This window comes from Indicator indicator, unplaced genomic scaffold, assembly GCF_027791375.1.
Source record: "Indicator indicator isolate 239-I01 unplaced genomic scaffold, UM_Iind_1.1 iindUn_scaffold_184, whole genome shotgun sequence".
Classification (NCBI taxonomy): Eukaryota; Metazoa; Chordata; class Aves; order Piciformes; family Indicatoridae; genus Indicator; species Indicator indicator.
This window is the reverse complement of record NW_026539266.1, coordinates 1-69,787: the sequence shown is the minus strand read 5'-3', so window position 1 is coordinate 69,787 and position 69,787 is coordinate 1. Positions and strand designations below refer to the sequence as shown.

The window sequence follows — 69,787 nt, the reverse complement described above, 5'->3', positions numbered from 1 at the left end:
CCAACCCTGTTCTACAGACCCTTCCCCAGCTTTACTGCTCTTCTGTGGACCCACTCCAGCCCCTCAATGTCCTTGTTGGAGTGAAGGGTCCAAACCTGACCCCAGGATTGAAGGGGCAGCCCTCCCACCCCAGCCAGGAGCAATCCCCCAGGCCCCAGGTACCCTGCAGATCTCCACTCTGTTGGCTGCCTCCTCCATCTCCTCCCTGAGGGCGTCAGCTTTGGCCCCTGAGGGCTGCAGGTTGCTGGCCAGACTCGAGGACTTTGCAGACTGCTGCCACCTGAGCAGAGAGGGCAGAGGTGTCATGGCAGGAGTGGGGACCAGTGGCTCCCAGCAGCCTGGGAGGGCAGCCTTGGCCAAGTCTCTCGTGGTCCCCAGGGCACCATGGAGATAGTCCCAAGCCAGGCTAGGATGAAGGCTCCACTCCCAACCCCAAATATCTTCAGTGTCCATAACCAGGCTCTGCTTCAGTGCTTATTTTCAGCAGGGAATGAGTCTCATCCAGGTGGGAGGAGAGAGGAAGGTGATAGGAGAGTCCAGATAGGATGCTGGGGACTATGGAGACCTCCCAGACCTCTCCCTAGGGGACACCAAGATGTGTGGGGCTTGGGCAACTCAACAGCCCCAGACAAAACCCAAAGCACAGCCTGTTGGGTCACAGACTAGAGTTAGGGACATGGGAAGATCCCAAAGGACATCTCAGCTCCACCCCAGCACTACTCTCCAGCAGCAGGAGAACCTGGCTCTTTGGCATCATGTAGGAACTCCCAAGGCAGGGAAAAGAGATCCATGGATTCTGCAGAGGAGCAGAACTCTTTGGCTCATTGCAGAACTTCACTTCATGGCACGTGGGGACATGGCCAAATTGTCCAGGGGGAGCTCCAAAGGGTATCAGAGCTCCGGGATGTGCCCTCCTTGGTGCTGCCCATTGCTTGGGCACCTTTGTTTTTCATAGAGCAGCTTTGAAGCTGCTTCCTACCTTGTCCTGGAGGAGTCCATGTCCAGCACCAGCTTTGCCAAGTGCTTCCTCTGCTTCTGGATATTTGGGATCTCCACCTGCAGGAAAGGGGAAATTCCACCCAGGAAGGGCAGGAGATGAAAGTCCCCAGAGAGCTGTCTGGGGTAGGTCACACCTGACTGCAATGCTGGGACTGGGGGCTGGGTAAGGATGCTGGGAAGGGACCTTTAGAAGGGCTTGGAGTGCTAGGATGAGGGAGAAGCTGGAAGAGGGGAGATTGAGACTGGAGATGAGGAAGAAATTCTTTCCAGTGAGGGTGGGGAGACACTGGCACAGGTTGCCCAGGTGCTGTGGATGCCTCCTGCCTGGAGGTGCTCAAGGCCAGGCTGGATGAGGCCTTGAGCAGCCTGGGCTGGTGGGAGGTGTCCCTGCCCATGGCAGGGGGGTTGGAACTGGCTGAGCTTTGAAGGTCCCTTCCAACCCAAAGCATTTTGTGACTCTGTGGTGCAGCTCCTTGCTTAAACATCACCAGGGACATGGCACAGCTCATCCCTCCTCTGTGTCCCCCTCTGGGCTGTGCCACCCCCCTGCAAGCCCCCCTGACAAACAGCACATGCTGGAGAGGAGCAGCCTTGGGGGATCCAAGCTCCCTGCACTGGGGAGCTGGATGAAGGCAGGAGAAAGGGCTTTGGGGGGTTGCAGTGCAAAGCCTCCCCCACATGGGCAGCTGTGCACCAAGAGATTTGGCCAAATGCAGCTGTGGAGAGGCTCCACTCACCCACCCCAGCAACACCAGCAGTGCCATAAAGCTCCTGAGGACTCTGCTGGGGAAGATAAAACCAGAACCAAGCTCATTTTGCAAGATGGGAATGAGGGGGGAGGAAACCAGTGAGTAAAATTTGCAGCAGGGGGGAAAGAGAGGAAAGAAATCTGCAGGCTCTGGGTGGGAAGGGACCTTCAGAGCTCATCCAGTCCAACCCCTGCCCTCAGCAGGGACATCTGCAACCAGAGCAGGTTGCTCACAGCCCCAAACAACCTGACCTGCAATGGTGCCAGCCATGGGGCAGCTCCCACCTCCCTGGGCAGCCTGGGACAGGCTCTCACCACCCCCAGGATAAAGAATTTTCCCTCACGTTTGTTTTGGATGTGAGTCCCTGGAATGATGACACCCTGACCCCGTGACACCCCAACCTAGTGACACCCCAGCCCAGTGACTCCCAAGCCAGTGACCCCCAACTCAGTGACACCAAACCCAGTGCCCCCCAACCCAGTGCCCTCCAACCCAATGACACCCAACCCAGTGACCCCAATCCAGTGACCCCCAACTCAGTGACACCAAACCCAGTGCCCCCCAACCCAGTGTCCCCCAACCCCGTGACCCCCAACCCAGTGACACCCAACCCAATGACCCCCAACCCAGTGCCCCCCAACACAGTGACACCCAACCCAGTGCCCCCCAACCCAGTGCCCCCCAACCCAGTGACACCCAACCCAAAGAAACCCAACAGTGACCCCAACCCAGTGACCCCAACCCAATGACACCCAACCAATGACACCCAACCAATGACACTCAACCCAGTGCCCCCCAACCCAGTGACACCCAACCAATGACCCCCAACCCAGTGACCCCAACCCAGTGACCCCCAAGCCAGTGCCCCCCAACCAATGACCCCCAACTCAATGACCCCAACCCAGTGACACCCAACCAATGACACCCAACCAATGACACCCAACCCAATGACACCCAACCCAGTGCCCCCCAACCAATGACCCCCAACCCAATGACCCCAACCCAATGACACCCAACCCAGTGCCCCCCAACCCAATGACACCCAACCCAGTGCCCCCAGACCCCACCCAGTGCCCCCAACCAATGACACCCAACCCAATGACCCCCAACCCAGTGCCCCCAACCAATGACACCCAACCAATGACACCCAACCCAATGACACCCAATCCAGTGCCCCCAACCAATGACACCCAACCCAATGACACCCAACCCAGTGCCCCCAACCAATGACACCCAACCAATGACACCCAACCCAATGACAGCCAACCCAATGACACCCAATCCAGTGCCCCAACCAATGACACCCACCCAATGACACCCAACCCAGTGCCCCCCAACCAATGACCCCCCAACCCAATGACCCCAACCCAATGACACCCAACCAATGACACCCAACCCAATGACACCCAACCCAGTGCCCCCCAACAATGACACCCAACCCAGTGCCCCCAACCCAATGACACCCAACCCAATGACACCCAACCCAATGACACCCAACCAGTGCCCCCAACCAATGACACCAACCCAGTGCCCCCCAACCCAGTGACCCCCAACCCAGTGCTCCCCAACCAATGACACCCAACCCAATGACACCCAACCCAGTGCTCCCCAACCAATGACACCCAACCCAATGACACCCAACCCAGTGCCCCCCAACCTGGTGACCCCACCCAAGGCAGGTGTGCCCCTGCCCAGTGCCCACCTCAGCCAGCACAAAGAGGGGCTCGATCACATCCCTCTCCACCTGCAGCTCGAAGTGGATCAGCTCCTGAGCCAGTTTGTCCTCTGCCTCTCCACACAGCCTCAGCATCTTCCTGCAAGGACACCAGGCAGGGCTGGGCACCACGGGGCAGCACCATGGGGAACCATCCTGCACCCACGGGGTTGGGTGATTTGGCACCCAGAAGCCTGCAGGCCTTGGTGGTGGTGCAGAGCAGCCCTTCCATGGCAGAGGGCTGGAGGGAGGAGGGGACAGGGAGCACCCCAGGGGTTGGGAAAATCTCCTTCCCTAACTCCTGTGCCAACAGGAGCCTGGATTTGTGTGGACTTCCTTAAGAGAGAGCTATTTTGGTCTATAGCTTTCTAGTTGACATTGGGCACTGCAGGACTGAAGGACTTCAGCTCACTGCAAGGAGCAGAAGAATAAAGGGAAGAAGGAATAAAGGGAAGGAGGAATAAAGGGAAGAAGGAATAAAGGGAAGAGGATAGGGAAAGGAATAAAGGAAGGAATAAAGGGAAGGAAGTAAAGGGAAAAGGAATAAAGGGCAGAAGAAAGGAGAAGGAATAAAGGGCAGAAGGAATAAAGGGCAAAGAAATGGAAAAGGAATAATGGGAAGAAGGAATAAAGGGAGAAGGAATAAAGGGAAGAAGGAATAAAGGGAAGAAGGAATAAAGGGAAGAAGGAATAAAGGGAAGAAGGATAAGGGAAGAAGGAATAAAGGGAAGAAGGAATAAAGGGAAGAAGGAATAAAGGGAAGAAGGAATAAGGGAAAGAATAAGGAATAAAGGGAAGAAGGAATAAAGGGAAGAAGGAGTAAAGGGAAAAAGGAATAAAGGGCAGAAGGAATAATGGGAAGAAGGAATAAAGGGAAGAAGGAATAAAGGGCAAAGGAATAAAGGGAAGAAGGAATAAAGGGAAGAAGGAATAAAGGGCAGAAGGAATAAAGGGAAGAAGGAATAATGGGAAAAAGGAATAATGGGAAGAAGGAATAAAGGGAAGAAGGAATAATGGGAACAAAGAATAAAGGGAAGGAATAATGGGAAGAAGGAATAAAGGGAAGAAGGAATAATGGGAACAAAGAATAAAGGGAAGGAGTAAAGGGAAGAAGGAATAATGGGAAGAAGGAATAAAGGGAAGAAGGAATAAAGGGAAGAAGGAATAAAGGGCAAAGGAATAAAGGGAAGAAGGAATAATGGGAAGAAGGAATAAAGGGAAGAAGGAATAAAGGGCAGAAGGAATAAAGGGAAGAAGGAATAAAGGAGAATAAAGGAAACTCCACATGAGAGCTGAACCCCTCCAAAGCTGCTGTGAACCCTCCCTTGTTATCCAGCCTCACAGACAAGAAGCTGCAGCAGTTCTCAACAGCTGCATCCCAGCAGCATTCCCATACGCTGACTGCCTGCATCCCAGGAGCATCTTTGCAATCTGGCCACATCCCAGCATCCTAAGAGCATCCTGACAGCATCCCAGAGTCCCAGTAGCATCCCAGCAGCATCCTGACATCAACACTGAATCCCAGCAGCATCCATGTTCCCAGCAGCATCCCTATTCCCAGCAGCAACTTGGCCACATCCCAGCAGAATCCTAGCATCCCAGAAACATCCTGGCATCCTGGCAGCATCCCTGCATCCTGACAGCATCCTGGTATCCCAGCAGCACCACAATAGCAACACTGCATCCCAGCAGCATCCCAGAATCCTGGCAGCATCCTTGAATCCTGACAACATCCTGGCATCCCAGCAGCTCCCAGCAGCAACACTGCATCCCAGGATCCTGGCAGCATCCTGGCATCCCAGCAGTATCCTGGCATTCCAGCAGCACCCCATCAGCAACACTGCATCCCGGCAACATCCCAGAATTCTTGCAATATCCCTGCATCCTGACAGCATCCTGGCATTCCAGCAGCATCCCAGAGGCAAAACTGCATCCCAGCAACATCCCAGAATCCTGGCAGTATCCCTGCATCCTGACAGCATCCCAGCAGCAACACTGCATTCCAGCAGCATCCCAGAATCCTGGTAGCATCCCTGAATCCTGACAGCATGCTGACAACATCCCAGCAGCAACACTGCACCCCAGCAACATCCCAGGATCCTGGCAGCATCCCTGCATCCTGGCAGCATGCTGGCAGCATCCTGACATCCCAGCAGCAACACTGCATCCCAGCAACATCCCAGAATCCTGGGGGTATCCCTGCATGCTGACAACATCCCAGCAGCAACACTGCACCCCAGCAACATCCTAGAATCCTGGCAGCATCCCAGCATCCTGACAGCATCCCAGCAGCAACACTGCATCCCAGCAGCATCCTAGAATCCTGGGTGTATCCCTGCATCCTGACAGCATCCCAGCAGCAACACTGCATCCCAGCAACATCCCAGAATCCTGGGTGTATCCCTGCATCCTGACAGCATCCCAGCAGCAACACTGCATCCCAGCAACATCCCAGAATCCTGGGTGTATCCCTGCATCCTGACAGCATCCCAGCAGCAACACTGCCTTCCAGCAGCATCCCAGAATCCTGGCAGCATCCTTGCATCGTGACAGCATCCTGGCATCCCAGCTGGACCCTGGCATCCCAGCTGGACCCTGGCATCCCAGCTGGACCCGGGCATGCCAGCAGCACCCCCAGCCCAGCCCAGGCTTACCCCAGCAGGGAGTCCTCTCCCAGCACAGCTGATCCTTCCATCAGGCACTGTGCCAGCGTGGTCAGGGGCAGCTTCTTCTGCAAAGGGAGGGTCGTGTGTGTCTGGGTGTCCCCTGCTGCCACCCCCCCCCACCCCCCGTCCCACCCCCTCCCTGGGCACCCCTGGGCCCCTGCCAAGGCCTCACCGAGCGCTTGTCGGCGTCCAGGCCCTGCTGGCCCTGCAGACATGCTGCCAGCTTCTTGTGGGTGCTGTGGGTGACCTGCTTCACCAGCTCCAGGCGCTTCTCCACCTGGGGGGACAGTGGGGACACCACAGGAGCACAGCAGCACAGCCAGGGAGGGGCTGGAAGGGACCTCTGCAGATCAGCCAGACCCAACCCTGCCCCCCACCACCCCACTGCCAGAGCAGGGCACCCAGGGCAGGGCACCCAGGGCAGGGCATCCAGAGCAGAGCATCCAGGGCAGGGCATCCAGGGCAGGGCATCCAGGGCAGAGCATCCAGGGCAGGGCATCCAGGGCAGGGCATCCAGAGCAGGGCATCCAGAGCAGGGCATCCAGGGCAGGGCATCCAGGGCAGGGCATCCAGGGCAGGGCATCCAGGGCAGGGCATCCAGAGCAGGGCATCCAGAGCAGAGCATCCAGGAGCACAATGTCCAGCTGGGCTTGGAATCTCTCCACACAAGGAGACTCCACAACCTCTCTGGGCAGCCTGCTCCAGGCCTCCAGCACCCTCACAACAAAAAACTTTCTCCTCCTCTTCAGGTGGAACCTCCTGGGTTCCAGTCTGTGCCCATTGCCCCTTGGCCTGTCCCTGGGCACCACTGAGCAGAGTCTGGCCCCAGCCTCTTGCCCCCCACAGCTCCTTCAGCTCTTGCTGAGCATTGCTCAGCTCCCCTCTGGGGCTGCTCTTCTGCAGGCTCTCAGCCCCAGGGCTCTCAGCCTTTGCTCCTCACAGAGCTGCTCCAGGCCCCTCAGCAGCTTTGCAGCCTCCACTCTCGAGCAGTTCCCTGGCACAGCCACAGAGATGTGGTGCTGAGGGCCATGCTTTGGTGGTGACCTGGCAGAGCTGGGCCAATGGTTGGCCTGGATGACCTTAAAGGCCTCTTCCAAGCAAATCCAGTCCATGATTCCATGATTCCATATCCCTTCAGGGATGACTCAGACCCTGCTCACGTTTCTGGCTCTGCTGTGTGCAGGGAGCAGCACCATCAGGCCCAAGGGGTGGCAAGAGGCAGGCAGCCCATGGTGGGCAGGAGGAGCTGAAGGTCACTCTGCAGCCACTGTCACCTGCACACCACTGCTGTGGCTGCTCTGGCAGAGTTCTCCACCTGGCAGCAATGGCACAGGCCAAATTCCCAAGCTGGGAGGTGCAAACACATCAGCTCAGAGCCCAGAACACCTCTGGAAGTGGCCTCCAGCAGCTGCCAGACTGCAGGATGCCCACACTGGGATGCAGAAGGAGGAGGGCTGAGCACCTCCACCACAGCTGGGCAGCTGTTGGCTCCTTGGTGCCCAAGCTAGGAGTGATGGCTTGGAGCCTGGGGGAGGTGGAAAGGTGATGGATGCAGTGCTGGGGTCAGGAATTCAGATCCCTCTGCTGGCACCTTCTCAGCCACCTCCCTCTCTGGGGGTGTTCAGGAAGCCCTGCTGCTGGAGCACAAAGCACCAGGAGATGTCCCCAAGAGATCAAGATGTCCCCCAGAGCCCAAGGTGTCCCCCAGAGCCCAAGGTGTCCCTCAGAGCCCAAGGTGTCCCCAAGAGCCCAAGGTGTCCCTCAGAGCCCAAGGTGTCCCCAGAGCCAAGTGTCCAGAGCCAAGGTGTCCCTCAGAGCCCAAGGTGTCCCCAGAGCCAAGGTGTCCCCAGAGCCAAGGTGTCCCCATGAGACCAAGGTGTCCCTCAGAGCCCAAGGTGTCCCCAGAGCCCAAGGTCCAGACCAAGGTGTCCCCCAGAGCCCAAGGTGTCCCCATGAGACCAAGGTGTCCCCACATGAGACCAAGGTGTCCCCCAGAGCCCAAGAGTGTCCCCAGAGCCCAAGGTGTTCCCATGAGCCCAAGGTGTCCCCCAGAGCCCAAGATGTCCCCCAGAGCCCAAGGTGTTCCCATGAGCCCAAGGTGTCCCCCAGAGCCCAAGATGTCCCCCAGAGCCCAAGGTGTTCCCATGAGCCCAAGGTGTCCCCCAGAGCCCAAGGTGTCCCCCAGAGCCCAAGGTGTTCCCATGAGCCCAAGGTGTCCCCCAGAGCCCAAGGTGTCCCCCAGAGCCCAAGGTGTTCCCATGAGCCCAAGGTGTCCCCCAGAGCCCAAGGTGTCCCCAAGCATCCCAGAGATGCTCCATGGCACCACAGAAGCTTTTTGGCTCAGGCTAACTCTGCTGAAGTCACCCAAGCCCCCAGCCCTGGGGAAAGTGCCACCCAGGAGCCTTGGGGACTGTCCCCTGCTGCCTCATGGCCTGTCCCCAGGGCAGGGTTTGCAGCAGAGGGGAGCTGCAGGTGCCTGCAATCCTGCTGCCTGTCTCAGGTTGCTGTCCTGGCACAGCCCAGGCTGGACCTGATGCCAGCTGACCTGAAAACCAGGCTGGGAAAGGGCTGGCAGAGCAGCTGGCAGGGAGGCAATGCCACTTCCCACGCTCCTCATCTCCTCCTCCTCCTCCTCTTCCCAGCCCAGCTCTTAGCCATGGGACACTCTGGCAGGGAGCTGCTGCTGCAGCAAGCACCCATGGCTGGGTGCTGGGCACCCATGGGCACCCTGAGTGTGGGTTGGAGAAGCTGTAGAGGACCTCACCTGCAGGAGATCTTCACTCAGGACCTCTGTCTTCTCAGCCCTGCAAGACAAGAAGGAACACAAGGAGTGGGCAAAGGCTCTGGCACAGGTGGCAGTGCCAGGTGCCACACTGTGGTGCCAGGCAGGGCTGGATGGGCTGCTCCATGGGGATGCAGCTGGTGGTTGAAGGCTCTCTGCTCCCTCCAGCCCTCACCTCACCTCCTCACTGCACCTTCACAGCTCCTCAGGAGCATGCCACACCCCATGCCCCTTTGGGGTCCTCCTCTCATCCCCCCCTTTATCTCTCCATCCCCCCCAGCAGCAGAGGGATGCTGGATTCCCAGCAGGGTGCAGGCAGTGCTGTGTGGGGAGGCAGGGAAGCAGCTCCCTGGCAGTGCTGGGCTCTGGCACACCCTCAGCTCCCAGATCCCAAGGCCACAACCCCTCCAACACCACTGAGCCTGCCCAGGCTGATGGAATCTGCACTGGCAGCTGCTGCCTGGGAGCCTCTCAGCTCCTGCTGCTCCTCAGAGCTGCATTTATCCTGCCAGAGCCTGTGCCAGCTGCTGCCTCTGCCAGACAGGGCTGCTGGGAGGAGACACCAACCCATCACATGGACCTGCAGCAGCCCTGCTCACCACTGTGCTTCTGCTGCCCTCCTGCCACCCTTCCTAAAGCCCCTGCTCAGTTTTCCAGAATGGACTCAACCCCACCCCCCCCCCACCCCTCCCAACTAATTCCTCTTGGCTTTGGACTTGGTGCCACCAGCAGCACTCCAGGACTGGAGAATTGCATCCAGGAGTGTGAGAACCAAATGGCATCTCCAGACCCAGCCAGAGCCCAGCCCAAGCTGCTGCCATGTAAAGCCTAAAGCCCAACATCATCACAGCACCTCAGAATCTCAGAACTCTTGGTTGGCAAAGCCCTCCAAGAGCAGGAGGTGACCTGCTGGAGAGCAGCCCTGTGGAGAAGGACCTGGGAGTGCTGGGGGATACAAAGTTCTGCATGGGACAGCAATGTGCCCTGGGGGCCAAGAAGGCCAATGGGGTCCTGGGGGGCATTCAGAGTGTGTCCAGCAGAGCCAGGGAGGTTTTCCTCCCCCTCTGCTCTGCCCTGGTGAGGCCTCACCTGGAATATTGCATCCAGTGCTGGGCTCCCCAGTTCAGGAGGGACAGGGACCTGCTGGGAGAGTCCAAGGGAGGGCTCCAAGGATGCTGAAGGGACTGAAGACTGCCTGGGGAAGAGAGGCTGAGAGCCCTGGGGGAATTTAGTCTGGCAAGGAGAAGACTGAGAGAGGATTTAATCAATGTCTATCAATATCTGAGGGCTGGGGGTCAGGAGGGAGGGGACAGGCTCTGCTCAGCTGCACCCTGGGATAGGACAAGGGGCAATGGATGGAAACTCCAGCACAGGAGGTTCCACCTCAACATGAGGAGGAACTTCTTCCCTGTGAGGGTCCCAGAGCACTGGGACAGGCTGCCCAGAGAGGTTGTGGAGTCTCCTTCTCTGGAGCCTTTCCATCCCTGTCTGGATGTGTTCCTGTGTGACCTGTGCTGGATTCTCTGCTCCTGCTCTGGCAGGGGGGTTGGACTCAATGATCTCCAGAGGTTTCTTCTGACTCTTAACATCCTGTGAGCCTCTGAGGCCATTTCCTCTCCCTCTATCACCTGAGACCAACCCCCAGCTCACTGCAACCTCCTCTCAGGAGCTGCAGAGAGCAATGAGGTCTCCCTCAGCCTCCTCTTCTCCACACTAAACACCCCCAGCTCCCTCCTCTGCTCCTCCCCAGCCCTGTTCTCCAGACCTTGCTGCCCTTCTCTGGACATGCTCCATGCCACCCAGCACCACCACTTCACAGCTCTGTGCTGCTAAAGCCACCAGAAAACAAATCCCAGCACATCCATCCTGCTTCCAAAGGTTCAGCCTAAAATCACTAGGATTTCCTAGCAGTTGAAATGGTTTTAGGAGCCATTCTGCTGTCCCCCTGGCTCTGTCCTGCCTGGGGGGGACACTTTTTGGGTGCTGGGCCCTTGTTGGCACTCAAGGAGACCTCAGTGCCATCTCCCATCCCTGTGTGATGCCCGATGCCAGGCACTTCCCTGATTTCTCTCTACTCCAGCCTAAAAATAGCCTCATGGCCAGAGGGAGGCATCAGGACCTGGCCAAGGCCATCCCAAGCATCAACTCCCACACATGCATCTGCCCCTTCAGCCCCCATGGAGATCACAGAGGCACAGAATGGCTTGAGTGGGAAAGGACCTTACAGCTCATCCAGTTCCAACCCCCTGCCACGGGCAGGGACACCTCCCACCAGCCCAGGCTGCTCAAGGCCTCACCCAGCCTGGCCCTGAACACTTCAGTGTTGGTGCCTGGCACCATCCTGGCCCTGCCCACATCTCCTTCTGGTGCTGCTGCACATCCCTGGGGAGTGGCAGCGGTGGGAAAAGTCAATGTCCTCAAGCCCCCAAGGTCAGACGAGGTGGTGGAAGGGTGAGGTTCCAGCAGGCAACCCAGAAAAGGTGCTGAGCACCCCTGCTGTGTGCTGGAGGGAGGAGAAAGCCTCTCCTGTCCAGCAGCCAGCCTGGACCATGATGCAAGGACCACAGTGGCTCAGCTCTGCTGCTGGCTGAGCTCTCCTCATCACCACATCCCCAGGGACACACAGCCTGACAGCTCAGAGCCAGGATCTGGAGGAGGCCAAGCCAGGCTGAGGATTTCTCCTCATCCAACCAGTTTCAGCCCCAGATCACTGCTGGAAACCCCCAGGGGAAGCCACTCCAAGCTGCAGCATCCAGCCAGATGTCCCCCCACACCCCCTCAGCTCACCCTGAGCTTGTCCTCCCCACCAGGTGACATCCAGTGACCATCCCTGTGCCCTACACCCACAGTGATGCCCTCTCAATGGGCACAGTGCCATGGCTCAGTCCCCAGCAGCTCAGCTGCCTTCAGATGAGCCAGGCTGGGAAAATAGGATAAAATGGGGGGGGGGGGGAGATGCTGCTCCAGCTTTCTTCCATCCTTCTGCCCACTGCTGGGAAAACCAGGGGACGTTTTGGAGGCAGCAAAGCCTCTTTGCCTCATCTCCTGCCCCTTTCCCAGCTGTGAGCTCTGTGCTGGCATCCCTTGGGCACGGGATGCACTTTGCTCCTTGCTCCCAGCACATCCCAGGCAGAGGAACCCCCACCCTGGGGGAGGTGTGACATCCTGAGAAGCCCCTGCAAAGCTGAGGGTCTCAAGGCTGCTGGCTGCAGGGACAAAGCCTTCCTCCTGCTCCATGAATATTGCAGTTTGTCAGCTCTGCTGCTGCCTTGCAAGGAGGATAAAAATATCCCCAGGGCTGCTGCTGGCACCATCCAGGACACAGTGTCACTCAGCAATGCCAAACAGCCTTTGGGGGGTGGGGATGGGATGCTGATGCTGAGCCACCAGCCCCCCAAAGTGCAGGGGTGGAAGCCAGCTATTTAAAGTGTGTTGTTCCCTCCTGAAAATCCCATTGGAAAAATCCCAGGTGGTGCTGTTATTCCCTCTGTCCTTATTTGGTGTGTGCAGAATGAAGTGTTCCTGGTGCCTGCTGCAGAGAGCAAAACCTCAGTGCTGAAAGGCTCTGGGATGGGAGATGCAGCTTGGGATGAAGGATGCAGCTTGGGATGAAGAATGCAGCTTGGGATGAAGGATGCAGCTGGGGATAGGAGATGCAGCTTAGGTTGGGAGATGCAGCTTGGGATGGGAGATGCAGCTTGGGATGGGAGATGGAGCTTGGGATGGGAGATGCATCTTGGGATGAAGGATGCATCTTGGGATGAAGGATGCATCTTGGGATGAAGGATGCAGCTTGGGATGAAGGATGCACCTTGGGTTGGGAGATGCACCTTGGGAAGGGAGATGCAGCTTGGGAAGGGAGATACAGCTTGGGATGGGAGATGGAGCTTGGGATGGGAGATGCATCTTGGGATGAAGGATGCAGCTTCGGATGGAGGATGCATCTTGGGATGAAGGATGCAGCTGGGATGGGATGCAGCTTGGGATGGGAGATGCAGCTTAGAATGGGAGATGCAGCTTGGGATGAAGGATGCAGCTTGGGATAGGGAATGCACATTGGGATGAAGGACACACCCTGGGATGAAGGATGCACTTAGGGATGAGAATACACCTTGGGATGCATCCAACCTTGGCACTAACCTTAACCCTCACTCTAATCCTGATCCTGACCCTAACCTTGACCCTAACCCTTATCCTAACCTTGGAACTAACCTTAACCCTAACTCTAACCCTGATGCTGATCATGACCCTAACCTTTGTCCTGACCCTAACCTTGATACTGATCCCAACCCTAATCCTGACCCTAACCCTTATCCTGACCTTGACACTAACCTTAAGTCCTAACCCTGACTCTGGCTCTAACCTTAACCCCAACTCTGACCCATGTCCAGACCTGGATACTAACCCTGATCCTGACCCTAACCCTGGTCTTAACCCTGACCTGGCCCATCCTCACCTTCTCTCCATGCAGCTGAACCCTGGCCCTGGGCTGCAGATGGCCACACACTGCCCCCACCAGTGCCTCCTGTGGCCACCTCACAGGGCCAAAGCCCTGCTCCTGCCAGTCCCCTGCCAGGGTTTGCTGGCACACCTCAGGTGGGCATTTGCCCTTCAGATGCCTTTTTTTTTTTTTCTTCCCTCTTTTTAAGGCAAGAACACCACCAAAAGCAGGAAAAGCCACCAGAGGCTGGGGGGCTGGGGCCATGCCACCACTGTCCCCTTGGTCCCATGGGACACAGCCTCAGCCCAGCCCATCCTGCTGCAGGAATTTCTGGGCCAGGCACTGCTGGGAAGAGTGACAGCACTGCCACCACCACATACAAACTGTCCCCAACAGCCCCAGCTGTCCCTGAGGGACAACCTCCATGTGCAGTGCAGATCCCAGCCCCAGAGCAGCATCCAGCCCCAGGGCAGCATCCAGCCCCAGAGCAGCACCCAGCCCCAGAGCAGCATCCAGTCCCAGTGCTGCATCCAGCCCCAGCACAGCATCCAGCCCCAGGGCAGCACCCAGCCCCAGAGCAGCATCCAGCCCCAGTGCTGCATCCAGCCCCAGCGCAGCATCCAGCCCCAGAGCAGCATCCAGCCCCAGCGCAGCATCCAGCCCCAGAGCAGCATCCAGCCCTAGGGCAGCATCCAGCCCCAGAGCAGCACCCAGCCCCAGCGCAGCATCCAGCCCCAGAGCAGCATCCAGCCCCAGAGCAGCACCCAGCCCCAGAGCAGCATCCAGCCCCAGCACAGCATCCAGCCCCAGGGCAGCATCCAGCCCCAGCGCAGCATCCAGCCCCAGCGCAGCATCCAGCCCCAGCGCAGCACCCAGCCCCAGAGCAGCATCCAGCCCCAGAGCAGCATCCAGCCCCAGTGCTGCATCCAGCCCCAGTGCTGCATCCAGCCCCAGCACAGCATCCAGCCCTAGAGCAGCACCCAGCCCTAGGGCAGCATCCAGCCCCAAGGCAGCATCCAGCCCCAGAGCAGCATCCAGCCCTAGAGCAGCACCCAGCCCTAGGGCAGCATCCAGCCCCAAGGCAGCATCCAGCCCTAGAGCAGCATCCAGCCCTAGGGCAGCATCCAGCCCCAGCGCAGCACCCAGCCCCAGGGCAGCATCCAGCCCTAGGGCAGCATCCAGCCCCAGCGCAGCATCCAGCCCCAGGGCAGCACCCAGCCCCAGAGCAGCATCCAGCCCTAGAGCAGCATCCAGCCCCAGCGCAGCATCCAGCCCTAGAGCAGCATCCAGCCCCAGAGCAGCATCCAGCCCTAGAGCAGCATCCAGCCCCAGAGCAGCATCCAGCCCCAGAGCAGCATCCAGCCCCAGGGCAGCATCCAGCCCCAGAGCAGCATCCAGCCCCAGAGCAGCATCCAGCCCCAGGGCAGCATCCAGCCCCAGCGCAGCATCCAGCCCCAGGGCAGCATCCAGCCCCAGAACAGCATCCAGCCCTAGAGCAGCATCCAGCCCAGAGCAGCATCCAGCCCTAGAGCAGCATCCAGCCCCAGAGCAGCATCCAGCACCAGCGCAGCATCCAGCCCCAAGGCAGCATCCAGCCCTAGAGCAGCATCCAGCCCCAGAGCAGCATCCAGCCCCAGGGCAGCATCCAGCCCTAGAGCAGCATCCAGCCCCAGGGCAGCATCCAGCCCCAGAGCAGCATCCAGCCCCAGGGCAGCATCCAGCCCCAGAGCAGCATCCAGCCCCAGCGCAGCATCCAGCACGAGAGCAGCATCCAGCCCCAGGGCAGCATCCAGCCCTAGAGCAGCATCCAGCCCCAGCGCAGCACCCAGCCCCAGAGCAGCATCCAGCCCCAGTGCTGCATCCAGCCCCAGGGCAGCATCCAGCCCTAGAGCAGCATCCAGCCCCAGGGCAGCATCCAGCCCCAGTGCAGCATCCAGCCCCAGGGCAGCATCCAGCCCCAGGGTAGCATCCAGCACGAGAGCAGCATCCAGCCCCAGGGCAGCACCCAGCTCCAGAGCAGCACCCAGCCCCAGAGCAGCATCCAGCCCCAGTGCTGCATCCAGCCCCAGGGCAGCATCCAGCCCCAGAGCAGCATCCAGCCCCAGAGCAGCATCCAGCCCCAGGGCAGCATCCAGCCCTAGAGCAGCATCCAGCCCCAGAGCAGCATCCAGCCCCAGAGCAGCATCCAGCCCCAGGGCAGCATCCAGCCCCAGAGCAGCATCCAGCCCCAGAGCAGCATCCAGCCCCAGGGCAGCATCCAGCCCCAGCGCAGCATCCAGCCCCAAGGCAGCATCCAGCCCTAGAGCAGCATCCAGCCCCAGGGCAGCATCCAGCCCTAGAGCAGCATCCAGCCCCAGGGCAGCACCCAGCCCCAGAGCAGCATCCAGCCCCAGAGCAGCACCCAGCCCCAGGGCAGCATCCAGCCCCAGAGCAGCATCCAGCCCTAGAGCAGCATCCAGCCCCAGAGCAGCATCCAGCCCTAGAGCAGCATCCAGCCCCAGAGCAGCATCCAGCCCTAGAGCAGCATCCAGCCCCAGGGCAGCATCCAGCCCCAGAGCAGCATCCAGCCCCAGAGCAGCATCCAGCCCCAGAGCAGCATCCAGCCCCAGGGCAGCATCCAGCCCCAGGGCAGCACCCAGCCCCAGAGCAGCATCCAGCCCCAGAGCAGCACCCAGCCCCAGGGCAGCATCCAGCCCTAGAGCAGCATCCAGCCCCAGAGCAGCACCCAGCCCCAGGGCAGCACCCAGCCCCAGAGCAGCATCCAGCCCCAGAGCAGCATCCAGCCCCAGGGCAGCATCCAGCCCCAAGGCAGCATCCAGCCCCAGAGCTGCATCCAGCCCCAGAGCAGCATCCAGCACGAGAGCAGCATCCAGCCCCAGAGCAGCATCCAGCCCCAGAGCAGCATCCAGCCCCAGAGCAGCATCCAGCCCCAGAGCAGCACCCAGCCCCAGGGCAGCACCCAGCCCCAGAGCAGCATCCAGCCCTAGAGCAGCATCCAGCCCCAGAGCAGCATCCAGCCCTAGAGCAGCATCCAGCCCCAGGGCAGCATCCAGCCCCAGGGCAGCACCCAGCCCCAGAGCAGCATCCAGCCCCAGAGCAGCACCAGCCCCAGGGCAGCATCCAGCCCTAGAGCAGCGTCCAGCCCCAGAGCAGCATCCAGCCCCAGAGCAGCACCCAGCCCCAGGGCAGCATCCAGCCCCAGAGCAGCATCCAGCCCCAGAGCAGCACCCAGCCCCAGGGCAGCACCCAGCCCCAGAGCAGCATCCAGCCCCAGAGCAGCACCCAGCCCCAGAGCAGCATCCAGCCCCAGAGCAGCATCCAGCCCCAGGGCAGCATCCAGCCCCAAGGCAGCATCCAGCCCCAGAGCTGCATCCAGCCCCAGAGCAGCATCCAGCACCAGAGCAGCATCCAGCCCTAGAGCAGCATCCAGCCCCAGAGCAGCATCCAGCCCTAGAGCAGCATCCAGCCCCAGAACAGCATCCAGCCCCAGGGCAGCATCCAGCCCCAGAACAGCATCCAGCCCCAGGGCAGCACCCAGCCCCAGGGCAGCATCCAGCCCCAGAGCAGCATCCAGCCCTAGAGCAGCATCCAGCCCCAAGGCAGCATCCAGCCCCAGAGCAACATCCAGCTCTGTGGTCCCCAGCCCAGCATTCAGGGGTGCTGCCATCAGAGGGTGAATGTTGCCCCCCTGGGGTCTAGTGACAAGCAGGAGGGGACAACCCTCTCCCAGGGAAACACATCACCTTTCCATTATAATTCCCATTATTATTCCTTATTTCCAACCATTTATTCCTTATTTCCATTTATTATTCCCTATTTCCATCTGTTATTCCTTCTTACCATTTATTATTCCTTATTTCCATTTATTACTCATTATTTCCATTTCTTATTCCTCTTTTCCATTAATTATTCCTCATTTCCATGAATTATTCCCCATTTCCATTTATTCTTCCCTATTTCTTTCTATGATTCCCATTTATCTTTCCCTATTTTCATCTACTATTCCTTATTCCCACCTATTATTCCTTATTATCATTTCTTATTCCCATGAATTATTCATCTCCATTACTTATTCCTCATTTATATGTATTATCCCTTATTTCCACATATTATCCCTCATTTCCACATATTACCCCTCATTTCCACATATTATCTTTCATTTCCATATATTATCCTTCATTTCCACATATTACTCCCTTTTATTTTTCCTTATTTCCATCTTATTCCCTGTTTTCATACATGATTCCTTATTCCCATCTATTCCTTATTTCCATTAATAACTCCTCATTTCTACTTATTATTCCTTATTTCCATCTATTATTCCTTCTTTCCATCTATTATTCCCTCTTTCCATTTATTATTCCTTATTTCCATCTATTATTCCCTCTTTCCATCTATTATTCCTTCTTTCAATCTATTATTCCCTCTTTCCATCTATTATTCCTTATTTCCATCTATTATTCCCTCTTTCCATTTATTATTCCTTATTTCCATCTATTATTCCCTCTTTCTATTATTCCCTCTTTCCATCTATTATTCCTTCTTTCCATCTATTATTCCCTCTTTCCATCTATTATTCCTTATTTCCATCTATTATTCCCTCTTTCCATCTATTATTCCTTCTTTCAATCTATTATTCCCTCTTTCCATCTATCATTCCTTATTTCCATCTATTATTCCCTCTCTCCATCTCTTATTCCCTCTTTCCATGCAGCTGGAGAGGGCTGCTCATGCCTTCTCCATGGGGAGGAGGGATAAGCATCCTCCTGTGCTCCAGATGGGATCCAATGGAGTGGGGCTGAGGAAGAGGATGGAGCCCAGCTCCAGCCACCCCATGCCAGCATGGAGCCAGCCTCCCAGGGAGGGCTTTAGAGGCTCCAGGCCCCCCATGGCCACTGCTGGCTGGGGGCTGTGGGGAGCCTGGCATGGCCTTGGCATGGTCCCTGCTCCCTGGGGATGCAGGAATGAGGATGGCAGCATTGTTTTGGAGGGGGAGGGATGAAGGGGTGGGGGAGTGTGCCCAGCTCATGTCTCCCAGGAGGTGGTGGTGGTGGCACCAGAGGTCACCCCCACCTGCAGCCCCCCAGCCTGGGTGGGAGATGTGTCAAAGCTCCCCAGTGTGCCTGCAGAGCAAACCAGGCTCAGGGCAGAGGAGGGAAAAATCCCACACTGTCCTCAAAACAGCCTCCTCCAGCCCCTCCCTGCCAAGGGAGGGAAGTGCCAGGCTCCCAGTGTTCCCACACGGTGTTCCTGAACCACATTCCCACACCATGTCCTTGCACCACATTCCTACATCACATTCCCACACCACACTGTGCTCCTGCACCAAGCTCCTACAGCATCCTCTTGCCCCACATTCCCACACCACATTCCCACACCTACACTGTGCTCCTGCACCAAGCTCCTACAGCATCCTCTTGCCCCACATTCCCACACCACATTCCCACACCATACTTCCCTCACTGTGTTCCTGCACCATGCTCCTGCACCCCATTCCCATCCATTCCCACTCCATTCCCACCCAGCACTGTGCTCCCCACTAGATTCCAGCAGCAGCTCCCAACCCCTGTTCCCACACCACATTCTTGCTCCATGTTCCTGCCACTGTGCTCTGCTCCCACACCATGCTACTGCTGCTGCACACTCTTCCTGCATCCCATTCCCAGGTCTCACTCACTCCAGCACTAGGCTTCTCCACCAAATTCCCACAGCAGGCTCCCAGACCCTGTTCCCTCACCGCGTTCTTGCCCTGCGCTCCCATATGGTGTTCCCACACTCTGCTCCTGCACACAATTCCTGCAGCAAGCTCCCAGTGTTCCGCCACTCCATGCTCCTGCACCACATTCCCACACCGTGCTCCCACACCCGATTCCTGCAGCACATTCCCAAACTGTGTCCCTGCACTGCATTCCTGCTGCTTGTTCCTGCACTGTCTTGTATTCCTGCACCGCATTCCCACACTACATTCCCACACTGCATTCCCACACCACTCCCACACCACTCCCACACCATTCCCACACTGCATTCCCACACCATTCCCACACCACTTCCACACTGCATTCCCACACCATTCCCACATCATTCCCACATCACTCCCACACCACTCCCACACTGCATTCCCACACCATTCCCACATCATTCCCACATCACTCCCACACTATTCCCACACTGCATTCCCACATCATTCCCACACCATTCGTACACCACTCCCACACCATTCCCACACCGTGTTCCCAGGCTGGACTCCTGCAGCATGTTCCCGGATTGTGCTCCTGCACCACATTCCCACATCAAATTCCTGCAGCATATTCCTGACCTGTGTCCCTGTACTGCATTCCTGCTGCTTGTTCCCTCACCACATTCCCACCTCGCATTCCCTCACTGCATTCTCACACCATTCCCTCACTGCATTCCCACACCACTCCCACACTATTCCCACACCATGTTCCCAGATTGTGTTCCTGCACCATGCTCCTGCACCACGTTCCCACACCAAATTCCTGCAGCACATTCCCAAACTGTGTCCCTGCACTGTATTGTATTCCTGCACCACACTCCTGCCTCACATTCCCTCACTGAATTCCCACACCACTCCCACACCATTCCCACACCATGTTCCCAGGCTGGACTCCTGCAGCATGTTCCCAGATTGTGTTCCTGTACCACATTCCCACATCCCATTCCTGCACTGTGCTTCCACACCGGATTCCTGCAGCACCTTCCCAGTGTCCTTGCATTGTGCTCCCACACCAGCTTCCCACACCATGATCCCATAGGACATTCCTGCTCCATGATCCCATCCTGTGCTCCTGCACCATGTTCTTGCACCATATTCCCACACTGCGATCCCACACTGTGCTCCTACACCCAATTCCTGCTCCCTGATCCCATATTGTGATCCCGCACCGTGTTCCTGCACCACATTCCTGCAGCCCATTCCCACACCAGGATCCCACACCCCATTTCCACACTGGGATCCCACACTGCCTTCCTACAGCACATTCCCAACACCAGGATCCCATGCCATGTTCCTATACCAGGACCCTGTACAACATTCCCACAGCAAATTCCCATGCCAGGATCCCACATCCCATTCCCGCAGCAGGATCCCACTCCTCATTCCCACACCAGAATCTCATACGACATTCCCACAGCCCATTCCCACACTGGTATCCCACACCTCATTCCCACACCAAGATCCTGTGCCACACTCCTACATCAGGATCCCACAACACATTCCTGCTCCCCATTCCCACACCGGGATCCCACTTCCCATTCTCACAGCCCATTCCCACACGAGGATTCTGTGCCACACTCCTACACCAGGATCCCACACCACATTCCCACTCCCCATTCCCACACTGGGATCCCACTCCCCATTCCCACACCAGGATCCTACAGCTCATTCCCACCACCAGGATCCCACACTGCCTTCCTACAGCCCATTATCACCACCAGGATCCCAGACCCCAATCCCTCAGCCCATTCCCACCACCAGGATCCCAGACCCCATTCCCTCAGTGTGCTCCCCCAGAGCCCCCAGCCGCTGCCCTGCTGCCACCCCAGCCCTGTGCCCACAAGCCAGGTCTGGGCCAGGACCAGCTGCCACCCACCACGTCCCGACTCAGCACAGTGACCCCCACCCCCGAGGGGCACAGGGTGAGGGGCACAGAGGGGCTGCCAGCACAGCTCCAAGCCCTCAGGGGTGCCAAGCCCTGACGTCCAAGCTATGCCAGAGCCGTGCCAGTGCCGGTGCCCAGCGCCGCTCTGGGAAGGAGAAGATAAATCCTGCCGGCTGCACAAGCTGCAGGAATTACACAACAGCCACTGCCACAGCCCGGCCTGGCCCTGCCACTGGCATCCCCGCGGGCACAGCCCCTCTGCCTGCACCCACCAGTGCCCCCTGCACCCTGCGGCCCCACCCCCGCCAGCTGGGGGCCACCCGTGGGCGCTGGGAGGAGCAGCTCCGTGGGGCACCCCACAGCAGGAGGGCAGAAGGTGTCCGTGGGGGGCAGCGCCAGGAGTGGGCACTGGGGCTGGCAGGGGGAGGGCAGGGGCAGGCGGGGAAGCAGCGGATGGAGCGGGGAGGGTGTGGGGCAGGGGGGCAGGGTATGCACAGGGGGACAGGCAAGGGTTAACTGGCAGGCAGGGGGCAGGCAGGGGAGGAGGCAAGGAATGGGCAGGGAATGGGCCAGGAGGAGGTGTGGGCAGGGGGCAGGCAGGGGCAGGCAGGGGGCAGGCAGTGGGGCACAGTGTGAGCAGGGGAGGGCAGATGCAGGCAGGGGGCAGGCAGTGGGGCACGGTGTGAGCAGGGGAGGGCAGATGCAGGCAGGGGGCAGGCAGTGGGGCACACTGTGAGCAGGGGAGGGCAGATGCAGGCAGGGGGCAGGCAGTGGGGCACACTGTGAGCAGGGGAGGGCAGATGCAGGCAGGGGGCAGGCAGTGGGGCACGGTGTGAGCAGGGGAGGGCAGATGCAGGCAGGGGGCAGGCAGTGGGGCACGGTGTGAACAGGGGAGGGCAGATGCAGGCAGGGGGCAGGCAGTGGGGCACGGTGTGAGCAGGGGAGGGCAGGGGGCACCAGGGGGAAGGTATGGCAGTGGGGCTGTTGGGGAGCAGACATTAGGGCAGGTGGGCTCTGGGGCACGGGGTGGGCAGGGGGGGAGGCAGGTGTGGGCAGGGTGGAGGCAGGTGCAGGCAGGGGGCAGGGAGCAGGCAGATGCAGGCAGCAGAGCCGGGGGCATACAGAGAGCAGGAAGGCTGAGGGCTGAGAGCACTGGCAGTGGGGCAGGCAGAGTGCAAGCCAGGCAGAAGGGGCAGTAGGGTGGGCAGGGTGCAGGCAGGAACAGGGGCAGTAGGAAGAGCAGGCAGAGCACAGGCCGGGAGCAGGAGCAGCAGGGCAGGCAGGAAACAGCTGAATGAGGGGGCAGGGGATGGGCAGGGGCTAGGGACAGGGAGGCAGGCAGAGGGGCAGGGAGGGGAGCAAAGCAGTCAGGAGCAGGAGAGTGGCAGGGAGCAGGCAGGGAAGCAGGCAAGGTTTGGGATTAGGGGCAGTGGGGCAAGCCTGGCTCAGGCAAGGGAACAGGCAGAGAAGGGGCAGTGGGGCAGACAGGACCAAGTAGGGTGCAGGAGAAGAGCAGTGAGGCAAACAGGGACGCAGGTGGGGAGCAGGCAGAGTGTGGCATGGGGCAGTGAGGCTGCCATGGAGTAGAGGGAGCAGGGGCAGTGGGGCAGGCAGGACACTAGGAGGTTGCAGGATGAGGGCAGTAGGGCAGACAGGGAACTGGCAGGATACAGGCAGGGATCAGGGGCAGGGAGGAAGGCCAGAAATAGGCAGGATGCAGGCAGACTGTGGGATGGGGGCAGTGGGGCAGGCAGGACATGAGTAAGGTGCAGGATGAGGGCAGTGGGGCAGGCTGGGTGCAGGCAGGGAGCAGGCAGGGTGCCGGCTTTGGGCTGTGGGGCAGGCAGGGTGCAGGTAGGGCAAAAGGAAGGATGCTGGTTGGGGGCTGTGGGGCAGGAAGAGTGCAAGCAGGATGCTGGTTCTGGGCTGTGGGGCAGGCAGGGTGCAGGCAGGGTGAAAGGAAGGATGCTGGTTGGGGGCTGTGGGGCAGGCAGGGTGGAGGCAGGATGCTGGTTCTGGGCTGTGGGGCAGGAAGGGTGGAGGCAGGATGCTGGTTCTGGGTTGTGGGGCAGGAAGGGTGCAAGCAGGATGCTGGTTCTGGGCTGTGGGGCGGGAAGGGTGCAAGCAGGATGCTGGTTCTGGGCTGTGGGGCAGGCAGGGTGCAGGCAGGGCGAAAGGAAGGATGCTGGTCGGGGTCTGTGGGGCAGGCAGAGCGCCGGCAGAGCGCAGGCAGGACGCAGGTAGAGTGTGGGCTGCGGGGCTGTGGGTCGGGCAGAGCAGGCAGGGCGCAGGCAGGGCGCAGGCAGGGCGCAGGCAGGGCCCATGCCCATCCCTACCTGCCCACGGTCTGGTTGGCGAGCTGGCGCATGCGGTTGAATTGCTTCTTCATGGTGGCGGCGGCGCGGACGCCCCTTAGGCGGGCAGGGCGGGGGGGCAGCGGCGAGCCCCGGGCCGCCCCTCCCGCATCCTCGCCCCCTGCGCAGCCAGGCCGGGCCGAGCCGAGCCGAGCCGGGCCGAGCGGAGCCGAGCCGGGCCGAGCCGGGCCCCGCCGCGCTCCGCGCCCCCCGCGCCGCTCCGCTCCCCGCCGCACCGCCCCGCACCGCCCCCGGCCGCGGCGGCCATGGGAAATGTAGTCCGGGGCTGCCCGCTCCGCCGGGATCTGCCGGGCAAAGTGGGGAGTCGGGGGAGCTTTGGAACGGGCCTGGCCCTGGGCATCCCCCTGGCGCCACCTGGCATCCCCCCAGTGTCACCTGGCATCCCTTGGCATGGACCCAGCATCCCTCCGGCATTCCCCCCACCCCCGGCAGTCCTCAGCATCCCTTGACATGGCCTCAGCATCACCTGGCATGGCCCCAGCATCCCTCAGCATTGCCTGAAATGGCCTCAGCATTACCTGGCATCCCCCCAGGCATCCCTCTGGAATCGTTTGGCATCCCTCAGTATCCCCTGACATGACCTCAGCATCCCCCCAAGATCCCCTGGCATCCATTGACAACCCCCCAGCATTCCTCCAGCATCCCCCTGACATCATGTCCAGCATCCCTTGGCTTTTTCCCAGCAACCTTCCAGCACCTCCTGGCATTCCTCAGCATCCCCCTGGCATTTCTCCACATTGCCCCAGCATCCCCCATCTCCACCCTCCTTACCCCCAGGGATCTGGGGTGCTAGGGGCTGTGGCAGGTTTAGCAGCATCTGGGCCCCCCTGGGCAGCAGCAGGTGAGTCAGAGCAGGGCAGCAGGACCAGGTCCCAGCCTGGGGTCAGGGCTGGGGTGGCCAGGGGACATCACTGCATGGCTGCTGTGTGTCACCCAGGCTCTGCAGACCTCAGGGGAGAGGGTGGGGTGGTGTTCACCCCAGTACCAGCTCCCCAGCTGCCTGCCCAGGGCCTGCTGACCCCCAGAAGGGCTGCTGTGCCCATGCTGGCATTTCTCCTTCTTGGAAGGACACTTGGATGACTTCTCTGTAGCTTCTTGGTGTGGAATAAATAAAATCTAAGGTGCTGATCCCTGTGGGAATGTGAAACCTGCTGAGGAAAAGCTTTGGTGACACTCTCTGAAGGCACCTGTGGACTCCCCGTATCGTTCTCCCTGCCTTGCAGCTGGATCCAACTCTTGGAGATGCTCTTGGAGGGCAGCACTGCCCACAGGCATGGCTCTGCGCTGCCAGCACTGCCCTGTCGCGTTGGAACCCCCCTGCCGCCGGACCTTTGCCGTGCATCCATTCTTCCCTCTGCCAAAACAGGGTCGGGAAGCTCCTGCTCGCTGCCGGACCCTGCAGAGCCTCTGCTCCGTCTGCTGGAGCCCTCGGCCCCGCTCCTCCACTCTGCACAACAGGGCTAACAAAGGGCTCCAGGACCTGTGCAGCCTCTTTGCAACCGATGGGATTTCCCGGGAGCCAGCAGCTGCCTTGAGCTTCTGGGTCGCTGGAGATGAAGGGATGTTGCAGCTGCTCTTTCAGCCGGCCCAAGCAAACCCCCAAACGGTGTTTCCTCAGCAGCCCCAGGGCACGATGCTGGCAGCAGGCAGGGCTCAGTGCAGGCAGAGCATGATGCACGGTACAGGAGTGTTGAAGGCAGGGCACAGTGCTGGGTGCAGCAGGGTATAATGCTGAGTGCAGGCAGGGCATGGTGCCCAGTGTGGGTGGCATATGATGCCCCATACAGGCAGGGCACAAGGCTGGCTTCAGGCAGAGCAAGATGCTAGGTGCAGGCAGGCTATGATGCCCAGTAGAGGCAGGGCATGGTGCCCAGTACAGGCAGGGCACAATGCTGCATGCAGGCAGGGCAAGGTGCCCAGTGTGGGCAGCATGTGATGCCCCACACAGGCAGGGCACAAGGCTGGGTGCAGGCAGGGTGAGATGCTTGGTGCAGTTAGGGTATGATGCCCAGTACAGGTAGGGCATAAGGCTGGGTGTAGACAGGGTGAGATTCTGGATGCAGGCAGGGTATGATGCCCAGTACAGGCAGGGTGAGATGCTGGGTGCAGGCAGGGTATGATGCCCAGTACAGGCAGGGTGAGATGCTGGGTGCAGGCAGTGTCTCCTCTACCTGTGCCTGCTGCCATCCAAGGACATTCCCAGGCTTTTTAGGTTTTTCCTTCCTCCCTGTTACCAGTTTTTTGCCAAACCCATGCCCACAGGCAGCACCACCCCACCCCTCCCCAGTCTCCTCAGCTCAGGCAGCTCCTGGGACTGTCTGACTGCAGATCTGATGCATCAGGGCTTACAGAATCAAACTGTTCCTGGGCAAACCCTTAACAACCCCCCCTGGAGCTGTCTGGGGATGTTCTGGGCTAATCTTACTCAGCCAGGAGTGATGACAGGCATCCAAAGTGACTGGAACCCCCCTGAGACTGCCTGGAGGTGACAAAGCAAGAGGACTCTGGGTGGGAACAACATTGCCTCTGGTAGCCCCAGGCTTGAGCTCAAACCCAGCCTGATTTTGTTTCCTACAGCACAGCTCCTTCCCCCAGACTGCAGCCACTATGAGGCTGCTCCTGGCTGCTCCAAGAGGTGAGGCCCCAGCCCAGTGCCTCCCAGTCCAGGGCAGTTTGCAGCACCCCAGGGATGAGGTTTGGGGTCTGTCAAGCCCTGTGCCTGGGCAGGTCACTCAGGGATCCCCCCAGTGCTGGAGGGCAAGGAGCAGTGGGGGAACATCCCAGGTTTGGGGCTCATGGGTGGCTGGTGTTGGGGACTGGGTTTCTGGTGGGGAGTGTTTGTGCTGGGGAGCCCTGGGGCTGGCAGCAGAGCTCCTGCACGCATCTGCCACTGAATTTAGCCATTGTCACATCAGGCCTACTGCAGGTGAAGGTGACCAAGCTCCTTGGCCGGGCTGGGACACACCCAGAGCAATCCCAGCAGCAGCTCCAGCTCCTCTCAGCCACTCCTGAGCACCTCTGCCCAGCAGGATAGGGCTGAGGGACCAGGACTCCTGTTGCAGCAACCCAAAGCCTCTGATGATATCCCAGCGTGGAGCCTTCTCCTGGGACTGTGCCCACAGGAGCAGGGTGGGAGGCTGCACCCAGGAGAGCTTTTCCTCCCTGTGCTGCTGGGATGCTTTTGGAATATCACAGGGCACAACCTGTCTGAGGAGCCAGGAATCCTTTGCAGCCAGGGAGCTCCTGGCACCTCCCCTGGCACTGGCTGGTGCAGATGCAGCACTTCCTCTCTCTATTTTCCCACTCTCAGTTGCACTGTTACTGCAGGATGGCAAAGAGGGACGATTATGGGGTGTCTGGGGGTGGGTAGAGGGAATTTTGGCTCCTGTAAGGAGGTCTGGAGAGCTGCAAAATTCTGGAGCGGTGGTTCCCACCACATGATTTGAGACATTGCTGGAGGGCTTACCACCCTTCACTGGAGAAGGAAGGATAAAAATCATGGACACAGCCCTGGGAAAAAACCTGTAGGACACACTTGTGGGGCCTGCCTTCTCCTGGCCCAAAGGCAGCCTCACAATGCCATGCCAGGGTGGATTGTTCTCGTCTTCACCCACACAGTGGTGACAACAAGGTCAACCTGACCACCTCACCTTGCTCCTGGCTTCAACCCTCTTGTCCCATAGGCATGGTGACTGAGAGGTCCCTTCTGTCCACCCCCCACCATCTTGATGCCATTGAACCTCTAAGATCAGAGCACATTCACCCAGATGGGTCAAATGCAATCAGCACCAGAGCAACCCATTTTAGTGGAAAACCACATGGCAGCCAGCAGCCCTGATGTGAACATGGCACTGCCACCTTGCCCCTACCCTCAGGGAGAGAGCAGGCTCCTCCTGACCCACAGAGAATCATAGAATTGTTAGGTTTGGAGGGGACCTCAAGGATCTTCTAGTTCCAACCCCCCACATTCATCCCTCCATCACCCAGCTGCTGCCAGAACATGTCACAAACAAATGTCACATCCCACCATGCCTCTTCCCAGGCTTTGGTGCTTGCCATGCTGGGGCAACACAGCTCCTGCTGGGCTGACAACAGCCCTGTGAGCACCATGGGTGCTTGCTCCCAGCTACTGTCCTTTCCCAGGCTGATAAGTTCTCCTCCAAGAGGGCTTTAATCACATTTCCCTGCATTCTGTTCCAGGAGGCAGAGATAACGAGGGGTGGGATGGGAAAAGAGCCTGTGCAATCCCTGCAGCAGGAAAACAGAAGGAGAGGAGGGGAAGAGCAGAGGAGGTGAATGCAGAACTCCCAGTAAGGTCCCACCCCTGGTCATTTGGTATGAAGGTACCAACTGTCCTGCAGCCACCACCAAAGCCCTGCTCTGTCCTGGCCAAGCTGCTGCTGGAGCACAAGATTCAGCCTCCACAGGACACTGTTCCCCAAAAGCTCTGGAGTCCTCAGCACAGCACAGACAGGGACCTGTTGGAGCAGGGCCAGAGGAGGCCACAGCAATGCTGGCAGGGCTGGAAGCCCTCTGCTGGGAGCCAGGCTGAGAGAGTTGGGCTTGGGCAGCCTGCAGAGGAGAAGGCTCCAGGAAGACCTTCTGGTGGCCTTGCAGTGCTTCAAGGGCTGAGCAGAAAGCTGGGGACAGACTTTTGAACAGGGCCTGATGTGACAGGACAAGGGGGGATGGTTTGAGACTCGAAGAGGGAGATGGAGGCTGCAGAGAAGGAAGAAATTTGACCCTGAGGGTGGTGAGAGCCTGTCCCAGGTTTCCCAGAGAGGTGGGAGCTGCCCCATGGCTGGAAGCATTGCAGGTCAGGTTGTTTGGGGCTGTGAGCAACCTGCTCTGGTTGCAGATGTCCCTGCTGGCTGCAGGGACTTGGACTGGATGAGCTTTGAAGGTCCCTTCCAACCCAAACCATTCCATGGTTCTGTGATGGGACAAGAGGTCCAGCACATGATCACAGGAAGGAAGAAATACTGACTGCAGGGGGGTTGGACTGGGTGAGCTTGGAAGGTCTCTTCCCAGTCAAACCAGTCTGGGGTGCCTCAACAATACCAGGAGGCACCAGACCCTCTGTTCTATTCCTGTGCCAATGTAAGCAGCACCCCAGGCACTAGGAAGCAACACACGAGCACATTCCCCAGCAGCAGGGCTCTGCTGCAATGCTGTGCCTGGGCACCTGTGCCCCATCCCCTCCTCCCCATGCCCGCTCGGTGCTGGCCGCTGCCTCCTGGCACACTGCCGTGCCCCCGAGGCTGCTTGCCCAGGGAAGGGCAGCTCTGCTCCACCTGCCATCTGCTCACCTGGCTCAGTATTGCCTATCCTGCTGCATCCCATATGGCACCAGAGCTGCCCATTTCTGGACAGGGAAGCAGTGATGATGCTGCTCTGGGCCATGCTCCCCTCACTGTTCCGTTCTGCAGGGATCCCTCCCTGCCTCACCTGTGGGCACACAGATGCCAGTGGTTAAATCCACAGAGGGGACCTGGCTGATGTGACACAGGAGGTGCAGGCATGGCCTGAGCCCCTTCTCTCCATACAAAACCCTAAGGGTGCACAGACCTGAGCCCCCCTGCTCTCCCTGGCCAGAGGGAACCCAAACCCCAGGACCACAGGGCCACAGGAATGATCAGGGGACTGAAGGTCTGCAAGTGAGGACAGGCTGAGAGCTGGATTTGTGCTGCCTGGAGAGGAGAAGGCTTAGGGGAGACCTTATTTCCATGGACCACTACATAAAGGGTGGCTACCAAGAGGATGAAGATTCCCTTTTGACAAGGAGTCCCATGGCAAAGCCAAGGGGTGATGGGGACAAGGTACTGCTGGGGACATTCCCATTGGACTGCAGGAGAAAATGTTTCCTCATTGGAAACATCTGCCAGGACAGTTGGACATTGGAATCATCTCCCAGGGGAAGTGGTGGAGTCCCTAACACTGCACAGTTTGAAGTCTCAGCTTGCCAGGGTGCTGGGCCAGCTCAGTTCAACTCCAGCATCACCTAGAAAGGTTGGAGCAGATGATCCCTGGGGTCCCTCCCACCCTGGCACTCTGGGATTCTGTGATTTTTGTGACCTGTTAGCTGCTACAGAAACACAGAGGAAGTTTTTTTTTGTGTTTCCCAACCAAAAAGCCTTCAGGGAGGTGCTGCCCATCCCCATGGAGGTGCTGCCCACCCCCTGGTGGATGCCATCCCATCTGCAGGCACATGGTGCCAGTGCCAGCTCAGCAGCCTGCCCCTGGGCTGCAGCTCTCCCAGATGTGCTGGGAAAGGGGTGAGCATCACACTCAGAGCTATTTCTTCCCTTTTCCTGGACCTACCCTATTTTAATGAGGTTTGTAGGTCTGGTGAACACACAAAACATCTGGATAAGGACATGGCTGTGTCTGCAAGGTGGCAGAGGGAAGAGGGGTGGGGGGAGGTGTGGACATTTTCCCCCTCTCCATGATTAATGCAAGAGTAGGGAACAGCAGGATGAGGAGGATTCAGGGCAGAGCAGCTCTCCCAAGAAATCCTTTAAATGGTTTTCACAACAACTCACTGACATCCCCACTGGGAAGCTCACCTTGCTGACAGTTCAGCACCTCACTGTGGTGCTGAGGGCAGAAGTCTGCTGAGCTAGAGGTTGGACTGGAAAGGGCTCTTCCAGCCAAAATGATTCTGTGAGAGGAAAATGGGAGTCTGGTGGGGCTCAGCTGACTGCCCCTGGGCATGGCATATAAGGTTCCTTCTCTCCAGACATTTCTGGATGGTACTTGGGCTCCTGGAAAACCAGAGAAAGCCTCCTGTGTCATGTAGACTGAAGGAAGGACCTGGTGCTCCTCCAGTGCTGAACCATCAAAGGCCCACAGGTATCTGAAAGTCAATGCCTTGCTCAGTGCTTCTGCTTCCAGACACCACTACAGGAAGGACATTGAGGGGCTGGAGTGTGTCCAGAGAAGGGCAACAAAGCTGGGGAAGGGTCTGGAGGACAGGGCTGGGGAGGAGCAGCTGAGGGAGCTGGGGGTGTTTGGTGTGGAGAAGAGGAGGCTGAGGGGAGACCTCCTTGCTCTCTACAGCTCCCTGAGAGGAGGTTGCAATGAGGTAGGGGTTGGGCTCTTCTCTCTAGTCTCAGGTGACAGGAGAGGAGATGGCCTAAAATTGTGCCAGGGGAGGGTTAGGTTGGAGATTGGGAAAAATTTCTTTGCTGCAAGAGTGGTCAGGGACTGGCCAAGGCTGCCCAGGGAGGTGGTGGAGTCCCCATCCCTGGAGGTGTTCAAGAAGTGTGTGCCCATGGCACTGTGGGACAGGTTTTGATGGCCAGGGTGGTGTTGATGGTTGGACTGGATGATCTTGGAGGCCTTTTGCAGCCAAAACAATTCTATTATTCTGTGATCCTGTAGCCAACCCCAGCAACCACTCCCTGGGAGCATGAAAGGGGCTTTAGCATCACGCTGCTGTGGAGCTACATCCCAGAGAGAGGAGATGACAGCCATGACAAATGACACTGCCCTATAATTAGGGCCAGACTGGGAGGCAGAGAGTGCTGCTGCATTATTGAGAGCAACCAAAAATACTCCCAGCTTAGTCATCTGCTGGCCTGGGCTGCACAGCCAGGGGTGGCCAGGGCTGTCACCCCCTGCAGAGGGGGAAGGAAAAAGAGATCAAAATGGTCAGAAAGTATTTTTACACATTCTTCATTCTGCACAGTTGAGGGCCTGGGGTGAGCAGGGCACCTCCAGAGCCTCCAGGCTGCTGCTGAGAGGGAAATTGCATTAGGACAATGTTAATGGTCTTAGTGTCAGTGGGACAGCTGAGGCTGAGCCAGAGAGATCAGGAGAAGCTGAAAGGGGAACTTTGAGTTGTAGCCCTGGTGGGATCTGGGCATCAGGCTTTTGGTTCCTGTCACATTGGTCCTTCCAGGAGGGGTTTTAATAGAATTATAGAATGGAAGGGACCTTAAAGATCACCTAGTTCCAACCCCATGCCATGGGCAGGGACAGCTCCCACTAGCCCAGATTGCTCCATCCAGACTTAAACACTTCCAGGGATGAGACAGCCACAGCCTCCCTGGGCAACCTGTTCCAGTATCTCACCAGCCTCACTGTTAAGAATTTCTTCCTCATTTCCAGTCTCAATCTCTCCTCCTGTCCATTCCTCCCCACAGTGCCACCTCTGCCTTCCTGCCCCCCAAGGTGTGGGGCACAAGCTGTGGCAGTGCCCTTGGTGTGCCCAGGAGTAAGTCTAAGCCAGAGCCTTTCTGCAGCCCTTAGCAGGAACTGTCCCCATCAGCTTCTCCCTGCCAGGAGCAACCCCTGGCTGTGCAGAGCTGCCCTGAGCTGCAGAAAGTCCCTCAGTGAGCAGAGCCTGAGCTGGGCAGGGACAGCTCTGAGCAGAATTGTAGAATCATAGAATTGCTTTGGCTGGAAGAGACCTTGAAAATCATGGAGCCAAACCTTCCACCCAACACCACCGTGGCCATCAACCCATGTCCCACAGAGCCATGGCCACACACTTCTTGAACACCTCCAGGGATGGAGACTCCGCCACTTCCCTGGACAGCCTGTTCCAATTCCTGATCACTCTTGCAGCAAAGAATTTTTTCCCAATCTCCAACCTAACCCTCTCCTGGCACAATTTCAGGCCATTTCCTCTCCTTCTATCACCTGAAACTAAGGAGAAGAGCCCAACCCCAACCTGGCTCCAACCTCCTTGCAGGGAGCTGTAGAGAGCAATGAGGTCTCCCTCAGCCTCCTCTTCTCCAGGCTGAACACCCCCAGCTCCCTCAGCTGCTCCTCCCCAGCCCTGTTCTCCAGACCCTTCATCAACTCTGTTGCCCTTCTCTGGACACACTCCAGCCCCTCAATGCCTCTCCTGTGGAAAAGTTCTTCCAGTGCTGCTCCAGCTCAGAGTAGGACACCAGTCAACAATGAAATGAGCAACGACCTCACCTTGCTGCTTGATGTTTTGCCAGGACAGTGACAGCTTCTAGGGCAGAGCTGCCATCTTCCTGACATGTCCAGGGGGTTTTGCAACCCTTCCAGCACCCAGGGTCATCTCCAAGCCCTGTGTTACAACACTGCAGGCCCTGGAATCTGCCTGACCTGGAGAAACACAGTTCCTGTGTCACTGACTGCTGGGGCAGTGAGAGGGCAATGGCAGGAGGTGCCCCTGGCATGTGGGAAGGGCTAAGGTTATATAGAGCACAGGCTGGGCAGAGGCACCAGGGGCTGGTTCCTCTCTGCTCTCAGATCCCTTGGGATTGACTCCAAGCAGAGGGAATTTTCTGCCCTTTCTCCCTGCTTGGCAGCAAGGGTGGGGATGGACGCTGGGTCAGCTGGGCTGCTGCTGCTGCTTACGTACCTCCATCTCATCTCTTTTACTCCACAACACCGAACAGAAAAAAAAAATGGACAAAAGTCCAAAAATAAAAAACGAACGGAGTTGAGGAGTAAAAGAGATGAGATGGAGGTACGTAAGCAGCAGCAGCAGCCCAGCTGACCCAGCGTCCATCCCCACCCTTGCTGCCAAGCAGGGAGAAAGGGCAGAAAATTCCCTCTGCTTGGAGTCAATCCCAAGGGATCTGAGAGCAGAGAGGAACCAGCCCCTGGTGCCTCTGCCCAGCCTGTGCTCTATATAACCTTAGCCCTTCCCACATGCCAGGGGCACCTCCTGCCATTGCCCTCTCACTGCCCCAGCAGTCAGTGACACAGGAACTGTGTTTCTCCAGGTCAGGCAGATTCCAGGGCCTGCAGTGTTGTAACACAGGGCTTGGAGATGACCCTGGGTGCTGGAAGGGTTGCAAAACCCCCTGGACATGTCAGGAAGATGGCAGCTCTGCCCTAGAAGCTGTCACTGTCCTGGCAAAACATCAAGCAGCAAGGTGAGGTCGTTGCTCATTTCATTGTTGACTGGTGTCCTACTCTGAGCTGGAGCAGCACTGGAAGAACTTTTCCACAGGAGAGGCATTGAGGGGCTGGAGTGTGTCCAGAGAAGGGCAACAGAGTTGATGAAGGGTCTGGAGAACAGGGCTGGGGAGGAGCAGCTGAGGGAGCTGGGGGTGTTCAGCCTGGAGAAGAGGAGGCTGAGGGAGACCTCATTGCTCTCTACAGCTCCCTGCAAGGAGGTTGGAGCCAGGTTGGGGTTGGGCTCTTCTCCTTAGTTTCAGGTGATAGAAGGAGAGGAAATGGCCTGAAATTGTGCCAGGAGAGGGTTAGGTTGGAGATTGGGAAAAAATTCTTTGCTGCAAGAGTGATCAGGAATTGGAACAGGCTGTCCAGGGAAGTGGCGGAGTCTCCATCCCTGGAGGTGTTCAAGAAGTGTGTGGCCATGGCTCTGTGGGACATGGGTTGATGGCCACGGTGGTGTTGGGTGGAAGGTTTGGCTCCATGATTTTCAAGGTCTCTTCCAGCCAAAGCAATTCTATGATTCTACAATTCTGCTCAGAGCTGTCCCTGCCCAGCTCAGGCTCTGCTCACTGAGGGACTTTCTGCAGCTCAGGGCAGCTCTGCACAGCCAGGGGTTGCTCCTGGCAGGGAGAAGCTGATGGGGACAGTTCCTGCTAAGGGCTGCAGAAAGGCTCTGGCTTAGACTTACTCCTGGGCACACCAAGGGCACTGCCACAGCTTGTGCCCCACACCTTGGGGGGCAGGAAGGCAGAGGTGGCACTGTGGGGAGGAATGGACAGGAGGAGAGATTGAGACTGGAAATGAGGAAGAAATTCTTAACAGTGAGGCTGGTGAGATACTGGAACAGGTTGCCCAGGGAGGCTGTGGCTGTCTCATCCCTGGAAGTGTTTAAGTCTGGATGGAGCAATCTGGGCTAGTGGGAGCTGTCCCTGCCCATGGCATGGGGTTGGAACTAGGTGATCTTTAAGGTCCCTTCCATTCTATAATTCTATTAAAACCCCTCCTGGAAGGACCAATGTGACAGGAACCAAAAGCCTGATGCCCAGATCCCACCAGGGCTACAACTCAAAGTTCCCCTTTCAGCTTCTCCTGATCTCTCTGGCTCAGCCTCAGCTGTCCCACTGACACTAAGACCATTAACATTGTCCTAATGCAATTTCCCTCTCAGCAGCAGCCTGGAGGCTCTGGAGGTGCCCTGCTCACCCCAGGCCCTCAACTGTGCAGAATGAAGAATGTGTAAAAATACTTTCTGACCATTTTGATCTCTTTTTCCTTCCCCCTCTGCAGGGGGTGACAGCCCTGGCCACCCCTGGCTGTGCAGCCCAGGCCAGCAGATGACTAAGCTGGGAGTATTTTTGGTTGCTCTCAATAATGCAGCAGCACTCTCTGCCTCCCAGTCTGGCCCTAATTATAGGGCAGTGTCATTTGTCATGGCTGTCATCTCCTCTCTCTGGGATGTAGCTCCACAGCAGCGTGATGCTAAAGCCCCTTTCATGCTCCCAGGGAGTGGTTGCTGGGGTTGGCTACAGGATCACAGAATAATAGAATTGTTTTGGCTGCAAAAGGCCTCCAAGATCATCCAGTCCAACCATCAACACCACCCTGGCCATCAAAACCTGTCCCACAGTGCCATGGGCACACACTTCTTGAACACCTCCAGGGATGGGGACTCCACCACCTCCCTGGGCAGCCTCGGCCAGTCCCTGACCACTCTTGCAGCAAAGAAATTTTTCCCAATCTCCAACCTAACCCTCCCCTGGCACAATTTTAGGCCATCTCCTCTCCTTCTGTCACCTGAGACTAGGGAGAAGAGCCCAACCCCTACCTCATTGCAACCTCCTCTCAGGGAGCTGTAGAGAGCAAGGAGGTCTCCCTCAGCCTCCTCTTCTCCACACCAAACACCCCCAGCTCCCTCAGCTGCTCCTCCCCAGCCCTGTCCTCCAGACCCTTCCCCAGCTTTGTTGCCCTTCTCTGGACACACTCCAGCCCCTCAATGTCCTTCCTGTAGTGGTGTCTGGAAGCAGAAGCACTGAGCAAGGCATTGACTTTCAGATACCTGTGGGCCTTTGATGGTTCAGCACTGGAGGAGCACCAGGTCCTTCCTTCAGTCTACATGACACAGGAGGCTTTCTCTGGTTTTCCAGGAGCCCAAGTACCATCCAGAAATGTCTGGAGAGAAGGAACCTTATATGCCATGCCCAGGGGCAGTCAGCTGAGCCCCACCAGACTCCCATTTTCCTCTCACAGAATCATTTTGGCTGGAAGAGCCCTTTCCAGTCCAACCTCTAGCTCAGCAGACTTCTGCCCTCAGCACCACAGTGAGGTGCTGAACTGTCAGCAAGGTGAGCTTCCCAGTGGGGATGTCAGTGAGTTGTTGTGAAAACCATTTAAAGGATTTCTTGGGAGAGCTGCTCTGCCCTGAATCCTCCTCATCCTGCTGTTCCCTACTCTTGCATTAATCATGGAGAGGGGGAAAATGTCCACACCTCCCCCCACCCCTCTTCCCTCTGCCACCTTGCAGACACAGCCATGTCCTTATCCAGATGTTTTGTGTGTTCACCAGACCTACAAACCTCATTAAAATAGGGTAGGTCCAGGAAAAGGGAAGAAATAGCTCTGAGTGTGATGCTCACCCCTTTCCCAGCACATCTGGGAGAGCTGCAGCCCAGGGGCAGGCTGCTGAGCTGGCACTGGCACCATGTGCCTGCAGATGGGATGGCATCCACCAGGGGGTGGGCAGCACCTCCATGGGGATGGGCAGCACCTCCCTGAAGGCTTTTTGGTTGGGAAACACAAAAAAAAACTTCCTCTGTGTTTCTGTAGCAGCTAACAGGTCACAAAAATCACAGAATCCCAGAGTGCCAGGGTGGGAGGGACCCCAGGGATCATCTGCTCCAACCTTTCTAGGTGATGCTGGAGTTGAACTGAGCTGGCCCAGCACCCTGGCAAGCTGAGACTTCAAACTGTGCAGTGTTAGGGACTCCACCACTTCCCCTGGGAGATGATTCCAATGTCCAGCTGTCCTGGCAGATGTTTCCAATGAGGAAACATTTTCCTCTGGAGTCCAATGGGAATCTCCCCAGCAGTCACTTGTCCCCATCACCCCTTGGCTTTGCCATGGGACTCCTTGTCAAAAGGGAATCTTCATCCTCTTGGTAGCCACCCTTTATGTAGTGGTCCATGGAAATAAGGTCTCCCCTAAGCCTTCTCCTCTCCAGGCAGCACAAATCCAGCTCTCAGCCTGTCCTCACTTGCAGACCTTCAGTCCCCTGATCATTCCTGTGGCCCTGTGGTCCTGGGGTTTGGGTTCCCTCTGGCCAGGGAGAGCAGGGGGGCTCAGGTCTGTGCACCCTTAGGGTTTTGTATGGAGAGAAGGGGCTCAGGCCATGCCTGCACCTCCTGTGTCACATCAGCCAGGTCCCCTCTGTGGATTTAACCACTGGCATCTGTGTGCCCACAGGTGAGGCAGGGAGGGATCCCTGCAGAACGGAACAGTGAGGGGAGCATGGCCCAGAGCAGCATCATCACTGCTTCCCTGTCCAGAAATGGGCAGCTCTGGTGCCATATGGGATGCAGCAGGATAGGCAATACTGAGCCAGGTGAGCAGATGGCAGGTGGAGCAGAGCTGCCCTTCCCTGGGCAAGCAGCCTCGGGGGCACGGCAGTGTGCCAGGAGGCAGCGGCCAGCACCGAGCGGGCATGGGGAGGAGGGGATGGGGCACAGGTGCCCAGGCACAGCATTGCAGCAGAGCCCTGCTGCTGGGGAATGTGCTCGTGTGTTGCTTCCTAGTGCCTGGGGTGCTGCTTACATTGGCACAGGAATAGAACAGAGGGTCTGGTGCCTCCTGGTATTGTTGAGGCACCCCAGACTGGTTTGACTGGGAAGAGACCTTCCAAGCTCACCCAGTCCAACCCCCCTGCAGTCAGTATTTCTTCCTTCCTGTGATCATGTGCTGGACCTCTTGTCCCATCACAGAACCATGGAATGGTTTGGGTTGGAAGGGACCTTCAAAGCTCATCCAGTCCAAGTCCCTGCAGTCAGCAGGGACATCTGCAACCAGAGCAGGTTGCTCACAGCTCCAAACAACCTGACCTGCAATGCTTCCAGCCATGGGGCAGCTCCCACCTCTCTGGGAAACCTGGGACAGGCTCTCACCACCCTCAGGGTCAAATTTCTTCCTTCTCTGCAGCCTCCATCTCCCTCTTCGAGTCTCAAACCATCCCCCCTTGTCCTGTCACATCAGGCACTGCTCAAAAGTCTGTCCCCAGCTTTCTGCTCAGCCCTTGAAGCACTGCAAGGCCACCAGAAGGTCTCCCTGGAGCCTTCTCCTCTCCAGGCTGCCCAAGCCCAACTCTCTCAGCCTGGCTCCCAGCAGAGGGCTTCCAGCCCTGCCAGCATTGCTGTGGCCTCCTCTGGCCCTGCTCCAACAGGTCCCTGTCTGTGCTGTGCTGAGGACTCCAGAGCTTTTGGGGAACAGTGTCCTGTGGAGGCTGAATCTTGTGCTCCAGCAGCAGCTTGGCCAGGACAGAGCAGGGCTTTGGTGGTGGCTGCAGGACAGTTGGTACCTTCATACCAAATGACCAGGGGTGGGACCTTACTGGGAGTTCTGCATTCACCTCCTCTGCTCTTCCCCTCCTCTCCTTCTGTTTTCCTGCTGCAGGGATTGCACAGGCTCTTTTCCCATCCCACCCCTCGTTATCTCTGCCTCCTGGAACAGAATGCAGGGAAATGTGATTAAAGCCCTCTTGGAGGAGAACTTATCAGCCTGGGAAAGGACAGTAGCTGGGAGCAAGCACCCATGGTGCTCACAGGGCTGTTGTCAGCCCAGCAGGAGCTGTGTTGCCCCAGCATGGCAAGCACCAAAGCCTGGGAAGAGGCATGGTGGGATGTGACATTTGTTTGTGACATGTTCTGGCAGCAGCTGGGTGATGGAGGGATGAATGTGGGGGGTTGGAACTAGAAGATCCTTGAGGTCCCCTCCAAACCTAACAATTCTATGATTCTCTGTGGGTCAGGAGGAGCCTGCTCTCTCCCTGAGGGTAGGGGCAAGGTGGCAGTGCCATGTTCACATCAGGGCTGCTGGCTGCCATGTGGTTTTCCACTAAAATGGGTTGCTCTGGTGCTGATTGCATTTGACCCATCTGGGTGAATGTGCTCTGATCTTAGAGGTTCAATGGCATCAAGATGGTGGGGGGTGGACAGAAGGGACCTCTCAGTCACCATGCCTATGGGACAAGAGGGTTGAAGCCAGGAGCAAGGTGAGGTGGTCAGGTTGACCTTGTTGTCACCACTGTGTGGGTGAAGACGAGAACAATCCACCCTGGCATGGCATTGTGAGGCTGCCTTTGGGCCAGGAGAAGGCAGGCCCCACAAGTGTGTCCTACAGGTTTTTTCCCAGGGCTGTGTCCATGATTTTTATCCTTCCTTCTCCAGTGAAGGGTGGTAAGCCCTCCAGCAATGTCTCAAATCATGTGGTGGGAACCACCGCTCCAGAATTTTGCAGCTCTCCAGACCTCCTTACAGGAGCCAAAATTCCCTCTACCCACCCCCAGACACCCCATAATCGTCCCTCTTTGCCATCCTGCAGTAACAGTGCAACTGAGAGTGGGAAAATAGAGAGAGGAAGTGCTGCATCTGCACCAGCCAGTGCCAGGGGAGGTGCCAGGAGCTCCCTGGCTGCAAAGGATTCCTGGCTCCTCAGACAGGTTGTGCCCTGTGATATTCCAAAAGCATCCCAGCAGCACAGGGAGGAAAAGCTCTCCTGGGTGCAGCCTCCCACCCTGCTCCTGTGGGCACAGTCCCAGGAGAAGGCTCCACGCTGGGATATCATCAGAGGCTTTGGGTTGCTGCAACAGGAGTCCTGGTCCCTCAGCCCTATCCTGCTGGGCAGAGGTGCTCAGGAGTGGCTGAGAGGAGCTGGAGCTGCTGCTGGGATTGCTCTGGGTGTGTCCCAGCCCGGCCAAGGAGCTTGGTCACCTTCACCTGCAGTAGGCCTGATGTGACAATGGCTAAATTCAGTGGCAGATGCGTGCAGGAGCTCTGCTGCCAGCCCCAGGGCTCCCCAGCACAAACACTCCCCACCAGAAACCCAGTCCCCAACACCAGCCACCCATGAGCCCCAAACCTGGGATGTTCCCCCACTGCTCCTTGCCCTCCAGCACTGGGGGGATCCCTGAGTGACCTGCCCAGGCACAGGGCTTGACAGACCCCAAACCTCATCCCTGGGGTGCTGCAAACTGCCCTGGACTGGGAGGCACTGGGCTGGGGCCTCACCTCTTGGAGCAGCCAGGAGCAGCCTCATAGTGGCTGCAGTCTGGGGGAAGGAGCTGTGCTGTAGGAAACAAAATCAGGCTGGGTTTGAGCTCAAGCCTGGGGCTACCAGAGGCAATGTTGTTCCCACCCAGAGTCCTCTTGCTTTGTCACCTCCAGGCAGTCTCAGGGGGGTTCCAGTCACTTTGGATGCCTGTCATCACTCCTGGCTGAGTAAGATTAGCCCAGAACATCCCCAGACAGCTCCAGGGGGGGTTGTTAAGGGTTTGCCCAGGAACAGTTTGATTCTGTAAGCCCTGATGCATCAGATCTGCAGTCAGACAGTCCCAGGAGCTGCCTGAGCTGAGGAGACTGGGGAGGGGTGGGGTGGTGCTGCCTGTGGGCATGGGTTTGGCAAAAAACTGGTAACAGGGAGGAAGGAAAAACCTAAAAAGCCTGGGAATGTCCTTGGATGGCAGCAGGCACAGGTAGAGGAGACACTGCCTGCACCCAGCATCTCACCCTGCCTGTACTGGGCATCATACCCTGCCTGCACCCAGCATCTCACCCTGCCTGTACTGGGCATCATACCCTGCCTGCATCCAGAATCTCACCCTGTCTACACCCAGCCTTATGCCCTACCTGTACTGGGCATCATACCCTAACTGCACCAAGCATCTCACCCTGCCTGCACCCAGCCTTGTGCCCTGCCTGTGTGGGGCATCACATGCTGCCCACACTGGGCACCTTGCCCTGCCTGCATGCAGCATTGTGCCCTGCCTGTACTGGGCACCATGCCCTGCCTCTACTGGGCATCATAGCCTGCCTGCACCTAGCATCTTGCTCTGCCTGAAGCCAGCCTTGTGCCCTGCCTGTATGGGGCATCATATGCCACCCACACTGGGCACCATGCCCTGCCTGCACTCAGCATTATACCCTGCTGCACCCAGCACTGTGCCCTGCCTTCAACACTCCTGTACCGTGCATCATGCTCTGCCTGCACTGAGCCCTGCCTGCTGCCAGCATCGTGCCCTGGGGCTGCTGAGGAAACACCGTTTGGGGGTTTGCTTGGGCCGGCTGAAAGAGCAGCTGCAACATCCCTTCATCTCCAGCGACCCAGAAGCTCAAGGCAGCTGCTGGCTCCCGGGAAATCCCATCGGTTGCAAAGAGGCTGCACAGGTCCTGGAGCCCTTTGTTAGCCCTGTTGTGCAGAGTGGAGGAGCGGGGCCGAGGGCTCCAGCAGACGGAGCAGAGGCTCTGCAGGGTCCGGCAGCGAGCAGGAGCTTCCCGACCCTGTTTTGGCAGAGGGAAGAATGGATGCACGGCAAAGGTCCGGCGGCAGGGGGGTTCCAACGCGACAGGGCAGTGCTGGCAGCGCAGAGCCATGCCTGTGGGCAGTGCTGCCCTCCAAGAGCATCTCCAAGAGTTGGATCCAGCTGCAAGGCAGGGAGAACGATACGGGGAGTCCACAGGTGCCTTCAGAGAGTGTCACCAAAGCTTTTCCTCAGCAGGTTTCACATTCCCACAGGGATCAGCACCTTAGATTTTATTTATTCCACACCAAGAAGCTACAGAGAAGTCATCCAAGTGTCCTTCCAAGAAGGAGAAATGCCAGCATGGGCACAGCAGCCCTTCTGGGGGTCAGCAGGCCCTGGGCAGGCAGCTGGGGAGCTGGTACTGGGGTGAACACCACCCCACCCTCTCCCCTGAGGTCTGCAGAGCCTGGGTGACACACAGCAGCCATGCAGTGATGTCCCCTGGCCACCCCAGCCCTGACCCCAGGCTGGGACCTGGTCCTGCTGCCCTGCTCTGACTCACCTGCTGCTGCCCAGGGGGGCCCAGATGCTGCTAAACCTGCCACAGCCCCTAGCACCCCAGATCCCTGGGGGTAAGGAGGGTGGAGATGGGGGATGCTGGGGCAATGTGGAGAAATGCCAGGGGGATGCTGAGGAATGCCAGGAGGTGCTGGAAGGTTGCTGGGAAAAAGCCAAGGGATGCTGGACATGATGTCAGGGGGATGCTGGAGGAATGCTGGGGGGTTGTCAATGGATGCCAGGGGATCTTGGGGGGATGCTGAGGTCATGTCAGGGGATACTGAGGGATGCCAAACGATTCCAGAGGGATGCCTGGGGGGATGCCAGGTAATGCTGAGGCCATTTCAGGCAATGCTGAGGGATGCTGGGGCCATGCCAGGTGATGCTGAGGCCATGTCAAGGGATGCTGAGGACTGCCGGGGGTGGGGGGAATGCCGGAGGGATGCTGGGTCCATGCCAAGGGATGCCAGGTGACACTGGGGGGATGCCAGGTGGCGCCAGGGGGATGCCCAGGGCCAGGCCCGTTCCAAAGCTCCCCCGACTCCCCACTTTGCCCGGCAGATCCCGGCGGAGCGGGCAGCCCCGGACTACATTTCCCATGGCCGCCGCGGCCGGGGGCGGTGCGGGGCGGTGCGGCGGGGAGCGGAGCGGCGCGGGGGGCGCGGAGCGCGGCGGGGCCCGGCTCGGCCCGGCTCGGCTCCGCTCGGCCCGGCTCGGCTCGGCTCGGCCCGGCCTGGCTGCGCAGGGGGCGAGGATGCGGGAGGGGCGGCCCGGGGCTCGCCGCTGCCCCCCCGCCCTGCCCGCCTAAGGGGCGTCCGCGCCGCCGCCACCATGAAGAAGCAATTCAACCGCATGCGCCAGCTCGCCAACCAGACCGTGGGCAGGTAGGGATGGGCATGGGCCCTGCCTGCGCCCTGCCTGCGCCCTGCCTGCGCCCTGCCTGCTCTGCCCGACCCACAGCCCCGCAGCCCACACTCTACCTGCGTCCTGCCTGCGCTCTGCCGGCGCTCTGCCTGCCCCACAGACCCCGACCAGCATCCTTCCTTTCGCCCTGCCTGCACCCTGCCTGCCCCACAGCCCAGAACCAGCATCCTGCTTGCACCCTTCCCGCCCCACAGCCCAGAACCAGCATCCTGCTTGCACCCTTCCTGCCCCACAACCCAGAACCAGCATCCTGCCTCCACCCTTCCTGCCCCACAGCCCAGAACCAGCATCCTGCCTCCACCCTGCCTGCCCCACAGCCCCCAACCAGCATCCTTCCTTTCACCCTGCCTGCACCCTGCCTGCCCCACAGCCCAGAACCAGCATCCTGCTTGCACTCTTCCTGCCCCACAGCCCCCAACCAGCATCCTTCCTTTTGCCCTACCTGCACCCTGCCTGCCCCACAGCCCAAAGCCGGCACCCTGCCTGCTCCCTGCCTGCACCCAGCCTGCCCCACTGCCCTCATCCTGCACCTTACTCATGTCCTGCCTGCCCCACTGCCCCCATCCCACAGTCTGCCTGCATCCTGCCTATTTCTGGCCTTCCTCCCTGCCCCTGATCCCTGCCTGTATCCTGCCAGTTCCCTGTCTGCCCTACTGCCCTCATCCTGCAACCTCCTAGTGTCCTGCCTGCCCCACTGCCCCTGCTCCCTCTACTCCATGGCAGCCTCACTGCCCCATGCCACACTCTGCCTGCTCCCCACCTGCGTCCCTGTTTGCCTCACTGCTCTTCTCCTGCACCCTACTTGGTCCTGTCTGCCCCACTGCCCCTTCTCTGCCTGTTCCCTTGCCTGAGCCAGGCTTGCCCCACTGCCCCTAATCCCAAACCTTGCCTGCTTCCCTGCCTGCTCCCTGCCACTCTCCTGCTCCTGACTGCTTTGCTCCCCTCCCTGCCCCTCTGCCTGCCTCCCTGTCCCTAGCCCCTGCCCATCCCCTGCCCCCTCATTCAGCTGTTTCCTGCCTGCCCTGCTGCTCCTGCTCCCGGCCTGTGCTCTGCCTGCTCTTCCTACTGCCCCTGTTCCTGCCTGCACCCTGCCCACCCTACTGCCCCTTCTGCCTGGCTTGCACTCTGCCTGCCCCACTGCCAGTGCTCTCAGCCCTCAGCCTTCCTGCTCTCTGTATGCCCCCGGCTCTGCTGCCTGCATCTGCCTGCTCCCTGCCCCCTGCCTGCACCTGCCTCCACCCTGCCCACACCTGCCTCCCCCCCTGCCCACCCCGTGCCCCAGAGCCCACCTGCCCTAATGTCTGCTCCCCAACAGCCCCACTGCCATACCTTCCCCTGGTGCCCCCTGCCCTCCCCTGCTCACACCGTGCCCCACTGCCTGCCCCCTGCCTGCATCTGCCCTCCCCTGTTCACACCGTGCCCCACTGCCTGCCCCCTGCCTGCATCTGCCCTCCCCTGCTCACACCGTGCCCCACTGCCTGCCCCCTGCCTGCATCTGCCCTCCCCTGCTCACAGTGTGCCCCACTGCCTGCCCCCTGCCTGCATCTGCCCTCCCCTGCTCACAGTGTGCCCCACTGCCTGCCCCCTGCCTGCATCTGCCCTCCCCTGCTCACACCGTGCCCCACTGCCTGCCCCCTGCCTGCATCTGCCCTCCCCTGCTCACACTGTGCCCCACTGCCTGCCCCCTGCCTGCCCCTGCCTGCCCCCTGCCCACACCTCCTCCTGGCCCATTCCCTGCCCATTCCTTGCCTCCTCCCCTGCCTGCCCCCTGCCTGCCAGTTAACCCTTGCCTGTCCCCCTGTGCATACCCTGCCCCCCTGCCCCACACCCTCCCCGCTCCATCCGCTGCTTCCCCGCCTGCCCCTGCCCTCCCCCTGCCAGCCCCAGTGCCCACTCCTGGCGCTGCCCCCCACGGACACCTTCTGCCCTCCTGCTGTGGGGTGCCCCACGGAGCTGCTCCTCCCAGCGCCCACGGGTGGCCCCCAGCTGGCGGGGGTGGGGCCGCAGGGTGCAGGGGGCACTGGTGGGTGCAGGCAGAGGGGCTGTGCCCGCGGGGATGCCAGTGGCAGGGCCAGGCCGGGCTGTGGCAGTGGCTGTTGTGTAATTCCTGCAGCTTGTGCAGCCGGCAGGATTTATCTTCTCCTTCCCAGAGCGGCGCTGGGCACCGGCACTGGCACGGCTCTGGCATAGCTTGGACGTCAGGGCTTGGCACCCCTGAGGGCTTGGAGCTGTGCTGGCAGCCCCTCTGTGCCCCTCACCCTGTGCCCCTCGGGGGTGGGGGTCACTGTGCTGAGTCGGGACGTGGTGGGTGGCAGCTGGTCCTGGCCCAGACCTGGCTTGTGGGCACAGGGCTGGGGTGGCAGCAGGGCAGCGGCTGGGGGCTCTGGGGGAGCACACTGAGGGAATGGGGTCTGGGATCCTGGTGGTGGGAATGGGCTGAGGGATTGGGGTCTGGGATCCTGGTGGTGATAATGGGCTGTAGGAAGGCAGTGTGGGATCCTGGTGGTGGGAATGAGCTGTAGGATCCTGGTGTGGGAATGGGGAGTGGGATCCCAGTGTGGGAATGGGGAGTGGGAATGTGGTGTGGGATCCTGGTGTAGGAGTGTGGCACAGAATCCTCGTGTGGGAATGGGCTGTGAGAATGGGAAGTGGGATCCCGGTGTGGGAATGGGGAGCAGGAATGTGTTGTGGGATCCTGATGTAGGAGTGTGGCACAGGATCTTGGTGTGGGAATGAGGTGTGGGATACCAGTGTGGGAATGGGCTGTGGGAATGTCGTATGAGATTCTGGTGTGGGAATGAGGAGTGGGATCCTGCTGCGGGAATGGGATGTGGGATCCTGGCATGGGAATTTGCTGTGGGAATGTTGTACAGGGTCCTGGTATAGGAACATGGCATGGGATCCTGGTGTTGGGAATGTGCTGTAGGAAGGCAGTGTGGGATCCCAGTGTGGAAATGGGGTGTGGGATCCTGGTGTGGGAATGGGCTGCAGGAATGTGGTGCAGGAACACGGTGCGGGATCACAATATGGGATCAGGGAGCAGGAATTGGGTGTAGGAGCACAGTGTGGGATCGCAGTGTGGGAATATGGTGCAAGAACATGGTGCAGGAGCACAGGATGGGATCATGGAGCAGGAATGTCCTATGGGATCATGGTGTGGGAAGCTGGTGTGGGAGCACAATGCAAGGACACTGGGAAGGTGCTGCAGGAATCCGGTGTGGAAGCACAGTGCAGGAATGGGATGTGGGAATGTGGTACAGGAACACAATCTGGGAACATGCTGCAGGAGTCCAGCCTGGGAACATGGTGTGGGAATGGTGTGGGAGTGGTGTGGGAATTCAGTGAGGGAATGTGAGGCAGGAGTGTGGTGCAGGAATACAATACAGTGCAGGGACACAGTTTGGGAATGTGCTGCAGGAATTTGGTGTGGGAACGTGGTGCAGGAGCATGGTGCAGGAACACAATCTGGGAACATGGTGTGGGAATAGTGTGGGAGTGGTGTGGGAATGCAGTGAGGGAATGGTGTGAGAATGCAGTGAGGGAATGCGAGGTGGGAATGTGGTGAGGGAACAAGCAGCAGGAATGCAGTACAGGGACACAGGTCAGGAATATGCTGCAGGAATTTGATGTGGGAATGTGGTGCAGGAGCACAATCCGGGAACATGCTGCAGGAGTCCAGCCTGGGAACACGGTGTGGGAATGGTGTGGGAGTGGTGTACGAATGGTGTGGGAATGATGTGGGAATGCAGTGTGGGAATAGTGTGGGAGTGATGTGGGAATGATGTGGGAATGGTGTGGGAATGCAGTGTGGGAGTGGTGTGGGAGTGATGTGGGAATGATGTGGGAATGGTGTGGGAATGCAGTGTGGAAGTGGTGTGGGAATGGTGTGGGAATGCAGTGTGGGAATGGTGTGGGAGTGGTGTGGGAGTGGTGTGGGAATGCAGTGTGGGAATGTAGTGTGGGAATGCGGTGCAGGAATACAAGACAGTGCAGGAACAAGCAGCAGGAATGCAGTGCAGGGACACAGTTTGGGAATGTGCTGCAGGAATCGGGTGTGGGAGCACGGTGTGGGAATGTGGTGCAGGAGCATGGAGTGGCGGAACACTGGGAGCTTGCTGCAGGAATTGTGTGCAGGAGCAGAGTGTGGGAACACCATATGGGAGCGCAGGGCAAGAACGCGGTGAGGGAACAGGGTCTGGGAGCCTGCTGTGGGAATTTGGTGGAGAAGCCTAGTGCTGGAGTGAGTGAGACCTGGGAATGGGATGCAGGAAGAGTGTGCAGCAGCAGTAGCATGGTGTGGGAGCAGAGCACAGTGGCAGGAACATGGAGCAAGAATGTGGTGTGGGAACAGGGGTTGGGAGCTGCTGCTGGAATCTAGTGGGGAGCACAGTGCTGGGTGGGAATGGAGTGGGAATGGATGGGAATGGGGTGCAGGAGCATGGTGCAGGAACACAGTGAGGGAAGTATGGTGTGGGAATGTGGTGTGGGAATGTGGGGCAAGAGGATGCTGTAGGAGCTTGGTGCAGGAGCACAGTGTAGGTGTGGGAATGTGGTGTGGGAATGTGGGGCAAGAGGATGCTGTAGGAGCTTGGTGCAGGAGCACAGTGTGGTGTGGGAATGTGATGTAGGAATGTGGTGCAAGGACATGGTGTGGGAATGTGGTTCAGGAACACCGTGTGGGAACACTGGGAGCCTGGCACTTCCCTCCCTTGGCAGGGAGGGGCTGGAGGAGGCTGTTTTGAGGACAGTGTGGGATTTTTCCCTCCTCTGCCCTGAGCCTGGTTTGCTCTGCAGGCACACTGGGGAGCTTTGACACATCTCCCACCCAGGCTGGGGGGCTGCAGGTGGGGGTGACCTCTGGTGCCACCACCACCACCTCCTGGGAGACATGAGCTGGGCACACTCCCCCACCCCTTCATCCCTCCCCCTCCAAAACAATGCTGCCATCCTCATTCCTGCATCCCCAGGGAGCAGGGACCATGCCAAGGCCATGCCAGGCTCCCCACAGCCCCCAGCCAGCAGTGGCCATGGGGGGCCTGGAGCCTCTAAAGCCCTCCCTGGGAGGCTGGCTCCATGCTGGCATGGGGTGGCTGGAGCTGGGCTCCATCCTCTTCCTCAGCCCCACTCCATTGGATCCCATCTGGAGCACAGGAGGATGCTTATCCCTCCTCCCCATGGAGAAGGCATGAGCAGCCCTCTCCAGCTGCATGGAAAGAGGGAATAAAAGATGGAGAGAGGGAATAATAGATGGAAATAAGGAATGATAGATGGAAAGAGGGAATAATAGATTGAAAGAAGGAATAATAGATGGAAAGAGGGAATAATAGATGGAAATAAGGAATAATAGATGGAAAGAGGGAATAATAGATGGAAAGAAGGAATAATAGATGGAAAGAGGGAATAATAGAAAGAGGGAATAATAGATGGAAAATAAGGAATAATAAATGGAAAGAGGGAATAATAGATGGAAATAAGGAATAATAGATGGAAAGAGGGAATAATAGATTGAAAGAAGGAATAATAGATGGAAAGAGGGAATAATAGATGGAAAATAAGGAATAATAAATGGAAAGAGGGAATAATAGATGGAAAGAAGGAATAATAGATGGAAATAAGGAATAATAAGTAGAAATGAGGAGTTATTAATGGAAATAAGGAATAGATGGGAATAAGGAATCATGTATGAAAACAGGGAATAAGATGGAAATAAGGAAAAATAAAAGGGAGTAATATGTGGAAATGAAGGATAATATATGGAAATGAAAGATAATATGTGGAAATGAGGGGTAATATGTGGAAATGAGGGATAATATGTGGAAATAAGGGATAATACATATAAATGAGGAATAAGTAATGGAGATGAATAATTCATGGGAATAAGAAATGATAATAAGGAATAATAGGTGGGAATAAGGAATAGTAGATGAAAATAGGGAAAGATAAATGGGAATCATAGAAAGAAATAGGGAAGAATAAATGGAAATGGGGAATAATTCATGGAAATGAGGAATAATTAATGGAAAAGAGGAATAAGAAATGGAAATAATGAGTAATAAATGGAAATAAGGAATAATAAATGGTAAGAAGGAATAACAGATGGAAATAGGGAATAATAAATGGAAATAAGGAATAAATGGTTGGAAATAAGGAATAATAATGGGAATTATAATGGAAAGGTGATGTGTTTCCCTGGGAGAGGGTTGTCCCCTCCTGCTTGTCACTAGACCCCAGGGGGGCAACATTCACCCTCTGATGGCAGCACCCCTGAATGCTGGGCTGGGGACCACAGAGCTGGATGTTGCTCTGGGGCTGGGATGCTGCCTTGGGGCTGGATGCTGCTCTAGGGCTGGATGCTGCCTGGGGCTGGATGCTGCCCTGGGGCTGGGTGCTGCCCTGGGGCTGGATGCTGTTCTGGGGCTGGATGCTGCCCTGGGGCTGGATGCTGTTCTGGGGCTGGATGCTGCTCTAGGGCTGGATGCTGCTCTGGGGCTGGATGCTGCTCTAGGGCTGGATGCTGCTCTGGTGCTGGATGCTGCTCTGGGGCTGGATGCAGCTCTGGGGCTGGATGCTGCCTTGGGGCTGGATGCTGCCCTGGGGCTGGATGCTGCTCTGGGGCTGGATGCTGCTCTGGGGCTGGGTGCTGCTCTGGGGCTGGATGCTGCTCTGGGGCTGGGTGCTGCCCTGGGGCTGGGTGCTGCTCTGGGGCTGGATGCTGCTCTGGGGCTGGATGCTGCCTGGGGCTGGGTGCTGCTCTGGGGCTGGATGCTGCTCTGGGGCTGGACGCTGCTCTAGGGCTGGATGCTGCCCTGGGGCTGGGTGCTGCTCTGGGGCTGGATGCTGCTCTGGGGCTGGGTGCTGCCCTGGGGCTGGATGCTGCCTGGGGCTGGATGCTGCTCTAGGGCTGGATGCTGCGCTGGGGCTGGATGCTGCTCTAGGGCTGGATGCTGCTCTGGGGCTGGATGCTGCCTTGGGGCTGGATGCTGCTCTGGGGCTGGATGCTGCTCTGGAGCTGGATGCTGCTCTGGGGCTGGATGCTGCTCTGGGGCTGGATGCTGCTCTCGGGCTGGATGCTGCTCTGGGGCTGGATGCTGCTCTGGGGCTGGATGCTGCCTTGGGGCTGGATGCTGCCCTGGGGCTGGATGCTGCTCTGGGGCTGGATGCTGCTCTGGGGCTGGGTGCTGCCCTGGGGCTGGGTGCTGCTCTGGGGCTGGATGCTGCTCTAGGGCTGGATGCTGCCCTGGGGCTGGATGCTGCTCTGGGGCTGGATGCTGCTCTGGGGCTGGATGCTGCGCTGGGGCTGGATGCTGCCTGGGGCTGGATGCTGAGCTGGGGCTGGATGCTGCCCTGGGGCTGGATGCTGCTCTGGGGCTGGATGCTGCCCTGGGGCTGGATGCTGCTCTAGGGCTGGATGCTGCTCTGGGGCTGGATGCTGCTCTAGGGCTGGATGCTGCTCTGGGGCTGGATGCTGCTCTAGGGCTGGATGCTGCTCTGGGGCTGGATGCTGCCCTGGGGCTGGATGCTGCTCTGGGGCTGGATGCTGCCTGGGGCTGGATGCTGCTCTAGGGCTGGATGCTGCCCTGGGGCTGGATGCTGCTCTAGGGCTGGATGCTGCCTGGGGCTGGATGCTGCGCTGGGCTGGATGCTGCCCTGGGGCTGGATGCTGCTCTGGGGCTGGATGCTGCCCTGGGGCTGGATGCTGCTCTGGGGCTGGATGCTGCGCTGGGGCTGGATGCAGCACTGGGGCTGGATGCTGCTCTAGGGCTGGATGCTGCCCTGGGGCTGGATGCTGCCCTGGGGCTGGATGCTGCTCTGGGGCTGGATGCTGCCCTGGGGCTGGATGCAGCACTGGGGCTGGATGCTGCTCTGGGGCTGGGTGCTGCTCTGGAGCTGGGTGCTGCCCTGGGGCTGGATGCTGCTCTGGGGCTGGATGCTGCCTGGGGCTGGATGCTGCACTGGGGCTGGATGCTGCCCTGGGGCTGGATGCTGCTCTAGGGCTGGATGCTGCCCTGGGGCTGGATGCAGCACTGGGGCTGGATGCTGCTCTGGGGCTGGGTGCTGCGCTGGGGCTGGATGCTGCTCTAGGGCTGGATGCTGCCTGGGGCTGGATGCTGCTCTGGTGCTGGATGCTGCGCTGGGGCTGGATGCTGCTCTGGGGCTGGATGCTGCCCTGGGGCTGGATGCTGCTCTGGGGCTGGATGCTGCCCTGGGGCTGGATGCTGCTCTAGGGCTGGATGCTGCCCTGGGGCTGGATGCTGCTCTGGGGCTGGATGCTGCTCTAGGGCTGGATGCTGCCTTGGGGCTGGATGCTGCGCTGGGGCTGGATGCTGCACTGGGGCTGGATGCTGCTCTGGGGCTGGATGCTGCTCTGGGGCTGGATGCTGCTCTAGGGCTGGATGCTGCTCTGGGGCTGGATGCTGCCCTGGGGCTGGATGCTGCGCTGGGGCTGGATGCTGCGCTGGGGCTGGATGCTGCTCTGGGGCTGGATGCTGCTCTGGGGCTGGATGCTGCCTGGGGCTGGATGCTGCTCTGGGGCTGGATGCTGCTCTGGGGCTGGATGCTGCTCTAGGGCTGGATGCTGCTCTGGGGCTGGATGCTGCTCTGGGGCTGGATGCTGCGCTGGGGCTGGATGCTGCTCTAGGGCTGGATGCTGCTCTGGGGCTGGGTGCTGCCCTGGGGCTGGATGCTGCGCTGGGGCTGGATGCTGCCCTGGGCTGGATGCTGCCTGGGGCTGGATGCTGCGCTGGGGCTGGATGCTGCCCTAGGGCTGGATGCTGCTCTAGGGCTGGATGCTGCCTTGGGGCTGGATGCTGCCCTGGGGCTGGATGCTGCTCTAGGGCTGGATGCTGCTCTGGGGCTGGATGCTGCCTTGGGGCTGGATGCTGCCCTAGGGCTGGGTGCTGCTCTAGGGCTGGATGCTGTGCTGGGGCTGGATGCAGCCTGGGGCTGGATGCAGCACTGGGGCTGGATGCTGCTCTGGGGCTGGATGCTGCTCTGGGGCTGGGTGCTGCGCTGGGGCTGGATGCTGCGCTGGGGCTGGATGCTGCGCTGGGGCTGGATGCTGCCTGGGGCTGGATGCTGTGCTGGGGCTGGATGCTGCTCTGGGGCTGGGTGCTGCTCTGGGGCTGGATGCTGCTCTGGGGCTGGATGCTGCGCTGGGGCTGGATGCTGCTCTGGGGCTGGATGCTGCCCTAGGGCTGGATGCTGCTCTGGGGCTGGATGCTGCGCTGGGGCTGGATGCTGCTCTGGGGCTGGATGCTGCTGGGGCTGGATGCGCCTGGGGCTGGATGCTGCTCTGGGGCTGGATGCTGCCCTGGGGCTGGATGCTGTGCTGGGGCTGGATGCTGCGCTGGGGCTGGATGCTGCTCTAGGGCTGGATGCTGCCCTGGGGCTGGGTGCTGCTCTGGGGCTGGGATCTGCACTGCACATGGAGGTTGTCCCTCAGGGGCAGCTGGGGCTGTTGGGGACAGTTTGCATGTGGTGGTGACAGTGCTGTCACTCTTCCCAGCAGTGCCTGGCCCAGAAATTCCTGCAGCAGGATGGGCTGGGCTGAGGCTGTGTCCCATGGGACCAAGGGGACAGGGGTGGCATGGCCCCAGCCCCCCAGCCTCTGGTGGCTTTTCCTGCTTTTGGTGGTGTTCTTGCCTTAAAAAGAGGGAAGGAAAAAAAAAAAAAAGGCATCTGAAGGGCAAATGCCCACCTGAGGTGTGCCAGCAAACCCTGGCAGGGGACTGGCAGGAGCAGGGCTTTGGCCCTGTGAGGTGGCCACAGGAGGCACTGGTGGGGGCAGTGTGTGGCCATCTGCAGCCCAGGGCCAGGGTTCAGCTGCATGGAGAGAAGGTGAGGATGGGCCAGGTCAGGGTTAAGACCAGGGTTAGGGTCAGGATCAGGGTTAGTATCCAGGTCTGGACATGGGTCAGAGTTGGGGTTAAGGTTAGAGCCAGAGTCAGGGTTAGGACTTAAGGTTAGTGTCAAGGTCAGGATAAGGGTTAGGGTCAGGATTAGGGTTGGGATCAGTATCAAGGTTAGGGTCAGGACAAAGGTTAGGGTCATGATCAGCATCAGGGTTAGAGTTAGGGTTAAGGTTAGTTCCAAGGTTAGGATAAGGGTTAGGGTCAAGGTTAGGGTCAGGATCAGGATTAGAGTGAGGGTTAAGGTTAGTGCCAAGGTTGGATGCATCCCAAGGTGTATTCTCATCCCTAAGTGCATCCTTCATCCCAGGGTGTGTCCTTCATCCCAATGTGCATTCCCTATCCCAAGCTGCATCCTTCATCCCAAGCTGCATCTCCCATTCTAAGCTGCATCTCCCATCCCAAGCTGCATCTCCCATCCCAAGCTGCATCCTTCATCCCAAGATGCATCCTCCATCCGAAGCTGCATCCTTCATCCCAAGATGCATCTCCCATCCCAAGCTCCATCTCCCATCCCAAGCTGCATCTCCCTTCTCAAGCTGCATCTCCCTTCCCAAGGTGCATCTCCCAACCCAAGGTGCATCCTTCATCCCAAGCTGCATCCTTCATCCCAAGATGCATCCTTCATCCCAAGATGCATCCTTCATCCCAAGATGCATCTCCCATCCCAAGCTCCATCTCCCATCCCAAGCTGCATCTCCCATCCCAAGCTGCATCTCCCAACCTAAGCTGCATCTCCTATCCCCAGCTGCATCCTTCATCCCAAGCTGCATTCTTCATCCCAAGCTGCATCCTTCATCCCAAGCTGCATCTCCCATCCCAGAGCCTTTCAGCACTGAGGTTTTGCTCTCTGCAGCAGGCACCAGGAACACTTCATTCTGCACACACCAAATAAGGACAGAGGGAATAACAGCACCACCTGGGATTTTTCCAATGGGATTTTCAGGAGGGAACAACACACTTTAAATAGCTGGCTTCCACCCCTGCACTTTGGGGGGCTGGTGGCTCAGCATCAGCATCCCATCCCCACCCCCCAAAGGCTGTTTGGCATTGCTGAGTGACACTGTGTCCTGGATGGTGCCAGCAGCAGCCCTGGGGATATTTTTATCCTCCTTGCAAGGCAGCAGCAGAGCTGACAAACTGCAATATTCATGGAGCAGGAGGAAGGCTTTGTCCCTGCAGCCAGCAGCCTTGAGACCCTCAGCTTTGCAGGGGCTTCTCAGGATGTCACACCTCCCCCAGGGTGGGGGTTCCTCTGCTGGGATGTGCTGGGAGCAAGGAGCAAAGTGCATCCCGTGCCCAAGGGATGCCAGCACAGAGCTCACAGCTGGGAAAGGGGCAGGAGATGAGGCAAAGAGGCTTTGCTGCCTCCAAAACGTCCCCTGGTTTTCCCAGCAGTGGGCAGAAGGATGGAAGAAAGCTGGAGCAGCATCTCCCCCCCCCCCCCATTTTATCCTATTTTCCCAGCCTGGCTCATCTGAAGGCAGCTGAGCTGCTGGGGACTGAGCCATGGCACTGTGCCCATTGAGAGGGCATCACTGTGGGTGTAGGGCACAGGGATGGTCACTGGATGTCACCTGGTGGGGAGGACAAGCTCAGGGTGAGCTGAGGGGGTGTGGGGGGACATCTGGCTGGATGCTGCAGCTTGGAGTGGCTTCCCCTGGGGGTTTCCAGCAGTGATCTGGGGCTGAAACTGGTTGGATGAGGAGAAATCCTCAGCCTGGCTTGGCCTCCTCCAGATCCTGGCTCTGAGCTGTCAGGCTGTGTGTCCCTGGGGATGTGGTGATGAGGAGAGCTCAGCCAGCAGCAGAGCTGAGCCACTGTGGTCCTTGCATCATGGTCCAGGCTGGCTGCTGGACAGGAGAGGCTTTCTCCTCCCTCCAGCACACAGCAGGGGTGCTCAGCACCTTTTCTGGGTTGCCTGCTGGAACCTCACCCTTCCACCACCTCGTCTGACCTTGGGGGCTTGAGGACATTGACTTTTCCCACCGCTGCCACTCCCCAGGGATGTGCAGCAGCACCAGAAGGAGATGTGGGCAGGGCCAGGATGGTGCCAGGCACCAACACTGAAGTGTTCAGGGCCAGGCTGGGTGAGGCCTTGAGCAGCCTGGGCTGGTGGGAGGTGTCCCTGCCCGTGGCAGGGGGTTGGAACTGGATGAGCTGTAAGGTCCTTTCCCACTCAAGCCATTCTGTGCCTCTGTGATCTCCATGGGGGCTGAAGGGGCAGATGCATGTGTGGGAGTTGATGCTTGGGATGGCCTTGGCCAGGTCCTGATGCCTCCCTCTGGCCATGAGGCTATTTTTAGGCTGGAGTAGAGAGAAATCAGGGAAGTGCCTGGCATCGGGCATCACACAGGGATGGGAGATGGCACTGAGGTCTCCTTGAGTGCCAACAAGGGCCCAGCACCCAAAAAGTGTCCCCCCCAGGCAGGACAGAGCCAGGGGGACAGCAGAATGGCTCCTAAAACCATTTCAACTGCTAGGAAATCCTAGTGATTTTAGGCTGAACCTTTGGAAGCAGGATGGATGTGCTGGGATTTGTTTTCTGGTGGCTTTAGCAGCACAGAGCTGTGAAGTGGTGGTGCTGGGTGGCATGGAGCATGTCCAGAGAAGGGCAGCAAGGTCTGGAGAACAGGGCTGGGGAGGAGCAGAGGAGGGAGCTGGGGGTGTTTAGTGTGGAGAAGAGGAGGCTGAGGGAGACCTCATTGCTCTCTGCAGCTCCTGAGAGGAGGTTGCAGTGAGCTGGGGGTTGGTCTCAGGTGATAGAGGGAGAGGAAATGGCCTCAGAGGCTCACAGGATGTTAAGAGTCAGAAGAAACCTCTGGAGATCATTGAGTCCAACCCCCCTGCCAGAGCAGGAGCAGAGAATCCAGCACAGGTCACACAGGAACACATCCAGACAGGGATGGAAAGGCTCCAGAGAAGGAGACTCCACAACCTCTCTGGGCAGCCTGTCCCAGTGCTCTGGGACCCTCACAGGGAAGAAGTTCCTCCTCATGTTGAGGTGGAACCTCCTGTGCTGGAGTTTCCATCCATTGCCCCTTGTCCTATCCCAGGGTGCAGCTGAGCAGAGCCTGTCCCCTCCCTCCTGACCCCCAGCCTTCAGATATTGATAGACATTGATTAAATCCTCTCTCAGTCTTCTCCTTGCCAGACTAAATTCCCCCAGGGCTCTCAGCCTCTCTTCCCCAGGCAGTCTCCAGTCCCTTCAGCATCCTTGGAGCCCTCCCTTGGACTCTCTCCAGCAGGTCCCTGTCCCTCCTGAACTGGGGAGCCCAGCACTGGATGCAATATTCCAGGTGAGGCCTCACCAGGGCAGAGTCAGAGGGGGAGGAAAACCTCCCTGGCTCTGCTGGACACACTCTGAATGCCCCCCAGGACCCCATTGGCCTTCTTGGCCCCCAGGGCACATTGCTGTCCCATGCAGAACTTTGTATCCCCCAGCACTCCCAGGTCCTTCTCCACAGGGCTGCTCTCCAGCAGGTCACCTCCTGCTCTTGGAGGGCTTTGCCAACCAAGAGTTCTGAGATTCTGAGGTGCTGTGATGATGTTGGGCTTTAGGCTTTACATGGCAGCAGCTTGGGCTGGGCTCTGGCTGGGTCTGGAGATGCCATTTGGTTCTCACACTCCTGGATGCAATTCTCCAGTCCTGGAGTGCTGCTGGTGGCACCAAGTCCAAAGCCAAGAGGAATTAGTTGGGAGGGGTGGGGGGGGGGTGGGGTTGAGTCCATTCTGGAAAACTGAGCAGGGGCTTTAGGAAGGGTGGCAGGAGGGCAGCAGAAGCACAGTGGTGAGCAGGGCTGCTGCAGGTCCATGTGATGGGTTGGTGTCTCCTCCCAGCAGCCCTGTCTGGCAGAGGCAGCAGCTGGCACAGGCTCTGGCAGGATAAATGCAGCTCTGAGGAGCAGCAGGAGCTGAGAGGCTCCCAGGCAGCAGCTGCCAGTGCAGATTCCATCAGCCTGGGCAGGCTCAGTGGTGTTGGAGGGGTTGTGGCCTTGGGATCTGGGAGCTGAGGGTGTGCCAGAGCCCAGCACTGCCAGGGAGCTGCTTCCCTGCCTCCCCACACAGCACTGCCTGCACCCTGCTGGGAATCCAGCATCCCTCTGCTGCTGGGGGGGATGGAGAGATAAAGGGGGGGATGAGAGGAGGACCCCAAAGGGGCATGGGGTGTGGCATGCTCCTGAGGAGCTGTGAAGGTGCAGTGAGGAGGTGAGGTGAGGGCTGGAGGGAGCAGAGAGCCTTCAACCACCAGCTGCATCCCCATGGAGCAGCCCATCCAGCCCTGCCTGGCACCACAGTGTGGCACCTGGCACTGCCACCTGTGCCAGAGCCTTTGCCCACTCCTTGTGTTCCTTCTTGTCTTGCAGGGCTGAGAAGACAGAGGTCCTGAGTGAAGATCTCCTGCAGGTGAGGTCCTCTACAGCTTCTCCAACCCACACTCAGGGTGCCCATGGGTGCCCAGCACCCAGCCATGGGTGCTTGCTGCAGCAGCAGCTCCCTGCCAGAGTGTCCCATGGCTAAGAGCTGGGCTGGGAAGAGGAGGAGGAGGAGGAGATGAGGAGCGTGGGAAGTGGCATTGCCTCCCTGCCAGCTGCTCTGCCAGCCCTTTCCCAGCCTGGTTTTCAGGTCAGCTGGCATCAGGTCCAGCCTGGGCTGTGCCAGGACAGCAACCTGAGACAGGCAGCAGGATTGCAGGCACCTGCAGCTCCCCTCTGCTGCAAACCCTGCCCTGGGGACAGGCCATGAGGCAGCAGGGGACAGTCCCCAAGGCTCCTGGGTGGCACTTTCCCCAGGGCTGGGGGCTTGGGTGACTTCAGCAGAGTTAGCCTGAGCCAAAAAGCTTCTGTGGTGCCATGGAGCATCTCTGGGATGCTTGGGGACGCCTTGGGCTCTGGGGGACACCTTGGGCTCATGGGAACACCTTGGGCTCTGGGGGACACCTTGGGCTCATGGGAACACCTTGGGCTCTGGGGGACAACTTGGGCTCTGGGGGACACCTTGGTCTCTGGGGGACACCTTGGGCTCTGGGGGACACCTTGGGCTCTGGGGGACACCTTGGTCTCATGGGGACACCTTGGTCTCATGGGGACACCTTGGGCTCTGGGGGACACCTTGGTCTCATGGGGACACCTTGGTCTCATGGGGACACCTTGGGCTCTGGGGGACACCTTGGTCTCTTGGGGACACCTTGGGCTCTGAGGGACACCTTGGTCTCATGGGGACACCTTGGTCTCATGGGGACACCTTGGGCTCTGAGGGACACCTTGGTCTCTTGGGGACACCTTGGGCTCTGAGGGACACCTTGGGCTCTTGGGGACACCTTGGGCTCTGAGGGACACCTTGGGCTCTGAGGGACACCTTGGGCTCTGGGGGACACCTTGATCTCTTGGGGACATCTCCTGGTGCTTTGTGCTCCAGCAGCAGGGCTTCCTGAACACCCCCAGAGAGGGAGGTGGCTGAGAAGGTGCCAGCAGAGGGATCTGAATTCCTGACCCCAGCACTGCATCCATCACCTTTCCACCTCCCCCAGGCTCCAAGCCATCACTCCTAGCTTGGGCACCAAGGAGCCAACAGCTGCCCAGCTGTGGTGGAGGTGCTCAGCCCTCCTCCTTCTGCATCCCAGTGTGGGCATCCTGCAGTCTGGCAGCTGCTGGAGGCCACTTCCAGAGGTGTTCTGGGCTCTGAGCTGATGTGTTTGCACCTCCCAGCTTGGGAATTTGGCCTGTGCCATTGCTGCCAGGTGGAGAACTCTGCCAGAGCAGCCACAGCAGTGGTGTGCAGGTGACAGTGGCTGCAGAGTGACCTTCAGCTCCTCCTGCCCACCATGGGCTGCCTGCCTCTTGCCACCCCTTGGGCCTGATGGTGCTGCTCCCTGCACACAGCAGAGCCAGAAACGTGAGCAGGGTCTGAGTCATCCCTGAAGGGATATGGAATCATGGAATCATGGACTGGATTTGCTTGGAAGAGGCCTTTAAGGTCATCCAGGCCAACCATTGGCCCAGCTCTGCCAGGTCACCACCAAAGCATGGCCCTCAGCACCACATCTCTGTGGCTGTGCCAGGGAACTGCTCGAGAGTGGAGGCTGCAAAGCTGCTGAGGGGCCTGGAGCAGCTCTGTGAGGAGCAAAGGCTGAGAGCCCTGGGGCTGAGAGCCTGCAGAAGAGCAGCCCCAGAGGGGAGCTGAGCAATGCTCAGCAAGAGCTGAAGGAGCTGTGGGGGGCAAGAGGCTGGGGCCAGACTCTGCTCAGTGGTGCCCAGGGACAGGCCAAGGGGCAATGGGCACAGACTGGAACCCAGGAGGTTCCATCTGAAGAGGAGGAGAAAGTTCTTTGTTGTGAGGGTGCTGGAGGCCTGGAGCAGGCTGCCCAGAGAGGTTGTGGAGTCTCCTTGTGTGGAGAGCTTCCAAGCCCAGCTGGACATTGTGATCCTGGATGCTCTGCTCTGGATGCCCTGCTCTGGGTGCTCTGCTCTGGATGCCCTGCCCTGCATGCCCTGCCCTGGATGCTCTGCCCTGGATGCCCTGCCCTGGGTGCCCTGCCCTGGATGCCCTGCCCTGGATGCTCTGCCCTGGATGCCCTGCCCTGGGTGCCCTGCCCTGGATGCTCTGCTCTGGATGCCCTGCCCTGGGTGCCCTGCCCTGGGTGCCCTGCTCTGGCAGTGGGGTGGTGGGGGGCAGGGTTGGGTCTGGCTGATCTGCAGAGGTCCCTTCCAGCCCCTCCCTGGCTGTGCTGCTGTGCTCCTGTGGTGTCCCCACTGTCCCCCCAGGTGGAGAAGCGCCTGGAGCTGGTGAAGCAGGTCACCCACAGCACCCACAAGAAGCTGGCAGCATGTCTGCAGGGCCAGCAGGGCCTGGACGCCGACAAGCGCTCGGTGAGGCCTTGGCAGGGGCCCAGGGGTGCCCAGGGAGGGGGTGGGACGGGGGGGGGGGGGTGGCAGCAGGGGACACCCAGACACACACGACCCTCCCTTTGCAGAAGAAGCTGCCCCTGACCACGCTGGCACAGTGCCTGATGGAAGGATCAGCTGTGCTGGGAGAGGACTCCCTGCTGGGGTAAGCCTGGGCTGGGCTGGGGGTGCTGCTGGCATGCCCGGGTCCAGCTGGGATGCCAGGGTCCAGCTGGGATGCCAGGGTCCAGCTGGGATGCCAGGATGCTGTCACGATGCAAGGATGCTGCCAGGATTCTGGGATGCTGCTGGAAGGCAGTGTTGCTGCTGGGATGCTGTCAGGATGCAGGGATACACCCAGGATTCTAGGATGCTGCTGGAAGGCAGTGTTGCTGCTGGGATGCTGTCAGGATGCAGGGATACACCCAGGATTCTAGGATGCTGCTGGGATGCAGTGTTGCTGCTGGGATGCTGTCAGGATGCAGGGATACACCCAGGATTCTAGGATGCTGCTGGGATGCAGTGTTGCTGCTGGGATGCTGTCAGGATGCTGGGATGCTGCCAGGATTCTAGGATGTTGCTGGGGTGCAGTGTTGCTGCTGGGATGTTGTCAGCATGCAGGGATACCCCCAGGATTCTGGGATGTTGCTGGGATGCAGTGTTGCTGCTGGGATGTCAGGATGCTGCCAGCATGCTGCCAGGATGCAGGGATGCTGCCAGGATCCTGGGATGTTGCTGGGGTGCAGTGTTGCTGCTGGGATGTTGTCAGCATGCTGTCAGGATTCAGGGATGCTACCAGGATTCTGGGATGCTGCTGGAATGCAGTGTTGCTGCTGGGATGCTGTCAGGATGCAGGGATACTGCCAGGATTCTGGGATGTTGCTGGGATGCAGTTTTGCCTCTGGGATGCTGCTGGAATGCCAGGATGCTGTCAGGATGCAGGGATATTGCAAGAATTCTGGGATGTTGCCGGGATGCAGTGTTGCTGATGGGGTGCTGCTGGAATGCCAGGATACTGCTGGGATGCCAGGATGCTGCCAGGATCCTGGGATGCAGTGTTGCTGCTGGGAGCTGCTGGGATGCCAGGATGTTGTCAGGATTCAAGGATGCTGCCAGGATTCTGGGATGCTGCTGGGATGCAGTGTTGCTATTGTGGTGCTGCTGGGATACCAGGATGCTGTCAGGATGCAGGGATGCTGCCAGGATGCCAGGATGTTTCTGGGATGCTAGGATTCTGCTGGGATGTGGCCAAGTTGCTGCTGGGAATAGGGATGCTGCTGGGAACATGGATGCTGCTGGGATTCAGTGTTGATGTCAGGATGCTGCTGGGATGCTACTGGGACTCTGGGATGCTGTCAGGATGCTCTTAGGATGCTGGGATGTGGCCAGATTGCAAAGATGCTCCTGGGATGCAGGCAGTCAGCGTATGGGAATGTGCTGGCTGGGATGATGCAGCTGTTGAGAACTGCTGCAGCTTCTTGTCTGTGAGGCTGGATAACAAGGGAGGGTTCACAGCAGCTTTGGAGGGGTTCAGCTCTCATGTGGAGTTTCCTTTATTCTCCTTTATTCCTTCTTCCCTTTATTCCTTCTGCCCTTTATTCCTTCTTCCCATTATTCCTTCTTCCCTTTATTCCTTCTGCCCTTTATTCCTTTGCCCTTTATTCCTTCTTCCCTTTATTCCTTCTTCCCTTTATTCCTTCTTCCCATTATTCCTTCTTCCCTTTATTCCTTCTTCCCTTTATTCCTTCTTCCCATTATTCCTTTTTCCCATTATTCCTTCTTCCCTTTATTCCTTTGCCCTTTATTCCTTCTTCCCATTATTCCTTCTTCCCTTTATTCTTTGCCTTTCCTTCCCTTTATTCCTTCTTCCCATTATTCCTTCTGCCCTTTATTCCTTTGCCCTTTATTCCTTCTTCCCATTATTCCTTCTTCCCTTTATTCCTTTGCCCTTTATTCCTTCTTCCCTTTATTCCTTCTTCCCATTATTCCTTCTTCCCTTTATTCCTTTGCCCTTTATTCCTTCTTCCCTTTATTCCTTCTGCCCTTATTCCTTCTTCCCATTATTTTTTCCCTTTCTTGCCCTTTATTCCTTTTTCCCTTTACTCCTTCTTCCCTTTATTCCTTCTTCCCTTTACTCCTTCCCTTATTCTTTGTCCCATTATTCCTTCTTCCCTTTATTCCTTCCCATTATTCCTTTTCCCATTATCCTCTTCCCTTTATTCCTTCTGCCCTTTATTCCTTCTTCCCATTATTCCTTCTTCCCTTTATTCCTTCTTCCCTTTATTCCTTCTTCCCATTATTCCTTCTTCCCTTTATTCCTTCTGCCCTTTATTCCTTCTTCCCATTATTCCTTTTCCATTATTCCTTGCCCTTTATTCCTTCTGCCCTTTATTCCTTCTTCCATATTCCTTCTGCCCTTTATTCCTTTTTCCCTTTACTCCTTCTTCCCTTTATTCCTTCTTCCTATTATTCCTTCTTCCCTTTATTCCTTCTTCCCTTTACTCCTCCTTCCCTTTATTCCTTCTTCCCTTTATTCCTCCTTCCCTTTATTCCTTCTTCCCTTTATTCTTCTGCTCCTTGCAGTGAGCTGAAGTCCTTCAGTCCTGCAGTGCCCAATGTCAACTAGAAAGCTATAGACCAAAATAGCTCTCTCTTAAGGAAGTCCACACAAATCCAGGCTCCTGTTGGCACAGGAGTTAGGGAAGGAGATTTTCCCAACCCCTGGGGTGCTCCCTGTCCCCTCCTCCCTCCAGCCCTCTGCCATGGAAGGGCTGCTCTGCACCACCACCAAGGCCTGCAGGCTTCTGGGTGCCCATCACCCAACCCCGTGGGTGCAGGATGGTTCCCCATGGTGCTGCCCCGTGGTGCCCAGCCCTGCCTGGTGTCCTTGCAGGAAGATGCTGAGGTTGTGTGGAGAGGCAGAGGACAAACTGGCTCAGGAGCTGATCCACTTCGAGCTGCAGGTGGAGAGGGATGTGATCGAGCCCCTCTTTGTGCTGGCTGAGGTGGGCACTGGGCAGGGGCACACCTGCCTTGAGTGGGGTCACCAGGTTGGGGGGCACTGGGTTGGGTGTCATTGGGTTGGGTGTCATTGGTTGGGGAGCACTGGGTTGGGGGTCATTGGGTTGGGTGTCATTGGTTGGGGAGCACTGGGTTGGGTGTCACTGGGTTGGGGGGCACTGGGTTGGGTGTCATTGGTTGGGGGGCACTGGGTTGGGTGTCATTGGGTTGGGTGTCATTGGGTTGGGTGTCATTGGGTTGGGGGGCACTGGGTTGGGTGTCATTGGTTGGGGGGCACTGGGTTGGGTGTCATTGGGTTGGGTGTCATTGGGTTGGGTGTCATTGGGTTGGGGTCATTGGGTTGGGGGGTCATTGGTTGGGGGGCACTGGGTTGGGTGTCATTGGGTTGGGTGTCATTGGTTGGGGAGCACTGGATTGGGTGTCATTGGGTTGGCTGTCATTGGGTTGGGTGTCATTGGTTGGGTGTCATTGGTTGGGGAGCACTGGGTTGGGTGTCATTGGGTTGGGTGTCATTGGTTGGGGAGCACTGGATTGGGTGTCATTGGGTTGGGTGTCATTGGTTGGGTGTCATTGGTTGGGGAGCACTGGGTTGGGGGTCATTGGGTTGGGTGTCATTGGTTGGGGAGCACTGGGTTGGGGTCACTGGGTTGGGGGGCACTGGGTTGGGTGTCATTGGGTTGGGTGTCATTGGGTTGGGTGTCATTGGTTGGGGAGCACTGGGTTGGGTGTCATTGGGTTGGGTGTCATTGGGTTGGGGTCATTGGGTTGGGGGGTCATTGGTTGGGGGGCACTGGGTTGGGTGTCATTGGGTTGGGTGTCATTGGTTGGGTGTCATTGGTTGGGTGTCACTGGGTTGGGGTCAAGGAGTTGGGGGTCATTGGTTGGGGGGCACTGGCTTGGGGGTCACTGGCTTGGGGGTCACTGGGTTGGGGGTCATTGGTTGGGTGTCACTGGGTTGGGGGGCACTGGGTTGAGTGTCATTGGTTGGGTGTCATTGGTTGGGTGTCATTGGGTTGGGGTCACTGGGTTGGGGTCACTGTGTTGGGTTTCTTTGGGTTGGGTGTCACTGGGTTGGGGGGCACTGGGTTGGGGGGCACTGGGCTGGGTGTCACTGGGTTGGGGGGCACTGGGTTGGGGGTCATTGGGTTGGGTGTCACTGGGTTGGGGGTCACGGGGTTGGGGGGCACTGGGTTGGGGGGCACTGGGTTTGGTGTCACTGAGTTGGGGGTCACTGGATTGGGGTCACTGGGTTGGGTGTCATTGGGTTGGGGGGCACTGGGTTGGGGGGCACTGGGTTTGGTGTCACTGAGTTGGGGGTCACTGGCTTGGGGGTCACTGGGCTGGGGTGTCACTAGGTTGGGGTGTCACGGGGTCAGGATGTCATCATTCCAGGGACTCACATCCAAAACAAGTCTGAGGGAAAATTCTTTATCCTGGGGGTGGTGAGAGCCTGTCCCAGGCTGCCCAGGGAGGTGGGAGCTGCCCCATGGCTGGCACCATTGCAGGTCAGGTTGTTTGGGGCTGTGAGCAACCTGCTCTGGTTGCAGCTGTCCCTGCTGGCTGCAGGGGTTGGATTGGATGAGCTCTGAAGGTCCCTTCCCACCCAGAGCCTGCAGATTTCTTTCCTCTCTTTCCCCCCTGCTGCAAATTTTACTCACTGGTTTCCTCCCCCCTCATTCCCATCTTGCAAAATGAGCTTGGTTCTGGTTTTGTCTTCCCCAGCAGAGTCCTCAGGAGCTTTATGGCACTGCTGGTGTTGCTGGGGTGGGTGAGTGGAGCCTCTCCACAGCTGCATTTGGCCAAATCTCTTGGTGCACAGCTGCCCATGTGGGGGAGGCTTTGCACTGCAACCCCCCAAAGCCCTTCTCCTGCCTTCATCCAGCTCCCCAGTGCAGGGAGCTTGGATCCCCCAAGGCTGCTCCTCTCCAGCATGTGCTGTTTGTCAGGGGGGCTTGCAGGGGGGTGGCACAGCCCAGAGGGGGACACAGAGGAGGGATGAGCTGTGCCATGTCCCTGGTGATGTTTAAGCAAGGAGCTGCACCACAGAGTCACAAAATGCTTTGGGTTGGAAGGGACCTTAAAGCTCATCCAGTTCCAACCCCCCTGCCATGGGCAGGGACACCTCCCACCAGCCCAGGCTGCTCAAGGCCTCATCCAGCCTGGCCTTGAGCACCTCCAGGCAGGAGGCATCCACAGCACCTGGGCAACCTGTGCCAGTGTCTCCCCACCCTCACTGGAAAGAATTTCTTCCTCATCTCCAGTCTCAATCTCCCCTCTTCCAGCTTCTCCCTCATCCTAGCACTCCAAGCCCTTCTAAAGGTCCCTTCCCAGCATCCTTACCCAGCCCCCAGTCCCAGCATTGCAGTCAGGTGTGACCTACCCCAGACAGCTCTCTGGGGACTTTCATCTCCTGCCCTTCCTGGGTGGAATTTCCCCTTTCCTGCAGGTGGAGATCCCAAATATCCAGAAGCAGAGGAAGCACTTGGCAAAGCTGGTGCTGGACATGGACTCCTCCAGGACAAGGTAGGAAGCAGCTTCAAAGCTGCTCTATGAAAAAGAAAGATGCCCAAGCAATGGGCAGCACCAAGGAGGGCACATCCCGGAGCTCTGATACCCTTTGGAGCTCCCCCTGGACAATTTGGCCATGTCCCCACGTGCCATGAAGTGAAGTTCTGCAATGAGCCAAAGAGTTCTGCTCCTCTGCAGAATCCATGGATCTCTTTTCCCTGCCTTGGGAGTTCCTACATGATGCCAAAGAGCCAGGTTCTCCTGCTGCTGGAAAGTAGTGCTGGGGTGGAGCTGAGATGTCCTTTGGGATCTTCCCATGTCCCTAACTCTAGTCTGTGACCCAACAGGCTGTGCTTTGGGTTTTGTCTGGGGCTGTTGAGTTGCCCAAGCCCCACACATCTTGGTGTCCCCTAGGGAGAGGTCTGGGAGGTCTCCATAGTCCCCAGCATCCTATCTGGACTCTCCTATCACCTTCCTCTCTCCTCCCACCTGGATGAGACTCATTCCCTGCTGAAAATAAGCACTGAAGCAGAGCCTGGTTATGGACACTGAAGATATTTGGGGTTGGGAGTGGAGCCTTCATCCTAGCCTGGCTTGGGACTATCTCCATGGTGCCCTGGGGACCACGAGAGACTTGGCCAAGGCTGCCCTCCCAGGCTGCTGGGAGCCACTGGTCCCCACTCCTGCCATGACACCTCTGCCCTCTCTGCTCAGGTGGCAGCAGTCTGCAAAGTCCTCGAGTCTGGCCAGCAACCTGCAGCCCTCAGGGGCCAAAGCTGACGCCCTCAGGGAGGAGATGGAGGAGGCAGCCAACAGAGTGGAGATCTGCAGGGTACCTGGGGCCTGGGGGATTGCTCCTGGCTGGGGTGGGAGGGCTGCCCCTTCAATCCTGGGGTCAGGTTTGGACCCTTCACTCCAACAAGGACATTGAGGGGCTGGAGTGGGTCCACAGAAGAGCAGTAAAGCTGGGGAAGGGTCTGTAGAACAGGGTTGGGGAGGAGCAGCTGAGGGAGCTGGGGGAGTTTGGTGTGGAGAAGAGGAGGCTGAGGGGAGACCTCATTGCTCTCTACAGCTCCCTGCAAGGAGGTTGTGAGATGGGGGTTGAGCTCTTCTCCTTAGTTTCAGGTGATAGAAGGAGAAGAAATGGCCTAAAATGGTGCCAGGGGAGAGTGAGTTTGGAGATTGGGAAAGATGTCTTTGCTGCAAGAGTGGTCAGGGATTGGCATAGGCTGCCCAGGGAGGTGGTGGAGTCCCCATCCCTGGAGGTGTTCCAGAAATGTGTGGCCATGGCACTTGGGGACTTGGTTTAGTGGCCATGGTGGTGTAGGTCTGAAGTTGGACTGGATGATCTCAGAGGGCTTTTCCAACCCAAACAATTCTATGACCTTACCTCATTCTTCATCCTCTTCTTGCCCCATTGCCCATGACCAATCCTCCTCTGGCTGATCCCCTTGCCCAAATTCATCCCTGACCCTCTCACCATCACCACTGTCCAGTGCTGTGGCTTGACAGGTGCTGAAGGTGTCACCCTCAAGAGACAAGCACTGCACCAGGGCTACCAAATGTGGATGATGCTCCCCAGCCAAGCAGGACATCCCTAGTTCCTCTGCCCCCATCCTCCACATCCCACTGGAGCCAGAGAGCATCCTGTTCCCATGGGAGCCAGCCTGGGGCTGTTGAGTCTGGAGAAGAGCAGCCCCAGAGGGGATCTGAGCAATGATCAGCAAGAGATAAAGGGGGATGGAGGGGGGGGGATGGGGGCAAGAGGCTGGGGCCAGACTCTGCTCAGTGGTGCCCAGGGACAGGCCAAGGGGCAGTGGGCACAGACTGGAACCCAGGAGGTTCCACCTGAGGAGGAGGAGAAAGTTCTTTGTTGTGAGGGTGCTGGAGGCCTGGAGCAGGCTGCCCAGAGAGGTTGTGGAGTCTCCTTGTGTGGAGAGCTTCCAAGCCCAGCTGGACATTGTGCTCCTGGGCAAGCTGCTGTGGGTGCCCTGCTCTGGCAGGGGCTTGGACTGGCTGATCTCCAGAGGTCCCTTCCAGCCCCTCACCATGCTGGGATTCTGGGATTCCATGAGTGGGACAGTGACTAATTCTCTGCTCTCTGCAGGACCAGCTCTCTGCTGACATGTACAATTTTGTGGCCAAAGAAGTAGACTATGCAAACTATTTCCAAACTGTAAGTGCCACTCGTGCCCCAGGGCTCCTCCAGCCCTGTCCCTGAGTGGGGGTGGCAGTGGTGCTGTCTCTGTCCCCACAGCTGATCGAGGTGCAGGCAGAGTACCATCGGAAGTCCTTAGCCCTTCTGCAGAATGTCCTGCCCCAGATTAAAGCCCAGCAGGGTAAGTGTCCCTGGGGACTGTCCCACTCCTGCCTGTGACACTGAGAGCCTCTGTGTCACACCAGAGCCATCTGGGGCTTTGCCACACCAATGAGGCAACCCTGCTGTGACCCAGCGGTGTGGTGCTGGGTGTGTGGCTGAGCATCCTCCCCTTGCTCATCCCACTGCATCCTACTGCCCTGCCACTGGGGAGAGCATCCCATCCCCATCCCATTCCCATCCTCATACCCATCTCATCCCCATCCCCATCCTCATCCCCATCCCATTCCCATCCTCATACCCATCCCCATCCCCATCCCATCCCCATCCTCATCCTCATCCCATTCCCATCCTCATACCCATCCCATCCCCATCCCCATCCTCGTCCCCATCCCATTCCCATCCTCATACCCATCCCCATCCCATTCCCATCCTCATCCCCATCCCCATCCCCATCCCATTCCCATCCTCATACCCATCCCATCCCCATCCCCATCCCATCTCAATCCCATCTTCATCCCATCCCCATCCCCATCCTCATCCTCATTCATTCCCATCCTCATACCCATCCCATCTCAATCCCATCTTCATCCCATCCCCATCCCCATCCTCATCCCCATCCCCATCCTCATCCCCATCCCATCCCCATCCCATCTCCATCCCCATCCTCATACCCATCCCATTCCCATCCTCATACTCATCCCATCCCCATCCCCTCCCCATCTCATCCCCATCCCACCTCCATTCCATCCTCATCTTCATTCCATCCCCATCCCATCTCCATCTCATCCCCATCTCTATCCCATCCCCATCTCATCCCCATCCCATCTCCACCCCACTCCATCCCATCTCCATTGCATCCTCATCTCAATCTCATCCCCATCTCATCCCCACCCCATCCCATCTCCATCTCATCCCCATCCCACCTCCATCCCCAGCCCCATCCCATCCTAATCCCATCCCCACCCCTCCTGGTGACAGGGAGCTGGATGTGTCCAGCTTCAGGGGAGAGAGGGAAACCTTCCCCAATATCCCCACTGGGCACAGCACCAGGGATGGGAACCCAATGCCAAGGAGAAGTTTTGTGGCTGGGAGCCTCCACCGGAGCAGGGCTGGGAGAGGGAGGTTGGGGAGAGCCTAGGGCAGGGCTCAGGGTGATCTGTGTCCAATTTTTTTTTCTCTTGATCCCACAAAATATTCCTGCCTCAAACTGTGATGGAAGAAAGGGGAATAAATTCCAAAGGTTTGCCTGTGATTGCTGCCCCCACTCCAGGAAACATTATCCAGCCTCTTTGAAAAGCCCCTGAGATGACTGGAAAACATTTTATTTGGATTTCCTCCCCAAAAAAGCTCTTTCTGAGCCACCCAGGGTGGGAGCCCATGGTCCTCTTCTAGTGGCAATACCTAGCTGGAAATTTTGGTGGTGAAATGCTGTCATCTGAGGGCCTTTTGGGGAGGGGACAGCTGACCCTGTGCCAGAGGGACCTTGCCAGGCTGGGCAGATGGGCAGAGTCCCAGGGCATGAGATTTAACACATCTAAGTGCCAGGTTCTACCCACTGACCACAACAACCCCATGCAGTGCTACAGGCTGGGGTCAGAGTGGCTGGAGAGCAGCCAGGCAGAGAGGGACCTTGGGGTGCTGGGTGACAGCAGCTGAACATGAGCCAGCAGTGTGCCCAGGTGGCCAAGAAGGCCAATGGCATCCTGGCATGGATCAGGAATAGTGTGGCCAGCAGGAGCAGGGAAGTCATCCTGCCCTGTGCTCAGCACTGGTTAGAGCACACCTTGAGTGCTGTGTCCAGTTCTGGGCTCCTCAGTTTAAGAAAGATGTTGAGATGCTGGAATGTGTCCAGAGAAGGGCAATGAGGCTGGGGAGGGGTCTGGAGCACAGCCCTGTGAGGAGAGGCTGAGGGAGCTGGGGGTGTGCAGCCTGGAGAAGAGGAGGCTCAGGGCAGACCTCATTGCTGTCTACAACTACCTGAAGGGAGGTTGTAGCCAGGTGGGGGTTGGGCTCTGCTCCCAGGCACCAGAACAAGAGGACACAGTCTCAAGCTGTGCAGGGGGAAGTTTAGGCTTGATCTTAGCAAGAAGTTCTTCCCAGACAGAGAGATTGGCCTTGGGATGGGCTGCCCAGGGAGGTGTTGGGGTCACCATCCCTGGAGGTGTTTAAGAAGAGCCTGGATGAGGCACTCAGTGCCATGGTCTGGCTGATTGCATAGGGTTGGGTGATCGGTTGGACTGGATGATCTCGGAGGTCTCTTCCAACCTGGCTGATGATTCTGTGATTGTGTCCTCCCCCTCTCTGCCCATCCCAGAGGCGTGGATGGAGAAGCCCTCCTTTGGGAAGCCCTTGGAGGAGCACCTGGCCGTCAGCGGGCGGGAGATCGCCTTCCCCGTGGAGGCCTGCGTGACCATGCTGCTGGAGTGTGGCATGCAGGAGGAGGTGGGTCCCACCCCCCGCCACCCTCAGCCGGGCATGCTGGAAGGAGAGCTGGGCACCTCCGAGGAAGCAGGAGGCTCTGGGGACAGCCCCGGCCCCAAGGGCTGCCTGAGAGCCTCCTGTGACCTCTGTGAAGGGTCTGTTCCGCGTGGCTCCCTCGGCCTCCAAGCTGAAGAAGCTGAAGGCTGCCCTGGACTGCTGCGTGGTGGACGTGCAGGAGTACTCTGCTGACCCTCACGCCATAGCAGGTAGAGGCACCTCGGGCTGGGGGCTTGGTGCTCTGTGGGGTGGTCCATCCCACTGTGGGCACCCCTGAGGGTGGTGAGGAGGACATGGACCTGATGGAGAGGGTCCAGAGGAGGGCCATGAAAATGATCAGGAGGTTAGAGAATCTCTGCTGTGAGGGAGCTGCGGGTGCTGAGCCTGGAGAAGAGGAGGCTCTAGGGAGCCCTAACAGCAGCCCGCCAGTACCTTCAAGTACATT

The 69,787-nt window shown here is 58.4% G+C and overlaps 1 protein-coding gene across 1 annotated transcript; it reads left to right on the top strand.

Annotated features, from left to right (window-relative positions):
- Nucleotides 1-42,130: 42,130 nt before the first annotated feature.
- LOC128980437 (rho GTPase-activating protein 44) lies at nt 42,131-69,551 on the top strand (the record flags this gene model as incomplete). Its single annotated transcript, XM_054398912.1, has 11 exons — nt 42,131-42,183; nt 56,499-56,538; nt 58,896-59,000; nt 59,105-59,181; nt 61,909-62,020; nt 64,483-64,559; nt 65,259-65,376; nt 66,652-66,720; nt 66,802-66,883; nt 69,179-69,306; nt 69,440-69,551. Coding segments are annotated over exons 1-11 (973 nt in total), but the record flags the coding sequence as incomplete, so codon positions are not given.
- Between the last annotated feature and the right edge of the window lie 236 nt (nt 69,552-69,787).